The sequence below is a fragment of the Enoplosus armatus genome, chromosome 7 (genome assembly GCF_043641665.1).
Source record: "Enoplosus armatus isolate fEnoArm2 chromosome 7, fEnoArm2.hap1, whole genome shotgun sequence".
Lineage (NCBI taxonomy): Eukaryota > Metazoa > Chordata > Actinopteri > Centrarchiformes > Enoplosidae > Enoplosus > Enoplosus armatus.
In genome coordinates, this window is record NC_092186.1 from 17,405,393 (window position 1) to 17,477,481 (window position 72,089).

The 72,089-nt window shown below is 43.1% G+C and overlaps 1 protein-coding gene across 2 annotated transcripts; it reads left to right on the plus strand.

Moving 5' to 3' along the window:
• The first annotated feature begins 21,087 nt into the window (after positions 1–21,087).
• Positions 21,088–48,382, plus strand: LOC139287813 (ephrin type-B receptor 3-like). 2 transcript variants are annotated; one of them, XM_070908991.1, is made up of 15 exons: positions 21,103–21,177; positions 25,799–26,471; positions 29,976–30,131; positions 31,130–31,465; positions 33,847–33,971; positions 34,476–34,632; positions 35,182–35,290; positions 36,871–36,923; positions 37,165–37,287; positions 39,453–39,700; positions 40,246–40,461; positions 41,634–41,783; positions 42,205–42,404; positions 45,520–45,675; positions 47,753–48,382. In XM_070908991.1, exons 1-15 carry the CDS (start codon positions 21,121–21,123, stop codon positions 47,859–47,861), a joined length of 2,868 nt encoding a protein of 955 aa, XP_070765092.1. In that variant the 5' UTR covers positions 21,103–21,120; the 3' UTR covers positions 47,862–48,382. The 2 variants fall into 2 exon arrangements, with proteins under 2 accessions (XP_070765093.1, XP_070765092.1); XM_070908992.1 differs by lacking the exon at positions 45,520–45,675 and having other exon boundaries at positions 21,088–21,177.
• The last annotated feature ends 23,707 nt before the right edge of the window (positions 48,383–72,089 follow it).

The window sequence follows — 72,089 nt, forward strand, 5'->3', positions numbered from 1 at the left end:
CATCCTTGGTGTCAAAAACACTCACCACCTGCACTTCATCTACACTTCAAAAGCCCCGTAGGCAAGAGGAGGGCTCCCCACTTCTATTAAATATTTCTCCCTTTCCCTTTTTGTCTTCTTGGGAACAGCAGCAGGCTTAACCAGACCCGTTCTCTTATCAACAGTGCACCAAATTCACTCTGAACATCTTAAAAGTACACTCTACCGCACAGCTCACACATGGTGAATCCAACACACTTCAGTGGCAACAGCACCAATCACACGTGACCTTTTGTCAAGATATTTACATAATCCCCATGGTTCCACGCTGCAGCCTCCTGGAGGCACTGTCAGCTGTGGGGAGCATTTATTTAACCTCAACTCAAGCTGAAATGGAGTTTCAGTGACACAGTGACTTTAATGTTTAAGTGAGTGCAATATTTAGAGGGAAATGGAAGGAAGGTCAAAAAGTCTAACTGGCTATTATGAAGGCAACCATTTCATGGGGGCAATCTAGCAAATGTGGAGGTGTTGCTTTTGGTCTTTTGTTACTCAGATGGCCCTAACACCTGTCCATTTGGTAGAACCGTAGATGGCAGAGAGCCATAAAGTGATGTGTGTGTGTGAGTGTGACACAGATACTCTCATGATGTTTTTTTCAGCAGCAGACAGAGGAAGAGAATGGAGGCCACCCTGTGGGTTTGCCATCAGCTTCAGTCAGTTCACAGAGCTGCTGTTCCTCTTACAAGAAAGTCTGTTCTCCAGCAGACTTTCTTTCTTTTGATTGTAAGATGCAATCAACTGCAACGGGTTGAGTATAAAATATTTTTTTATTACATCCCCATAATACTTAAATATTTAACGTTTACTTCACTGCAAACTCAACTGTAGATAAAAAGTTTAATTCACATATATCATGCAAATATATATTCAGTCTTCGTATGCCTGTGTGACATAGTGGTTGTTAGCTGTGATTTTAACAGGGATTTGACAATGAGTGCTGTGAAACACTAATTGCAATGAGCCAGATGAAAGCGCCGGACAATATAGGCTGACCCCCTCCCTCTGTGCCAAGTCAGGCCATAAACAGCTTCCCTTTCCCCTCTCACACCCTATGGAAATCCCTTCTGACCTCTCAACTCACACACACACATGAATGGTGACAGTTGCTTAATCACAAAGGCATACACACGCATGCACGTATTACCTCCGCCCAATACACATGCACATCAAGCCCCCACGAAATCTTCACCCACACCCTTCCTAGGGTCAGAGCCCACATCCACTCACTCCTACGCTAATGAATCAATCAGCTGGTTCCATTCATTTCATTGCTGTCAGATCATATCGATCAGCCCCTTTCTCCCCGTCCCAACAGAGCAGCAGGGGCGCTCAGAGATCGAGAGGAGTGGAAGGGGCTTGAAACATCCAGAAAGTTCAAAGACTTCTCATTTCTTATCCGCTTTTGTTCCCCAGAAATATGGCGTTTTGATGGTGTGTAGCAGTGTGTATGTATGTGTGTGGAATGAAAGAGAGAGAAGGGATTAAAAAAAAAGATCAAGAAGGCAAGTCGTCTTCTCCTAGAGTTTATACATAGTATCTGACCTTCCTTTTACCTCTGCGAGACTGCCGTGTTAGCACTGTGGATTCCAACATCACGGGAATGCTGGAGATAGCAGGTGGCGGACTTCAGCCAGGTGCAAGCTTATTCGCTTCCAGGGATGCCCCTTCTTAGCCATGAGGTATGAACTGCCCCGCCCTTCTCTGGCGTTTGAGCCTCTAGCTTGGCTAGGTGAGCGATGTGTATGGTGGATCCAACTCTCGCCATGCTCCACTCCCCCACCTACCGAGTCAAAGTCAGAAAGGTTATCAGTTATTTAAGCCCCTCAAAGTTGGAGCTGTGTGTGTGTGAGGCCATGCAGAGTGAGAGAGAGGGAGGCAAGAAGAGAAGGTTTTTCGTTTTTCAAAAGCCACTTAGGTCTGTTTATTGGCCAGCTACTTCATTTCAAAAGGTGTTGAGAGAAGCCACTATGCAGGCCAGAGGTTGCAGGGAGCCAAGGTCAATTATGTTGTGGAGAAGGACAGGTAGGAGGTGGAAGAAGAGGAGGAAGGAGCGTGAGGAGCTGAGGAACCGAGCAGCAGTAGGACTGTGAGATCCATCTGAGCAGAGAAACTGTAATCTCCTGACTTGGACGCTTTCCACTAACTTATCGTCCAAGTCCCCACTTTCACACCATGCAGCTTCCTCCCAGATACAGGATTGTGCCTGGGAAGGGTGAGGCATTGCTTTCCACCAGTAACTTTCACTGTCTTTTACCCTCAGTCTCTGTATATTGCTCAAACATACACTCACATTGGTCCCAGATGAAAGGTCTAGGCTTTGATGCAGTCTGGAAGGAATCTGCCAGCGGCTTTTTAATGAATCTGACAAGCAAGCCAGTGCCGATCAATGGAAACATTGTTCGACAATTTCAAGATGCAATCTCCTATAGTGTCAAAGTGGGTGAGTCAATGGCAGATGGAACGAAATAATTCGAGTTCAACAAAAGGCACGGGAGTGAGTGAGTAAACACAAATCTCATATGAGCTGTGACTGCAAGCCAAGTGTTGTGGTTTTATTACCTGTTCATGGTTAAATGTCTGAGAAATTCAAAGCCTTGTTAAACTAGCTTATCAACAGGAACAAAGCATGGTGTCCTTTTTCAACATTTGGTTTCTTTTTATAGAGTTTTAGAGTTTACGTTTGGTTCAGATGGTCACTGATTTAATATGGACCAATATATTTTATTGCCATTTGATTAGAGGAAGTCTGAGGTTGTATAACTGCGGTGGTGGTTTAGCACAAGGTTAAACAGGTACCACCAACTTCAAGGTCCCCAAGGTATGTATCGTGCCAGCCAGACAGCTTGGCGCTCTGGCCTGCCAAAGATGAAGAACCGAATGATTCAAGGCTTTCCACCAAAAAAGGTGGGCATTAAGCAAAATCCTCTGCAGACAAAGCCTCCTTTTATATGCTGTTTACCTTCCCTTTCTTCACCTCCCTGTCACTCTCTTTGGCCTTGTCCCTTTCCCAGCCTTGCTCTCAGCCTATGATCTCTCCGCCCCTCTCTTTAACTGTCATTCTCATCCTTTCTTCTTTCATCCCATCCTTTTTGTCCATCGTTCTGCCCTCTGCCCCTCTTCAGTTCCCTCTTCTGTGACCGCAGCTTATCACAGTTACAGTAGGTCCTAATTGCAGTATTATTTTCCTTTCTCTGTTATCTCACGCCCTTGTGATATCAAAATCCCAACAGTGACAGTAAGCAGCTGGGAGACAGATGCTACTTACTGCTCAGAGACCCTTTGTTGTTGCCTACTACTTGATAAGGTCTTGACTGTCAAGATGACTTCCCCTATTGTGTATGGAGAGAGGAAAGTCTGCAGTTGAAAGGCATGGCAAATGCACGTCATCTCCCCTCATTCCACTGACTGAAATTGTTTCCTTACATGACAGGTCTGACATGCACTTTTCTTTCAACATGCATTGTCGCCCTCGGCTACTTTTGCAAAAAAACATGTTCCTTGGCTGTCAGCTTGGACAATAAAAAAGATTAGTGCAGAAGGAACGGCTACAAAAAAGAAAGACAGGAGTGCCTCAGTGGGCTGTAATGCAATATGTTGCTTTAGGGTGGCAGAGGGTGTCTAAGTGGGAGTCGTGGAGGTGTCTGGGTTTTAAATACCTCAGTCAAACAGCTTAGAGTGTGAAAACAATCGGCAGAGACATGAAAGCGTGAGCGAGAACACACACAGGGGTCAGATAACCCCTGGCCAGATGGGGATGGTCAAGTGAGCAGGGGAGAAAGGTTGTGGGGGGTTGCAATGTTTATGCCACTAGTGTCAGGAAAGGGATATAAAAGCATTACCCCCTGTGCCACTTTTGGCCTCTGTAAATCCCCAGGGGTACAGATATAAAAGGGTGGTGATGATTGGAGATTCAATTTGGCTTGCCATCAATCATGCCACCAAGATAGACAGGATCGCTGCCGATAGCCCATCCTTGCAACCAGATTGGGTTTGTGCCTCTTGGGATTCACGCCCTTTTTTCACGCTTTGTTAATTAAGCGACCAAGCTGCCCCTGCACTTACTTATTTATGAATCTTGGCTTCGACCGGTACTGGAGACCACTTGGTCTCCCCTAATTAGTCCCTCACTAATGGCCCTGCTTCCAGACAATCCATACAATCCCAGTCCAGACCGCCGACCCCCACTCTGTCAATGCACACACGGAACCATAACACCCATATGACCTTGATGTTACACAACCCACGTTATCTGGTGTTGTGTTTCTGTGGTACTGAAAGAAGTGCCTCACATGGGATAATGAGGCAACACTTAAAAAAATCAATTTCCATCTCCGTCTGTCTAAGTAATTCCTCACCTGTTCATTAACCCAAGAATAGAGCAGCGCGGATGTGTTGAGCCTCGACAGTCATTAGATATGGAGGAGAACCTGAAGGAACAGAACGGGAGGCTTCATGTTGGTGAAATATTAACACTTTCCCAGAGCAGCGAGGGTTTTGCAGATTTAACTCTGCCATGGTTTATTGATATGTTTATCTTCCTTTAAACAGGCGCTTGTTGCAAGCATGGTAAAACAACAGATGTATACTGTTGACTTCATAACACCTTTTTGACTGAAGTATGCCAGTAGACATAATGACTATAACCCCAATCTTATAATTACTGTAACTACCAATCAGTCCAGCAAACACCCTGCCCAAAAGCCTTTTTCCCTTCCTTTCAATGAAGTCACTGTTCAGGGTCAGTAAGCCCATCTGCTGTGGCCTTGTGTGGTGCGGTTTGAATCCCATAAACACTGGTCCTGAGTCTGATTTACTGGCCAGCGGCCCTTGGGATTCATTTGTATTCTACCCACTTTGGCTGGTTCAGGGTCAGGGCGGATGACTAATCAGGTCGGTGCCGATCCACACCCTGCGGTAAGAGCATTACCAACCCCACCTAGCTCACTTGGACCACCAAGAGGTCTGGCTTGTGTATTTGTGTGTGTGTTGAAGGTAGATGGAACACATATGAGCTGGATGGAAACATACTGATATTTTTGCATTTCGCACGTCTCCAGTTGGGGAGAAAAACAAACTTGCACCTCACTGTTGTTTATTCCCTTCAGACTGTATCGCCACAGGCCAAAACAGAACTGAACCCAGCTGAACACTTGTGCTAATGGGTGAGTTTAGGCATAAACATTGGGATTGTTATTTTTTAACTAGCTAAGTTTGCCAGAGGCTGTGTTATAAGGATCACAATGAGGCAGGTGGGTAGGTGGGGGAAACTTCTGGGTGAGTTATGAAAAAGTTAACCATTTCTTCTCTTGGACAATCTTGGTGCAAAACAAGATTCCTCTTATTTGTGTTTACTTGAATGTACACGTAGATGTCCATTTGTACATGCATGTCTGAAAAGGCAACGAGAGAAGTAAAAAAAAACTTGATCCTCTGATTGTAGTTCCCTTCAGAGCTCACCTCTGAACACTGTTGTCTCTTCTCTTTTTCACTGTGGCACAATTTATCCCATCAGCCTCTCTGGTAGTTATCTAGATAATATTATTTCAAAATGGAGTGGGCTGTCAAAACAGCAAAGGTTAATGTATAAACTGACTATTGACTGTTGCTATAACCTGACCTTTTTAACCGATGACCCCTGCAAATGTGTGAACAAAATCCCTGTCCTTTTGATCTCCTTACCATTTCCCGACTCTGTATATATAACTCAAAATAATAATAATTTTTAAATACATTTTTTAATTTATTTTCCTTCTTCTCCCGAGTTTGGCACTCCAGAATACTCACGTATGCACACTTGGTGTTTGCCGGTGATAATGTGGCACCTCTATAATACTTCTGTGGTTCTGTTGAAATTCCCAGATGACCTTCTGTGTCCCTGCACATACACACACAGATGCACATCCATTCAAGATGGAAATCCATGTTTTAGATACAGGCAAATGTGTGTGTATGTATGTGCGCAAACATGCACTTTGTGTCAGCACATAAATCAATGGGTGCCTGGCGGCCTTGTGGCTAGAGCTACTGTGTGTGTGTGTGTGTGTGTGTGTGTGTGTGTGTAGGTAGTGGTGGTGTGGGGGTAATTGGTGACACCCCGCTCCCCCCAAACTGCCAGCTTTAGTTACACATCAATGAAGGGTGAATAATACATTAGCCAGGGTAGCCCTTATTCCTCCTATGTATCCCAAGAGAAAGATAGAGGGATGGAGAGGTAGACAGATGACAAAATGAAAAATATCTACACTGTATATCTTCTATAGAGAAAAAAAAACAAGCTAGAAGAGAAAAGATATTTAACCCAGAGCTCCTTGTTCTCTCCCTAATCTCATTTGTCATCTTCATCATTTAGTCAAACCATCAAACTTCAACCTACCTCACTTCTTGTTTAGATAGTGTCCCTGTCCTCCTCCCTTGTCCTGATGTACGACCAGCTTCTTTCTCTTAGATTTATGCTGCTGTTCAGGTGCTTTAAGGACAACAGGACACCTTCAGATGAAAGAGGAGTCCAGGCATAAACTCTGGGCCAGTCAGCTGGCATGGGTTTAGCAGACTTGCTGGAGTGTGTGAGGGTCCTTGAGCATGGATCAGTGATGCAAGCGGTTCTGTAATCATAGTGCGATTATTTAGACATCCATCTTACTAGGATGATGACAGGATGAGTTTCTGTTTGTGTATGTGTGTTAGAGAAGGATAGAAAGTTAATTTTGTCTGTGTCCATGTCAGCCTGTGTTTGTGTGTGTGTGTGTGTTTGAAGCCTCTGCATTTTGGGACTTGCCAGTCTGTCTGTGTCTGTGCATGTGCATATGTGCGTGTTACTAACCACTGTACAGTTTATTCCTTCTTTCTCTGTTGTTGCTGTCTGGGGCCCTCTGTGTGTCATGCCAATGCACAGAGGTCTTTATGTAATTGAAGTGGGCCTCTGGAAGCCCCCTGCCATATGGACCTCAGCAGCCTTGGATGTCTGTCTGTCCATCCGTCAATTTCTTTTAATTGCCCAGAGCTGTGCCGTGACTATCTATCGAGTGGTTTCTCCATAGGTTAAATACATTAATATGTAATAAGGTTTGGGACCTCACCAATCCCTGACCGTGAGATTGACCAGATAATGCTGAGCTGGGCCGAGAACAGGTAACGTGTGGATGCTAAAGGCTCTAGTCTGGATGTAACTTTCCCTAATTTGTCATTGTCATTCCCATTTGATTTACATCCTCTTTTCCTCCACTTTGGTTTTTATATAAAGGTGGTATATAAAGAATAAAAAAGTTTCTCAAAGCTACCAAATTTTCCATAAAAAGTTCCTCCCTCCTCCCCCTTTTTTTGTTTTTAAGAATAAACATGAAAATACAAAGCATATTGAGATCATGTTGTTGAAATCAGGGAACTAGAATTTGTTTGTGTCGTTATTGTTTTGTGTCATAAAGTTAATCCCCCTGTGTACTTTAAAGTTATATAGTCAGGCTCCTGGAATCTGTGTGGCAGAAAAGTGTATGAAGTGTATTTTGGGAGTTAGATGTTGCTAATCTCTATAGCAGTCATTTTGTTTATTATGGTAATTATACTAATGCCTTAAAATGAACATAAACAACACCAGAACCTTTAAAAGCTGGAGACTTCTTCTCTCGTCTCATTTAAAATGCATCCTGCCTCTAGAGTCACACAGAGGTTTTGTTGCATCTGTTTGCATTTTTTCATATCATCTTGCAATGTTGCCAGTCTAGAAACTGGAGCTTGTTCTGCAGCACACCCTAACCCTAACACTTACAAGAAGCCACTTTGCAGGAATGATAGCTAAATGGCTAAAATGTAAATGTAATGTACATGTAAGGTCGAGCAGATATTAGCATTGACATGGCCATGTTTTAAGCTTTTTCTGGATGCTCTCTCTTTGCCTGTCTCCTGGCTGGTTCATTACTGGTGCTTTTAGCTGCTGAAGAGATGAAGTCCATTTGCACAGAGGAGGTCTAACAAGTCAAGTTATTACAGCAGCCAAGTGTGAGATTAATTAACTCAGTGGCGATTAAGAATGCGGGTCCGACGAGAATCTCGGCGGAAGCGAGGGGAGGTCGAGAGAGAGACACACAGATAATGTGAGAGAGAGCCTCCACTCCAAAACAGATCAACGTGATTAATCTCAGCCAGCCATTTGTGGGTATGTGGCATTGAAAAACAAAATAGCTATAAATAATAATGATCTCTCCTCTGCACCTCTTACTCTAACTTAATGATGCCAAATAACAAATAAACACATTTGTCTGCCACCACCAGCTTCGGAAATGAAATAAAAGCCTGGTCCCCAAAAATAAATAAATAAATAAATTTTTAGTAATCAATCCGCAGCTGTTTGTCATTATAGACCATTACCTATTGTCACACAGTGCAAAGAAGAACAAAAAAAGGCAGACAGAAATGCATTTGTATCTAGCTATCTCATGCAAGAGAGCAACACTACTGCCAAGTTTTTTCGAGGTGGAAACTTGAACTACTTCACTCCAAAGCTAGTTAGTTGGTTATAGCCAGCAAACACACACCTAGGGAGAAGACAAAGATAGAGAAGAATGGGAGTGGTAGCTGTATGTGTGAAGGGGAGACTCTAATAAAGGCAGAGACAAAAGAGAAACAGATGAGAAAGGAAGGAAGGAAGGATTTGTGAAGGAAAAAGAACAAAACCAGCCGACCTGCCCAATTTACCTTGCCCAGTGTTTTATGTACACAGCATCTGGTGTGTGAGTGTATCTGGGCCATTGTTCCTGTTCCTGTTTGTATTTGCAAAGTTGCATGCTACATTCGGATTTTAATTGTTTTACATAAAGCGTCACTCCCTCAACTTCTTTGTATGTGATAGGTACAGAGAAAGAGATATCTGTGCCTTTATGTGATCTTTGTGTATATGGATTTGTGTGGCTGTAACAGAAAGGGTGTGTGCGTGTCTCAGTCACACAGGCCCGTAGAGCCCTGACCTGGCGGACTGCATTCCTGACTTCAACTGCCCTAACCTCCCTTTTGTTCTCCGTGTCTTTGACCTGAATGGCTAATGACTGGGCAAGCAGGTAAACTGTAACAAGCCCTCTGCCGACTTAACGAGCTGGTGTGAGAAGCACCAGCCTGCCCGCAGGGTTTACACATCACCTGGTCCTCCTTATCCTTCCTTTTGAAAAGAGAGGACAGGGGAGTGGGGGTGCAATCATGTGTATGTGTGGTGGTGGTGGTGGTGGGGGGGGGTTAGAGTATAATTACTCATCTACTAAAATTCCCCATCTGCCATTTTCTTCTCCCTTTCTTTTTTTCCCACCCTTCTCTTTTTTTTCCCTTATAGGTAAACGAGGGCATACCTGGGAAATTAACATGACTGGCGGTGATAATTGACTTGATAATTACCCTGCAACATCTTCATAAATCATCAGCGTTTGCTCGATGAGCCAAAAGACAGCTTTTAGTATGCCTAGCTGTAGTCTACGTTAATAGGGTAGTCACCAGCTCCTATTTTGGTTCTGTTTTTTGTTTATCCTGTCGATGGAAGTTTCCGAGGAGAAGCAGAAAAGAAACAAGCAAGCCTCAAAGACTTTTGGTCTCTACCACCGCAGTATTTTTTAAACTGTTTTAAAGTAATTGGAAGCCACTGGCATGCGGAAAATGCAGACCACATTGGGGCTTTGCCCCTCACTGCAGACGCACAGGCAGCTGTTCCGGGTGTAACAGGAAGTAGCCATCTTTAATTAGATTCAACACGATCATTACATGCTGCACTGGAAGTGCATTGTAAGGTGATCTGATATGTTGGCAGATGACTGTATAAGAAGAGACTGTATTAAGAGAAACAATGGTAGAGGGAGAGAGAGAGGGAGAGAGAGAGAGAGAGAGAGGACATGTGTTTGTGAGAGGGACTCAGTGGCTATTGAAACAGAATGGCAAAGCTGGGTGCTAAGCCCTTTTCTTGTGGTGCTCAGCCATTCAAAAAGCCACGGCTTTTATTCAATGCCCGGTTCCAGCTCTTTCTAGGCTACACCCCCAGTGAACAAACAGGATTTGTGTGTGTGTGTGTGTGTGTGTGTGGGTATACGAGTCTTAATAACATGTCTCATTTCACTTTGTATGTGTGTTGGTGTTATTATTGGTTAAATAATGTAATATGCACAATGTGTATGCATTAGCATTATGTAAGTGTACAGTATGGGTTTGTGTTCCCATGTGATTGAGCTCTGTTTGTTGAGTCAGCCATTGCTGACACACAAAATTGCCTGAAACCTGCTATTAGAGCTGTGAGGTACACACACAATTTGCTCACACACACACACACACACACACACACACACACACACACACACACACACACACACACACACACACAATCTGACTGCACAGGCAGCACAATAGCCCCCCTCCCATTGAACAAAAGTGTGTGTATGTGTGAATGTTTATGCTTCGAGGGCCTCTGAGACACTCAGATAATCACCAGCTTCCACCCATACAAGCAAATACTCATTCATTCACACAGGTGAGTGTGTGCATGCACACACTAACACCATTCTCGGCACCAATGAAATGTTTCCATTGAAATTCACACATAGCTCCCTAAGGACAAGTTGCTGCGATCACATTTTCATATATTTGGTCCGGGAATCTGTGCTGCTATCTTCTATACAGTCTGTTGCCAGAGCTATCGAGCCGTTGTGAATGAACGCCCTGGTTGGCACAGGGGCAGTGGAGGAGAGGAAGGCAGGAGATGAGAGGAGAGAGGAGTAGGACGAAAAGGACTAGAGAGGAGAAGAGCAGAGAAAAGGACAGCAGTGAAGGAGACGATGGCTCCCTGGGCTGCAGTAAGGCAATGAGCAAAAACAGCTCCCATCAGGCTGCATGTTAAACACAGACACTTCAGGCAGACACACAAACATATACAGGACATTGTAGACGTCTACACACACATTCACACACAGACACACAGTCTCTGAAGGCCGCTGCATGTCAGCATGCCAAAAACACAGTGGCAGTGAAAGAAGCGTAGAGGCTGTGGGGAATACAAGAGAGCGTGTACCAGCTCTCCATCCTCTCCTCTCCCTTCTTTTCTCTCTTCAATGTTCATTTCTCCCTCCTGCTCCCCCTTTGTTACCTTACTGGCCCCCCTTGCCTTTCATTCACATCTCTTTCTCTGCTTTGCTCCCTGCCTCTCTCTTTGACTATCTCTTCTTTTCTTCTGCACTCCCATCTCTTGCTCCCCCTTCCCTCCCCCTGTGTTTTCCTTGACTCTTCCCCCTTTTCTCTCTTTCTCTTTCTTCTTTTGCTGAAATCTACAGAGACTTACAAGCGGCGCTGGTATAAATGAATGTGCACTGAATTACTTTTTTTTCACAAGCAGCCACACCCAAAGCTGGGAATCTCTCTCCCTCTCTCTTTCTTTCTCTCTCCATTCGCCTCACCCTTGCTTATCTCGACATATAAACCCATATTCAATAGTTATCTCCTTTGTGCTGTGGCTGTGTCAGGCTGGGAAGTAATGCATTGAAAAATGCAGGAGACTGTTGGCACATACTCTAATATTGTTTTCACATGGTTCAATCCTCATCCATTGCTTTTTGTATCTGGTGTGGATGTCGAAACATTTTAATTTTATTCAATTTGATTCACTGAGCAAATAGAGTGTCATTTTCCTGCTCAAGGACATTTTAACAGTCTATTAATGGACACACACTGACCTTGGTGATCAAACCTGTGATATTTCAGTCACAGGCCACTCTCCCAAGAAGTCTTTGCTGTCACAAAAGGACACACAGAATTGTGTGAATGTGAGTAATGGGGGGTCGATGAAGGTAAAGTAAAAGGGCAGATTGTTGGCTGCCAAAATCCACTGGCAGACTTGATATGCTAAATGTGACTTGGATGGAGTTGGCGAGTCCTGACACTCACCTGTCACAATGTTAGCCTGCAGCACTAATACCCAAAATCCCTTAGCGAGGCAGAGGCGCCAGGTGAATTTCTGCACACAGACTGACACACACGCAAAGACCAACAGATGCTGAAAGAAAGAAATAAAACATGTAAGATAGATAGATAGATTCTAACATTTAAATGAGACTTATTTCAAGACTAATTAAATCATAATGTATCTTTCCCTCTTCTCATTTGACCTTTGAGGCACTCCTATTTATTAGCGTCTGCGCTGCCTCACAAGATTCTTATCAGGTTTGCAAGCTACAGAGCGCCGTTCATCAACCATATCCACTGAGGAGTCATCAGAGCAGTCCGCAGGTTTGGCCAGACAAAGCAGCAAATCAAAGAATATCGGCGCTGCTTTATCTCGTTGAGTAAATTACTCCACCGCCCCTCGTTTTATGCCTCTCTCTTTGTAGAGGAACGTATAATGAGGCAATTGTTGAACATCAGTAACAAGCTTTAAGTAAATGCCAAAGCACATGGAATATGGGATGGATAGATAAAGAGACATGTATGTGTTGTAGAAGATGTGAAAGTCATTAATTCTTCAACTCTGGTTGAAAAAGAATGTCCTTTTTCTGTAGCTTGTTACGTACAGTAAATTGTCTGCAAAACACTACAGTCTGCTGTTCTTTCCCCTCCTTCCAGTGCAGTGCCCCCGAGCAAGGCTTTGAACCTCTACATACAAAGGAAGGTATTGCCTGAATAAAAGACAGAGAGTGCAGTTTTTTACAGTATATGTTATAAATAGGTATGGTTGAAAGCGAGGTAATGGTGGAGCTGATGTTAGGAGGCGTGTTGTCTGCTTGTTATTTTGGTATGTGTCAAAGAAGTATTTTTATAGAAGTTTGAAATGTGCACCTCCGTGTGTTCATGTGTGGTGTATTTGTTTGCCTTTCATCTGCGTGGCAGACTAGTAAATCAATCAGAGCTTGCTGAGGTTGCAGTTACACTATATTGTTTTTTAAATATGAATCGTATTCCAGGTATTGCTGCCCCCCCAGGGAGCGTGAGGTGAAACGGAATGAAATCAACAGCCGTAGTGACACATGCACACTCTGTCATACTCAACACACACACACACAAATAGACAGCCAAATTACTCTGTCTCGCTTCCTTTCTCACTCTGACTAATACAAACATGCACACGCGTGCAAATACCCACAAAACTCGACAAGGAGATCCGTATTTCCATATGCAGATCCTTGGGGCAAGAAACGAACCTGCTCCTTGCTTGCTTGTTTGCATTTTTCAGTCGCAGTTGGCTGAGTCATTTGCCAGGAAATCAGATGATGGCATCTGAAGTCGCCCCGCGCTTGGATACAGCAATCTAATTCATGACTGGAGTGTTATACATAAACAGTGTTTACTGTCGGCACACAACGTTAAATTTTATTGGAGGAAAAAAAACTCAAAACCCCAGACTGAATTATGAAATGTTGTAAGACATAGAGAGAGAGAAGTGTGTGTGGAGAATTTCCAGGAAGGGTGGAAACTGAAAAATCACTTCATTTATGGTAAAGGTTGAGGCAATATTTTCCATGTTAGGTGATGTAAACATCCCGTGTCCCTACAGAAATCTGGTTCTGTGCCCGTTTCCTGGAGGTGGTTAAACACAGGCAGACCTGATGCCCTTAACGTAATCATTTGCAAATGAAGAACATGCCTTTTAAAATGAAATGCAAGTGGTATATGTGACACCAAACCTTATAAAAGCATTGCTATAATGTAACAATACTATTACTCAGATTTATTTTCAGACCAACTTTTTAAAAAAATACAAAGCGGGAAGTGGTAGTTTGCAGTGATAATATCCTCATTTACTGTAAATATAGGAGTTATATTTCCATTTCATATGATGTCAGGATCAAATATGTGGCCCCATGCTTGGTTTCCAGTTAGAGGTGAGTTAAAGCACCGGCTGCCCTAATTAGATTCCACATGACAAGGCCAAACATCTCAGTGTCGTAAATCAGCAGGGTCTGGGATGACTCCTTCAGAAGAATATTTCTGTGGTGAATGAAACCCAGTAAACTTCATGTCACGTAGGGAGGCATGACTGTAAAAAACACAAAACATAGGTGGTTAGGTCTTCTCAGACAAAGGCCCAGGACTCTGTTATTAAGGCAGCATAGTCAGCATCAGCAGTTTTGTGGAAGCAACACACGCACATGAAGTTAGCTGCCTACATGTTGAGTAAAGGGGCCGGGAGAGACATAAAGATAAATGTGGAATGTTATGAGCAGTGAACAAAAGCTTTCACATTACCTTCTCAGACCAAAAGTGCAGCTCTCACGGTACTGGAAATGAAGCGGTAACTAAGGGGTTGCAGGTTCAAAGGTAGCTCAAGTATTCAGCTGAAGTCAGCTGTAAATTAAACTGCATGTCTTGGGCAATCTGCTGTGCAGCTATTACATCTGTATTTTTATGAACAACGACAGAAATTTTGCTAATTAGATCGAGGTATAGGAGCAAAGATGGCACTCCTGATAAAATGCACTCATACCATCGAAGATTCCCATTGAACCTTTCCAGAATTGGATTTTGAAGGTAATCTAAAGTGCTTATGTCAGAGAGCAAGTAGCCAATAAAACAAGTGCTAATGGCTCACCCCCAGACCGTGAATGTGTGTGTTTGTGTGTGTACGTGTTATGTTGTCAGTACTGTTGATGAAGGGGCTGTGACTTATTCAATAGCAACCGAACACAGAGCCATTCAATGGACCCACGGGACAATGCAGGCAGCTGTGAATGCCGGGTCTCAGGGCAGGGTGAGGGGTCGGGTGGTTAACTAGGAAGTTGGGGAAGAGAGGGGAGAGAATGTGCATATTCACTCAAGTGCATACGCACACACACATACTCAAAATAAAAAGGCAGAAAAAAGGGTAAACTGTGGTTAGTGAGGGTTCATCTTTTAGCATTTCTTTTAAAGAAAGAAAGAAAAGAAAATGCAGCTATCTATAGTGACTTACAGAGTGAAACAGCGAAATAAGTGGCCAACATTAGAGTGACTAATCCTAAGAGGTACAAGGGCCGCAGCCACAGTGACAATGCAGTAAAAAAAGCAGAAGCTCCAGTTTCAACCACTTACATTCATGTCGTTACATCGGTGACTCAAACAGGCCCACGTACGATCGCTCATACTCATCATAGCAAGATGCCGGCTCCTAAAGACCATACATACACACATTCAAACACACACACACACACACATAGAGGCACACCTGGTTTTGTAGACAGCTGCCCTTAGGGCTACCTGTTCGTCAGATCCTCTGTGCTTTGTAATTAGGAGAGTTAGTGAGAGAAGGGGGGAGGGAGGGGTAGAGAGAGAGAGAGAGAAAATGAGTGAGAGAAATAAAAAAAGGGAGAGAGCAGAGACGGGAGGCCCATTCCACTGGCAGTACAGGAACTAGACCAGACTTCATGAGTCCTTGAAAAAGGCAATACACTTCTTGATTTCAGCAGACACACACACACATGGACACATATACTCTATATATAAATATATATATATAATTTCAAAAAGCAGTTGCAATGTGCTCCTTTCTGCTCTTTTCTTTTTCCATTTCAACTGTTCTGCTCTGCTCCCTCAAAGCCTCTGACAGAAAAGAATATCATTGTGTTTGTTTTTGTTTATTTATCCAGCGTCATTGGGTAAGAGCTGCTTGTCAGAAATTGCCTCTGATGGCACAAGGGGCCACCCAGACAAACAACCCCCCCCCTCCAAAAAAAATGACACACTGTTACAGCCCAAATAGTATTCGGCCCCAAGGTATCTTTTGACGTGGGGAAAATAATTGAGGGCAGGGGCCCAGTGACAAATGCAGAGGGCAAGGACTTGCGTTCATTAGACTTCCCCATAGGGAGAGATGATACAACAGTTAGACTGAGTGAGAGGGAAAGAGACTGGAGAAAACAAAATAGGAGACAAGTAGAGAGAGAGAGAGAAACAGAGAGGCAGGAACAGAGCTTATTTCCTAGGCATCGACGGCGTAACCCTGTTAGCACACACACAGGACAAACCTCTTGTGTGACAGCCATTGTGTGATGACTGACAGTGAGTGGTAGCAGGGTGAAGTATGTATGTGTGTGTGTGTTTGTGCTGATGGGGAGGTGGGGGGTTTGTCATGGGAGGCGAGTCCGTTCAGGAATTCCACAGAGGAATCACCTCCTTGGCCTGTCCATGTCACAGCAACCAATTACCGTGACTGTGAGTGTGTGTGTGTGGGTGCTGAAGGGGAGGTCTCGCCATAAAATGGAGGGGACTTCTCCTAATCATGGCACTCTGGCCCCGCACAAAGGCAAAAAGGCTGCTTGGACAATTTGAATTTCAATAGCACCTCTCCTCCTGCTCTCCTTTTCTGCGTCTCTCTTCCTCTTTCTCTGCCTCTGCTTCCCGTTCGATGACAAAAGCGGAGCCAACAAAGATAGCACACAAAGCAATCAGGCTAATAGCGCTAATAAGTTGAGCGTGGGGTCCTCACTCTCAATGTTGACACATTTCACTGTTTCTGTGGCTAAACAGAGGCTCAAGTGTTTGGCAACCAGACGGCATAGTATTTTAATGGAGTGGCTACCCCATGCCAGGTTGCCATGTGCTTGGTCTGTTTGACTGTAGGAGAACACAACAAAAGCAGCTCGGTGAAGAGGTGGGGAGAAGATAATTAACTAGTGGAGAAGCCTGAAGGGGAGGATTTTGGGGAAGGAGTCATTAGGCGGTTTGAAGTTTTTTTTCTTTTCATTACTTTTTCTGGCTGAGAACAAAATCCTGCTGTCATCATGTTTCATTAATACAGCAGTTAATGCTAGCATGAGGAGAAGCCATTTTGTTTTGCGCTTATAGCAGGAAATCAAGCTAACAGGAAGCTATCACATCGATGAAAAGCTCTGACATTTCAAACATCTCTCCGCGTCTCTTTTCTCCAAGGTTGTCAAGACATATCTTTTAGCTCCCCCAAGGTTCAGTTCAGTTATCTTTCAGTTGTCAGATGGCGGAGGTCACGCTAACAAAGACAAGCATGCTAAAAAGCTCAAAGTAGTCGCGGCAAGATCCAAGCTAAATCCCTCACCTGTCTGCTCCTTGCGACCCGGGGACTTAGCCCTGTGAAACGACTACACATTCCTCTCTCTCAATAATAGCCTTTCTTCCCCTTTCCTCTTTCGGTCCCTCTCTTTTTTCTTTCTTTTAAGAAGTCTGTTTGTTTGAACAAAGAAATATTTTAAGAGGCTTGTAACTCTGGGTGCAGTGCGTGTGCATGTGAGTGTGTGTTGGATGCGGCCATAGGGACAAATGCTTCAGTGCCCTCCCCTGTTATTAGGCCTTCCCTGTCATTACGGGATTAGAGTGCAGGGGTTGGCTTAGCGTGTGTGCATGTATGTGTGCGTGTATGTGTGTGTACACATGTATTTGCCTGAATATGATCTCTCCAAGCCTGTTTGTATTTCTGCAAGTTTTCTCACACAATCAGAGTTCGTAGAGAAAACAAAAGTCACTGCCATTTTCCCCCACGTTTGTTACGCTAATCCCAGGTGCATTTGACCTATATCACAAATAACATTTTACTAAAGCAATCCTCAGGTTTCTCAAACAGTGACTCACTAATTGAATAGTCTTCATAAGTGGTAGGAGGTTGAAAAACATTCCCCTGTACACCGTACGTCACATCCATCACAGCACAGCGTGAAAACACAAGCACAGAAATAGAGATCGGCGAGAAAAGGAGGAGGGAAGAGCAAGAGGAAAAAGACAAATGAAAAGAGGTATCACTTCCCAGTGGAGGGAAAAGAGAGAAAGCGAGTGATAAAAAGGGGATAGATGAAGAGGAAGAGATAGAGAAAGGGAAACAACAGGGAATTAGATCCATCATTTCACAGGGATGATGAGAAAGAGATTGAAAGTGAATGAGAAAGAAGTGAAAGTGCATGTAAGGAAGATGGATTAAATAGCCTTGTGCATCTGTGTATCCTGATCCAGTGCTACCTCCCACATCTGCATGCTTCACTCTCACTCTGTGTGTGTGTGTGTGTGTGTGTGTGTGTGTGTGTGTGTTTTACGGCAGTAAATTTGCATGTTTATTTGCCTGATTTACTCTCTTTGCTCTTTTTTCCCCCCTCCAACCTATAATCTTTCCTCACATTTTACACTTCCACGATGTGAAAGATTCAAATGAAACGTATAGCGCTAAAAGGCAAACAAGTGCACTTTCTGTGTACAGAAAGTCACACAGTGTTTGTGTCTCCCTCAACTCGTCCTTCTGGTTTTCTTTCCGCCTACTTTTCTTTTTTCTGTCTCTCAACCGGCTCATTAGGCAAGCCGCCAGCATGGTCTTAGAAGCTTTCAGAGGTTGTTGCTTTAAAAAATACCTTTCTCTCTTTAATCTGCCTTGCTCTGCCTCTCTCACATCCTTTATCATCCATAAAGCACGGGTTTGTGGGTTTGGCGCACGAAAACGGTTGCTTTGTGTGTGGGCATATAGCACTTTATTTTCTGGTTTGTTTTGTTTCCTTTGTGTGTGTCTGTGTGTGTCTGTGTTTTCAGTGACTGCGCAGGTGTCTGAATTTTTTGTACGGTCATGAATATTGCAGTGCACTTCTATTGCCTGGTGTGTTATTCACACACACATAAACATGGTGTGCAGAGACAAGTGAGCATAACAGCCACCCACATGCACGTACGTGCACACGCACACGCACACGCACACACACACACACACACACACACACACTGACAGAGAGGGAGCGGCCGGGTTAGGTCGAGGTCATTCAGTGCTTTTGCTCTGGCCCATTGACTCAGAATTGGTGCTCCACTTTGGGCACAATACAGGGCTTTGCACCAAACACACACACACACACACACACACACACACACACAATTATCTTCCTACACAGACACACACACACAAGCACAGAGGTTAAACAATACAGATGCATCGAGAAGGGAAGGGTTACTGCTGCACATGCACTCCCGAATGACCCGCCGTCTAAACCACTGAGTCAGACTGCACAGCTGTGTGTGTGTTTTGCATATCTCTCTTTCTGCTCTCTGGCTCTCGTTCTTTCTCTCTCACCTCTGTCTCCCCATCCTCTCCCCTCTTTGACTCTCCCTGTCTGTCATTGTGTTTCACCGTGTTGTGATTTTCAGCAAGGTCAGCTCTAATGACAAGCCAACGTACCATACACACGACCCAGTCATAATAATAACACCAGGCAGCGGAGGTGTATCATTTCCACCACACCCGCTTACCTGCCTGTGTAGCTGTAGGTAACCCAAATCACACACTGTCATGGTATGAGTCAGGGGAAGTCCCGCAGCTAATATGCACTGACGCATTTTCTGAGATGAAAACACTAGTAGGCCCTTATTTGCACAAGTGACAAATGTGGCTCATTGCATCTGGTTACAAAGAGAGCTCTCGGCGAAAGCAGCCTGCATTCATGATTTGTTCTAAAGCATTCCCACTATCGGCACAGAGAGTATGTTGGAGACTGACAGGAGAGAAAGGGAAAGGATTGTTTGTGACAAAGGTTGCAGGCTGGATTTGACCCTGTGCTGCTTCGAGTACATGATATTCACTTCAGCTCCCAGAGCTACTCCCAGAGAGACAGTTCTCACTGCGTGAACCGGCTCACAGTGAAGCTTCCAGACCATTTCGCCTCAGGGCAACAAGCCAAAGCTACATTTGAAATCTGATTGTGTGCGTTTTTTGCACGGGAAGATATCTCCCTTTGGCAGGAACTCTCTTGGAGGTCATGATTTCTCACCAATGTAATAGGCACATACACGTCAGAGACACTGTCACTCAAAGCATGTGGGGTTGGGAGTCAATGGGAATTCCCAGCTGCGGGAGCATGCCGTCTCTACAGAGCTAGACATAATTCACAAGGGGTCTTTGAGTTCGAGGGTGTTTGCGTTTGTCACCGCTGGTGCTCCTGAATGCAGCAGTGTTGGCAGCAGGTATTTGGAGAAGGGATGGTGAAATCCTGGGTTTTACTCTTTTATTCTGCTCCTTAGTCCTCTTTCCTGTCAGCTTACCAGGGGAAACGTGTTTTTTGGGAGATGAAAGAGAGCGACAGAGGCAGAGAAAACCTCAGAGATGGTGGCAGAGTAGCAAAGTGGGCTGAGAAACTTCTTCAGGTTCATCCCCCGCCACTGAGACAGGGAAAACGGAACATCTCGCACTTCCTTCCATGACCAGGGACAGTGCAAGCTCACTTTCTGGCAGTGCCGTTTCATCATATTTTACTATCTTGTAGAACAGCACAGCGGTTGAGATAATAACGGTGGCTGCATACTGCGCCTTGAGCGCCAGGTAGTAAAAGACTCGACATTTATAGTCTTCCTTCCCTGCTCTCAAAAAGCTGGCGCCTTTGCCAGTAGAAACAAGAGAGTGGAAAGTGGAAAGGAGAAAAGGGATTTGCAGGGATCCCTGTCCACCATTTTGTGTGTTGGTGTGTATTGTGTATATGATGTACTTGCGTTTCTCTGTGTGTGCCAAGTGACAGGCATAAAAACAAGGTAGACTTGTGTGTATGTGTTCAAGTATTGACAGAAAGTGAATCCAATTGAAGTGTATCGACCTCTGTTCCGCTCAGGAGCGCCTCTTTTGTGACACCTAACTTTATAACCCCCCTCTCCATTCAAGCCTTCTGTTGGGTTATATATCTTGTGGAGTTTTACAACCTGTTACTCACTGTATGTATGTGTGTGTTATCAAGTGTGTGTGTGTTGCAGTGCCCTGTGGGAAGCGGAACCGTTTCTCAGTGAGACTCGCTGTTGTTTCCTTTCCCCTGTATAAAAGCAAACGTCTAATTGAGACTAATTAGCCCGACAAGGAGCTGCAATAAAATGTCACACAATACCTCACAGATCACCCACCTAGATCTCTGTCTCGCTCTCCCATTGTCTCTTGGTCTTCCGGTCGCACACACACATACAGTACTTCTTTGTCTAATTGAATCTAATATCGCTCTAAGCCCGCGCTTTCTGCCACTGAGTTATTCCCAGTTATCTGAGAACAATTTTTATCTCCTCTGCAGAACAAGTTTTATGACATTGTTGTAAAACTATTGAAAGTTCTATTGATCTCCTCTGTCGGCCTGTTCCTCTTTGTCTGACCTGGTTGTTTTCTTTCTGCTTTCGTTTACAGAGACGCTGATGGACACGAAGTGGGCCACAACAGAATTAGCCTGGACAGCACACCCTGAGACCGGGGTGAGTTTACGTAGAGTTTATGTAGAATAAGATGCTTTATTGATGGAGATATTTGTGTACCCAACATAACTGCTGTTGGACTCTATACTTTTATTCAAAGGGTACATTCAGTGTTAAGTGTGTGTGTGCATGTGCTTCTACATACAGTGTGTCTGCATGCCTCTTGGAAGTTTAACAGACTCGGACACCTTCATCCGCAAGTCACTCAACAGGATATGTTTTAGAATTCAATACGATGCGCTTTTTAGCGAGCCAAAAAAGATACACTGCAATCTAATTTCACTGACCCGCCCAGTCAGATGTTCCCTTCCCCTCGCCTCAGTGCACTTAAAACGTGAAAAACGCCAGTTTCCTCATGAACTAACCCTTTAAACACTAAAATATGTCTTACCATTGACCCATTGCACGTCCAGGCATCCAAATCTACCACACACAAAGTGCCAGTGACAGCCTCATCTTGCTTTCCCATGTGGTCTTCACAATGGCCTAAAGAGGAGCAAAAAGAGTCTTGACCCCTCCTCAGCTATACTTCAAAGACCCCCAGCACTCCTCCCCTCGCCTTTGTGTGGCCCTCTGACTTGGCCCTTGTGTTTTGAAAGGTGGGCCCCCATTTTTTATATTTAGTTTTTACCCCAACGCACTTACAGGGAGATTCCACCCCAGCTGTTCGAAGTCACCCACCCTTCTTATTCTCCCCTTCCTTTACTTCCAAGTAACTAAGCACTAATGAAGCCAGACACACTAGCCACCTCAGCTGCAACAATCAGTAGGACAAACCCCCTCACAGCCTTTCATGCCCTCCTTCCCCTCCCTCCTCCCATCCGTCCATCTTCTTTTGCTTCCTCTATGCTCCCCTCCTCCTCGTTAAGCTACAATGCAGAGGCGATGCTCCCACCGGTCCCATGCAGAATGGCAGAGGAACTAAAAACGGCTCTCAGTTTCTTTTCCAGGCAAACCCGCAACAGATGCTCCTTTTCAAGACATACAGTGGAGATCCTTTTGCACTCCAGATTTCTCACAACACCAACCGAAAGACTGGAGATGAGTTTCTCCCCTGCGTTTTTTTGTTTTTTGTTTTGCAGCAGAATGTGCCACATGGTCACAGTTGTCCCTGAGTTATCTCTCTACCCTTTATGTTTTCCCCCCCTTTCCTAAATTTCCCTTGGGATCAATGAAGTATCTATCTATCTATCTATCTATCTATCTATCTATCTATCTATCTATCTATCTATCTATTTATTTATCTATCTATCTACACAAAAAATCAATCCTCCCTGTTTTCTTGTTTGTGTCTTTATGCACAACGTATTGTCTGTGTGCTTATTAGTTTGCTTTTGAGGTCCTGCAGCAGGAACGTGGCAACCTGCTTTTGTTAGGGGTGACTGGTGTTTAAGAGGAACCGATACAGTGGCTGGGATACATACTGAGAAAGCTGGAAGGGAGGAGGAGAGCAGTGAGACTGAGATTAAGTAAAATCCAGAGAAATGTCTATACAGAGAGAGGGAGACAGCATATATGAGAAAAAAAAAATCAATTTCCAAGAAAAACTCTTAGAAATAGACACACTCACAAACAGACTACACACACTCTCCCAGGGATGCTGTCCAGCCAAGTCTGAGTCACAGCATCTCTGTCTTGTTTCAGAGTGTTGCACAACACATACTGATAAAGCAACAGACACAAAGCTACACAGAGGGAACATAAGCTGTGTCTATTTGTGACAGTGAATCCAGAGGCAGGCATAGATGCTACTATTAATGCCACCACTTCTGGTGTAAAAGCTAGGTGCCAAAGCCATTTGTGAATGTGTATGTGTAAGGGCACATTCAATTGATGTGTGCAAGGCTCTGCCTTCACATACCATGTTATGTGTGTGCATGTGTGTACATGTATTCTGTCATACTCTTTCACCTCTGTGTCTGCACTTTGGTATTTGGATTTCTCAGACTCACTGTCTGTATCTGTCTGTATAGCCTGTAGCATCTGTGTATCATGCATGTCTGTGTGCAGGTGTGTGTGTCAACACCTATCTCAAGCTGCACTTGTGTTGTTGCTTTGATTTCCAATTTTCACTATGTCTCCCTGTTTTGTGTGTTTGTTTGTCCGTATACCGTATCATTTATCTTCCAAAACAGATGGGTGATGAAAGGGGAATTCCACTTTATAACAGGGCTCCCCTAAGACCTGGACTGACACCCACAGGGTTTTCCATAACCATACACTGATAACAATATACCAAGTTAGTTAGCTTATGGAGATAATAACTATTGTTAGTGTATCACTGTCTGCTTCACAGACCCCCGGCATGCTAAAACATGTTATGAACAAGCTAAAATGTCCTTAAATTAGCCTTATAGAGCTTATTCATACTAACAAACAGAAACAAACAGAGATGTACAAGCACACTAATTGATTGCTTGTTGGAGCAACAGCATTTAAGTGAATGCCTAAAGCTAATAATATTAGCTTATCTAAATTGCCATCAAGGCTGCTAACAGTTAAATTCATCTAAAGTTGAAAAAAAGGTATAAAAAGGTCCAGAAAAACATATTAAAGAACTCCCGCAGGCCAACCTGCTTCTCCATTTTCTGTTCATATCCTTAGCCAAAATAATCATAGTTTTGCCAAAATATTGTGAAATATATTTTTCCAGCGGGGCTTTGGACCTTCAAGGAGGGTGATGCGTGCATCACACAAGCATTGTTCATTGTCATCTGAAAGTAAAATTTAAAGCTTTGATTGGAAAGGACAAAGGTAAAATGGAGAGGATCGCTAATCTTGCATAACGATTCATCTTGTTGGAAGTCGATGCCAAGAAAGACTCTTTTTCACATGACCTACTTAATTCATTCAGGCTTGGTAAGCAGGCGCTCAGAGTGTTTGGCCACTGGTGCGTGTCTCGGGGGGATGACCTCTCTCTAAACACACGCATACACAAACAGACACACACCTAAACGTACATACACTCAAACAAACACGCAGAGCAAGTACACACTCAGGCAGACAGACTCACACAAGTACATTTACAACAACAAACACACACACACCTCACACACACACCCACCCACAAACACTTGGCTGTATTGCTCGTTTGCAGCGGGTGATTTATTACACTAAACTAAATACCCATTGACACTTCATGCTTTTAGCCATCCCATTGACCTGGCTGGTGATTATCGATTCCCTCCGGTCGCTTCCTCCTTCTCGCTCGCTCTCGTCGGGCCATCGTTTTAATGCCACGGCCGAGCTACGCCCATTCTCCCTCTCTTCCTCATGGCCTCCAGGGTCTTGGATGAATAGCCTTGTCTCCACCACATCCATATCACAGCCTTAATTAAGATGCTCAGAGCTCAGATGGAAACAAGTGGCTCTGGAAAACAAATTGGTGCCTTTACGCCAGAGTTTCGAGACAGTCAAATGTTCCGCAGCAAACTTCACTCCCAGGAGTGCAACCATAGACATTTAATTTTGTTATAGATGTGTCTTGGCATTTAAGACTTAAGTGTTTTTGTCTTTTAGGATGGCAGGGGGGGCTGAGTAATGTGAAAGACCATCCTGTAATCAGAAGGTCACAGGTTCAATCTCATGGATTTAGGTAGCAAGTCCAATGACAGCCATGTAAAGCAGTACAGAGTTTTAGCTAAAATTGCACTCCTTTGTCTAGTTTTATTTTGTTCTATTTCATTTTCCTCCTCATAGTCTTTAAAATGCTTTAATGCATTGTCATGTCTTATGCAAAACACTTTGAATTGCCCTTGTAATTGAAAGGTGCTATGCAAATAAACTTGCCAGGCCTTGGCTTAGCTAAAAAATAAATGCACTCTTGTTTGCCTGATAGGAAAGGAGAGCAGATCCCTCAGCACACAAGCACACGCACAAAGATATATTATACACACAGGAATCGCTATTTGAAGTGAAATGATTTAATCGTGGTGTCCTCATTCGAGATTGAAAAATGCATTAGATTACAGTGTCTCACAGCAAAGCTTTTACAGTCTAGTTTGCTTGTGCTCATTTAATGAAGCTGGTAATCAAAGTTTAGAAAATTTAATCCCATTTTATCCAGAGTAATTCACCCCCTGGGTACTGTGGTAGCATTGAAAGATGTAGAGGAGTGTAAAAACAGAAAAGCATGAAGGTTAACCGGCGCCTTTTCCCTGTCTTTATTAGAGGACGTTACGATCATTGCTCTGTAATTGAAGCGTAATTGGTTGTGAAGCAATGTGGCTGCTACTTCCAAACAGATATGAGGTAAACATGCTGTGGTGGCTCTGTGGTGAAGAGGTGACAGGTTGCTGTAATTGTGATGAATTTGCAGTCCTCCCTGCTTTTCGCTACACTAACCAGAGATGAAAGGCGTAGCATGGAAAAGGCAAGGGAATTTCATTGAAAATACCCCAAAAGCCTCTTTGTCTCTAGGTCCTAACCTCTGCCCTGTTTTTTTCATTCTTTCTTTATCATGCAACATGACTGAATGTAGCAAGGTGTACGGAGAAAGGCGAATGTACATCCCAGACACCAGACGATGTCTTAGCATTTGTCAGACTGAGTATCTGTCAAAGATATCAACTAACATTCATAGCCTCTAACCTGTTTATGTTTCTCTTCTACTTGTTTTCAGTGGGAAGAGGTGAGTGGATACGATGATGCCATGAACCCCATCCGGACGTATCAAGTCTGCAATGTTCGTGAGCTCAACCAGAATAACTGGCTACGCAGTGACTTCATCCCCAGAAAGGATGTGCTGCGTGTATATGTGGAGATGAAATTCACAGTGCGCGATTGCAACAGCATTCCTAACATCCCAGGTTCCTGCAAAGAGACCTTCAACCTCTTCTACTATGAGTCTGACTCGGACTCAGCCACAGCCACCAGCCCTTTCTGGATGGAGAACCCTTATGTGAAGGTGGACACTATTGCCCCAGACGAGAGCTTTTCCATGCTTGAGTCTGGGCGGGTAAATACAAAAGTACGAAGTTTTGGGCCATTGTCCAAAGCCGGGTTCTACTTGGCCTTCCAGGATCTTGGTGCTTGCATGTCACTCATCTCAGTGAGGGTCTTTTACAAGAAGTGCTCCACCACCATCGCCAACTTTGCAGTTTTCCCAGAGACAGCAACCGGGGCTGAGGCAACGTCCCTGGTCATTGCGCCGGGAACTTGTGTCCCAAACGCCCTGGAGGTGTCCGTGCCACTGAAGCTTTATTGCAACGGAGATGGCGAGTGGATGGTTCCTGTGGGAGCCTGCACCTGCTCAGCTGGTTTTGAACCGGCCATGAAGGATACCCAATGTCAAGGTGAGTGTTTTCACAACAGATATTCTAGGCCATTCCAGGATTTTATGACTCAGTGTTTGTGATGATGGATTAATCTAGAGTTTAGAGAGTGATACTTCAACAGAGTACACAAGGTTCAATCCCTATGTTAGCTGTGGACCTGACACAGAGCAAGTCAACAAATCTTTATAAACCTATTTTGTAGCTTATTCCACAGTCTTACCTTCCTGGAAGGTGATGGTAGGGTTAGGGGGATTTCCCAGTGGCAATCAATAACGTATCACATTATTACTGCTGGGAAAAGTAACATTTGCATTTTAGAATGCAAATGTTACTTAGAATAGTATCTGATGGTTCTATGCAGAGTGAATTACAACGAATAAGTAGTATTGGGTCAAAGTCTTGCTGAAGGACACTTCATCCGGACATATGACCGTTGTAGACAAACACTGATTGTCGGAGAGATTGAATCTGTATTGTTTCGGCTACAGGTTACAGCCTCTATCACCAGATTGTCCAGCTGCCACATTATTATGAGCCATTTATCTGCCTTGTATTCTTTGACACATTCATCCAATGACTACAAGGTAGAGTAATACACACTAGATGACACTGTCAGCAGGCGACTGTTTACTCCTCTGACCTCAGTTTTGCCTGGCAGCTGGTTGCCAAATAAATGGAAATGCAGGGGAAGCTGTCCGTTTCTGAGAGCTGGGAGGCCTTATGATGGTTTCGGCTCTGATGGAAAACATGACGGGTTCACAGAGGTTGAGAGCAAGGTGAATTTAAACAGCAAGGTCTTGGTTGAAATGGAGTGCAGGTGACAGCAGGAGGAGAGGGAAGGATAAATGGAAAATGTGGGTGTGTTGAGGGGTATGGGAGCGTAAAATTAGGCTCAGGGTGCGTAGGTCAAATGGAGACAGCAGAATGAGAGAGAAACGGGAGCTGGCAGGGTTATTGATCAGTGGGGTTGATTTCAAGGTGTCTGCATGTACAGTTTATGTATATATGTATATTTATGTTTTACGCGTCATCCTTGCCTGCCTGGGTTCAGAGGGCTTATTCTTCTTCTTATTGCAGAGAGAGATGAGGCTGAGAAAACCTTTTGTTCAGCACTCATACTGGTGATCAGGCAGAGAGTGGGTGAATACACAGGCAGCTTCTGGCAGACCCTAAATATTGAATGCGTGCTCACCTTTAGAAGGAGAGTGTGTGTGTGTGAGAGAGAGAGAGAGCATAGTAAATCCAAAGCATGGTGTGTGTGTGTGTGTGTGTGTGTGTGTGGGTGTGGTTAAAAACTAATTTGTTTGTTCCTGGCAGCTCAAGGTTAAAGCCCCGGCGACTGGGCCCTGATAAAAGGTTCTCTAATCAGGCTTCACTGGGAACCACAAGGGATAAATCTCCCTCTCTTCTTCTCACATCACCTCTCCTCAGGTCCACTCTCCTTTTCTCTTCTCTCCCCCTATTTTACTCCATACTCATTTTTCATCATCTTATTCACCGTGACTCTTCCTTTCTCTGCTTTTCTGTCCTTGTTCCAACATGCAGTATCTCCTCCAGCTACACCACCCTTGGTCTCCCTTTCTCTGTACTAGTCTTTACCTCTCCTTCTGCCATTCCTTCCTAATCTGAAGGCCATTGCTCTCATTAATACGCCACCAGAGTAACAGTAAGGATGTCTGCATTAATATTAATCAATGAGCCTTTTTTTTGCCTTTCCACTCGCTGCGCATTTTTCACCCCCAATATTCTTTACTTTTTTTTTTTCATGCTCCACACTTTCCAATTTCAGCATACATTCTAATCAGTTCCTTAAGCTCTATGTTCTGCATGAGAGGATAAGACACAGGGGAGTGGGGAAAAGGGGGGGGAGCGCCTGCAGGATTAGCATTTTCTATGCCTCCACCTCTTCCACCTCTCCCTCCCTTTTTCTCTAGCCCCTTGTCTCTCTTTCTTCCTCATTCTTTAGTGGTTCCTCTAAAGGGAAGATGGATGAAAGGAAGAAGATGACCCTTTTACTCACTGGAAGTGACTGATCAGCACTTTTAGCCCTTCCCTGAAAGAAAAGTTTCTTTTACTGGGAATGCTCCCTCAACATCTTTCGTTAGGCTAACATGTTCAAAAACCAATACTCTCATCCCCTGCGAGTTGAGAAATTGCTTGCCGTTTACTTTTTGTTGAGTGAACTTAAATGAACTTGCATGGGTCATGATACCAAATCGAAGAAGCTGTTCTGGTAAAACTCGGAGGTCATTTCTTATCAGTTTGTCGAGCAGTACTTCCTGTTAGCCATTGGTGTGGATGACCCTGATTAATGGTGGAAGAACAAATACACTTAGTACTAATGTACACGGTGCAGTCAACTGGTGGTTTTGTGCTAATATTGAACTTTCAAAAACGGGAAAACAGCAGGAGCAGGAAGTGGTCTGCTGTAGATTTGACCTCCAACCTTGGTTGTGTTCAACAGGGAGTGAAAAACAAACGTAGGAGCTACAGTGATAATTATCATTCAGAGGGACAAACATAGCAGTGTGTCCTTGACATTGATGAGCTAACGCACTAGTGGTTCAGCTAATCAACTGGCCCCTGTAAACTTTGCCTGTCTCACCTGTTCTCATCTTTTTTTATTAAGCACTGCGGCAAACTCATTCATCTTTTAACGAGACAGTTTATCAAAGATATGGAGCCTGCCAAAGTGTTCTAGATCACAGTGCCGCTGTCAGTGTTTCCCTGAACGTCTGCAACTTATCACCTGAGTTATAAACGTCCAAACAACGGCTATAAATGGAGATAGGGCATTTACAAAGGCTAGCAGTGATTTCATCTGATTAACTAGGCTTCACCAATCAAGAACCAGTTTAGGTAAATGCAGACATACTTTTTGACAAAACATAACATTGAGTACATTGAAGTGACTTGAGGCTATAATGATGTGTATGTGTACAGACATGTATCTTTGCACAGTTGTGCACAGATCAATGTTTGTATGTGTGCCTGAATTCAGATGAAAGCAACATGCCAGCGTTTTGGCTCTGAGGGTGGCGCATGTAATTTGGGTTGACAGTCTCCTCATGTGAGCATGGGTTTATGCAAACAGCTACATGCTACTCAAAAACCCCTCTCCTTTTCCACTGCAGTTTCAGAAGATGCGCTCTCAATACGCAAGGGAAAAGAGAACATGTGGAGTTGAAGGGACAAAAACAAATCATGTGCATGTGCACACATGAACATAAACAAACACATCAAATAAGATGTTTTAGTCATTTTTAACAGGGAGCTAGAGCAGTGTTTCAAATGCAGTGAAGACATTACATCCTAGAGATTAGTGAAAGTACAATTTAGTATTTTCATTCCAAAATGAGGGTGGCCCACTCCCCATTTGGAAAATGTGACTCACAAATGTAGAGTAGCTTTACTTTAAATTGTTATATGTGATCCATCAGCAGCTTTACGGCTACTTTCTAAACTATTAAATTCAGTGTCAACATCTTGTTTTTTCTCCATTTTTCTCTCTCTTGCCATCAGCTTGCAGCCCTGGCACCTTCAAGTCCAAACAGGGAGACAGCTTCTGCTTGCCCTGTCCAGCCAACAGCCGTGCCAGCTCAGGAGCATCCAGCGTTTGCTCCTGTCGAAACGGCTACTACCGCTCAGACACTGATTCTCCCGACTCCCCCTGCACCAGTAAGTAAAGACTACTTTCAACTGACTGTATAGTATGTTTGAAAGTAAAAGTGGTAATGTAAAATTCTGTTATTGCAATCCTTTTGAAAACAACTTCTGCGCCTTCTTGTTCCCATTCGACAATGGGTCAAAATGGGTTTATACCTCATATTCAGACAGTAATCAAATGTATTGATAGCCGTAAAACAAAATTCTTGACTGTGTGATAAATGTAATTCTCCTAAACTTCCCTCTTTGAATTGTGCCCTCAGTGGATGATAAAAGCCCTCTGAGAGTATGTTCCCACCACACCACACGGATGGCAAACAAGTCTGCTTGCTTTCCCAATGTTATCCAGAACTTTATCCAACCCCTCCCCCACCCACCTCTCTGCAAAGTCTCAATGCTGCCGCCTCTTTACAGACAGACAGTGGAGGAATTTTTCTAGTAGCAGTGCTTTCGTTAAGAGCAAACACGCACACACAAACACGAGCTAATTCATTCGCTGGTGAAAAGAGAATATCATTTTTTTCTGTTGCTGGGGTGGGGGGCTGATTCTCCCTCAGTGCAGTGAGAGATAAGGCTCCGGTAATTGGATAAGAATTGCCAAGGCTCTGCCAATAGTTTGTCTCACTCGTCCCCCCCAGCACTTTACACACACACACACAGACACAGTGGAAATGAGCATGCAATTCAAATTTGAACTCCTGTCCTCTTTTTTTTCTCTGAAGAACTGTGGAAGGAAAAAAATTGTCTAGTTAATGCATGAAAAATGTACTAATACCACAGCACAAGGGAAATTCTTAGGTTATGAATTGTGTTGATAACAGCTGTGGAATAATGAATGTATGTGTGTATAATGATGTGTAAACTGTTTTGCAACATGAATCTCTGTCTATTGTCAGTATGTCTCTGTACTGACAAGACACATTTCTTTACACCTATTGTGCATGGAGATTAAATTCATTCTCCTTCCAAACCTTTCCTCATGTCATCCACGCTTTACCTCCCTTCTGCAGCGGTTCCTTCGGCACCACGCAATGTCATCTCCAGTGTGAACGAAACATCGCTTGTGCTGGAATGGAGCGACCCACGTGACTTGGGTGGTCGTGACGACATCTTCTACAACGTCATCTGTAAGAAGTGCCTTCCTGAGCGGGGAATGTGCTCACGGTGTGACGACAACGTCGACATCTCGCCTCGCCACCTGGGCTTGACCCAGCGACGCGTGGCCGTCCGTAACCTACAAGCCCACACACAGTACAGCTTCGAGATCCAGGCGGTCAATGGTGTTTCCAACAAGAGCCCTTATACACCTCAGTTCTCTACAGTCAACATCACCACAAACCAGGCTGGTAGGTACAGCTGCAGCCTTTTGGCTACCTGTCACAGATCAATATTGAACTTGTAGGCACAGCCAACTTTCAAAGGCTGGAAGAAGATACAAAGGAATGTCAGAGAATACGTTCTGCGCTCAAGAAGTACAGATCAATTTCTTGTATGCATGTAGGAGTATGTTACATATTTTCTCTTTGAACAGGGATTGAGAAGGGAGACATTCTTCTGAATGAGCTTAGAAAGGGACCTTTTTCACACGCCCACAGTATGCTCTGTACTAACACCGCTGCAAATAGCAATAGCGAGGCAGTGTGTATTCAAAGTGTTGAACCCTCAGTATTCTAGCTGCCCACTGCTTCCAACCCACCGCTCCTCCAGCCCACAGCAACAACAGTAACTAGGCCAATGTAGCAATCAGTGCTGAGATTAAATTTTTTGGGTTCAGAAGAAATCCTGCTGATACATATAGTCATTTAGGGTAGTAATGATAAGCTATTGCATGTGTTCCTTATAACACTGAGATGTACGATGTAAATTAAATGTGAGGGTTAATGATTTTGGATTGAAATAGATAGATAGATAGATAAACAGATAGATCATTTTTGCAATTACTTAATAAAATGTGTAATTTTAGTCGGTTCAGTTTACCTTAAATTCCAGTGCTGTTAAGCTCTCTCTACACTTGTGAGTTGGTCCCTTTGTTGAGGGTCTCCCAGGGCTTTTAAGTTGTGCCTTGGATGTGTTTAGTTGCTATGTTAAATTTGTTAAATTTCTGCAGGCTTAGACAACACCAAGGATTATCCCTTGCTCCTTCCCCCATCAACTCCCTCTTCTCTCCATGGCCTTGTCCTCCTCACCTCTAACCTTGAGTTCCTGCTCCTAAAAGATGCTTTGCCTTCTGTTTGTGGATCTAGGACCCAAAGGCCCTACAGGGCCCCTTGTGAGGGCCTCATTGTTTAACAAGAGGTCCGGCACTGGGCTGACAGGGACTACTGTCCATCCTTGGTGCTTAGGGTCAGTTGAGTGCAGAGACAGAGGTGAAGGGAAAGGAGGGGGCAAGAGAGCATCAACTGTGATCAGATTATCCCCTGGTGTAGTCCTAAAACCATCCCTGCTTGTGCATTCACCTTTTAAGAACCAAAATAAATACTAGGGTGGTGATAAGCCCCAGGGGCCACCTCCATGGTTACTGCCACGTCTTCTCCCAGAAGAGGGCCCCTAATCCCCTGGCTAGAGTAACCAGGGGATCTGCCTAGGAAGCATTGTCTTCTGGGGGAGAAAGAGAGACATGGAGGGCCTAGATGGATGGGGCTGGCATGGGAGGGAAAGAGGCAGGGAAGATAAGATTTGGGGAGCAAAGAGACAGAAGGACGTCTGGCCACAAACATAGCCAGCAGAGGGAGAAAGGAAATGCAAGGGGAGGATCAAAGAACTAAAAACTGGGGATTAAAAAGCTTGAAGGAAGGGAGAGAGACTGACACAGAGCGGAGATTGAGGTCTGCAGTGGTGAAAAGGAAGATGAAAAGTGAAGAGCTATAGAGGACAGGGGAGATTAAAAAATGTGATTGTATGAGTGTAGGAAAAGTGAGGAACTTTATTTTTGAAGAGAAGGTACCACTGGAGATAGACAGTTGAAGTTATGAAACAAAAGCGATGGAGGAGACTGAGAGGAGGGAGTGAGTCAGAGGTACAGAACAAGCCTGAACTTGGAAAAGAGGAAAGAGAGACAGGGAGGCAGACAGCACTTGGCCATTAATAGGCACATGTGAACAAAGCATGAAAAGCTCAGGTGGGTGGAGTGCCATTGTGTTTTATGCTCTTCTGTGAGTGTGTGTCCACAAATCAATGCATGCATATCTATTTGTGTATTTGTGTGCACCTTATATAAATCATGTAGTCTTTATAGTGTGCTCACATTGTCACGTATGCACAGTACATAATTCATATGATTTCTTGTAACTTAGAAGGCTACAAACAGAGGAAAACATGGGAGTTTGTAGCAAAAGTGCAGCAGAATTCAGCAAGCATGCAGTTAAATGTGTGAAAAGTTTCCATCTGCATGTGTGTGCTTGTTCCTAATCTTATCTGCAGTTGGTGTATGGTAGAGGGAACTGCATGTACCAGAGACTTATCCATCAGTTTTGCAGTTTGATTCTCTTGTCACAGGAGAATTAGACATCCCCTCTCCCTCCCCGAGGACTCTGGGAGGGAGAATTTGAGCATTAGTGGGGAATGGTTCTGCATACTAACTATTGGCCAAAGCTTTTCACAAAGCCCACAGCCTAAGACTTTGTATTTGGGCTTCTGTGGACGCACAAAGGGCATAGAACTTGAAGAGACATAACACAGAAAACGATAAATAAAGCGGATTTTCCTTTATTTGTTTTGCCCTGTGTAGCTCCGTCTGCAGTGCCCACAGTTCACCTGATGGCGGCCACAGCGAGCACCATGAGCCTGTCCTGGCTGCCTCCAGAGAAACCCAACGGAATCATTCTGGATTATGAGATTAAGTACCATGAGAAGGTAAGCGGCAATGTAAGTCAACGCCTCTAATTCAATCCAATTTCATTGACTTCCATGGTCTCTGTTTCATCTGTGTTTCCGTAAATGTGGAAAACAATGCCTCTGCTGATAAACACATGGTTGCAGAGAGGCAAGTCACCATTTGCAATCTTAGTTTGTGTGATCATCCTCCCCTACTTATTCCCCTCTTTCCATCCCTCTATCCCTCCTTCCCTTTTCTCTTTCTCTCCTCCCAATCCTTTCCTATATTTCTAATATGCTCTGCCCTTTTCTATACCCTCAATTCCATCTCTCCCGCTTGCCCTTCCTCTTATCCCCCATCCTCTCTCAATCCATGCATTAGAAAGTTTCTGTATTTTCCAGGGGCCCAGAGAGTTGTGACTGGATTTGCCTCGGGGAGAGAACAAAGGCTCTCAGTGTATATCTGCTCTGTTTGTTGTCTTGTCCTTCTCCCGTCGGATTAGCACACCGGCTCACTGACTGACTTTGTCTTTGCAGGACCAGGGTGAGGCCATTGCCCATACCATGACTGCCCAACGGAGCAACGCTCGCATTGAAGGTCTCAAGGCTGGTACGCCTTATGTGGTACAGGTCCGTGCCCGAACAGTGGCCGGTTACGGCCGTTACAGCAGCCCAGCCGACTTCAGCACCAACCTGCAAAGTATGTTACTCCCATACCTACTTCATTACCCAGGGATATATTGGGATATTTGTGGCTTAGCAGCAATACCTCTATGATAGTGCTGTGCATAAGCTTATGAGCATAATGGAGGCTCAAAAGCTTATAGAGCTAGAACCTACTATGCCTATTTTTCATGCAAAAAAATAAAAATCCTTGTAGAGAAATTGACTTATGATTTCTTGAAAATCTACCATTTCCTAGCAATCAGTCAAGGTATCAGCCTCACTCTTGCTCTACATCATACTCATCATTAAGCAGACAAAATAAAAGAACTGAATAGTCTATCTCGCAGTCTTCATAAATACATTTATGTCCCAGGTTGCTCTCCATTCTGCTTAATACAGCCTGAAGAACGTAAGGCCATGGTTTTACATATACGTAAGCACATAATTGTGAAGTAGAGGCATACAAGTTTATAGTATGACTTACAGCAAAGCACACAAAAAAGCTATACAAATGCAGCTAGTGTGGGTGTATGTTTGTGACAAGTTCTCCAAGTAACCAAGTTTCTCTGTTTGACCCTTAAAGCCGACCCTCCAAAGTCCTGGCAGGAGCAGCTGCCACTCATCGTGGGATCAGCCACTGCCACCTTGGTCTTCATCATTGCAGTTGTGGTCATCGCTATCGTCTGCCTCAGGTCAGAATATAACTCCACTATCAGCCTTGGTCAGAACATGTGAAAGATGAGCATAAGCAACACCGCACTGACCCATTTACTTTTTTCTGGCCTATAGAATATGTTCGAACCACGAGGACTTACAGAAACATTTGCGGAAATATTTTTTCTTCAAGTTGAAAAAAATTGAGCTGGCTTCAAATGTCAACTTTGTTTGCATGTCCTCCAAACCACCCCAGAACAGTCTCAGCGGATCGCTGTGCCACCTGTGAGGCCACTGAATGCCAGATTAGCCTTCTGAATCTGTGAATAGTAAACAGCTTTGGCTAAAATGCTACTTTGCTCACTGGACACAGCATGGTAGAGCAGCTGTTGGGCCTGATAGGCCTGCCCTCATGGCTCAGCACTCAGAATCAACTGTGCGGTTGCCTGACCACAAAGAACCCAGATGCGCCCCTGTCTGCTGGGCCCAATTGACTGGGAAGATGCGAATGGCTGCTCAGACATTTCAAAAAGTCTGACACTGCATCAGCTGGGTCTAACCACACTCGTTTATCCTTATACCACTCATTTGTCAAAAAGCAAATGCAGTGCATGTGTGTATATATGTGTGAAAGGTTGGCACCCACTGCTGACTGGCGCCCACTGGGTTCCCTCCACAAGCCAGTTCAGGCAGCGGCTGACAAGCGTGGGCATTGGTCACGCTAGACTGAATAATAATCTCCCTGGCTCTCCCTCCTCTCCTTCTCTCTCCTGCCTCTTCGCTCTCTTCTATTTTCACACCGCTACATTGTGTCTCTCTCAGGGTCTTGGCTTAGCCGCTGCTCTGACTGCCCCAGAAGAAGAACCAAAAAATAGTAATAATACAAAACACAGAGCTTCGGCATATTCCGGAACCGAATTAGAATTTGAAATAAGATGCAAATCACCATCGGGTATTATTGCCCTGGTTACTGGTTAGACAACAAAGGAAGCACATTAACATGTAATTTCAACAAGCCAGCCCCCTTGCTCCGTCGTCATCTTTGCCCCCCCCCCCCAATGCTGAAGGGACACTTGCAGGATACAGAAACTGAGAGGCACTGGTGAAAGAGAAAAGAGAAATTTATAAAAGAAAAAAAAAAAAAAAGGAAAGAGAGAATGACAGCAAGAGTGAGAATCCATGAGGAGAAAATAAGGGGCAGATTGAATTGAAATGAACAGTTGAAATGTCTGTGGGGAAACGAAGGCGAGACAGCTGAGCTTGCTGTTTGAGTCTGCTTTTGTCTCGGCTGCTCATTTTGGGGGTACCGAAAGTGAATGGCTTTCACTTGCTGCTTCAGACAATGATATGATGTCCTTTTGTTTAGACTCATGTTACAGTCCCCAAGTATGAATCATTTTACCACTAGGCATTGATCCAATCTTTATCTACAGTGTATCCCTTGCTCCCAATGCAAAAAGACAAAGCATCTTCACCAAGCCACATCGTAGCGTGGCTACATCTCTGCAGACATTATTAGGGATCTGTTTTCTCCTCATGCCTTTGTTCCTTTCCAGTATTTGCACCCTGCTGTGTGGAGAGCATGTGACTCAGTTTGTGTTTTCATCTTTCTCAACAGAAAGCAGAGAAACGGTTCAGAGTCGGAGTACACAGAGAAACTGCAACAGTACAGTAAGTCTCTTTGCTGAGATGCCCCTCCTTTTTGCATTATTAACATTATAACAGCAATATTTCTATACTTCAACTTACCCATGACTGAGCATCCTCCACCACTAAAGAATAGCTCACATAAATATTATAAAGGATCTTGCTTTGATCTATACTTTGAACTTTACATAGTGTTATCTATTGTTGAAATTTTGTTTGACAGCATAGATTCACTTTCCTGTTCTTGCCACTGAATCCCCTATAGTAACGCCGGGAATGAAGGTCTACATTGACCCCTTCACCTATGAGGACCCCAACGAGGCGGTGCGCGAGTTTGCCAAGGAGATCGACGTCTCCTGCGTGAAGATCGAGGAGGTCATCGGCGCAGGTAACCCACCAAAGCTCCTGAGCTACAGGGGGAAGGCTGCTAGTCACCTCCAGGCCATACCGTTAGAGGACTTCACACCAAGCGGTACTTTCACTCAATTCATCGCTCGCCCTCTCCTTGCTCCCTCCCCTCCCACACTCGTCACCTCTTAGGGACCCCTTTCTAGTCTTACAGATGTCTTTAGCACTCTCCTGTGTTTTAAGCATTACTAGTTACAGTATGTCCTCTTTAAGTTAGCGTGACTCACAGTCTTAGCACCCTTACATTGTTTACCATGCCATGTGCATTTAGAGTAGCTGTAATACCTTTTGTATGATGGATTATCATTTTACCCGTGTCCTAAAAATGGAGCCCAATCCTGGAACAAGAGAGACACTGTGTAAGGACATCTATTTAGTTTAATTAAGTATGAAACAGCAGTCATTTCTAACTGATTCAAAAATCTTCCTGAATCTAATGGAAGCAGATTTTGGACAATGTGAGACTAGAGCCCCATACAGACAGGATTTATTTCTCGAGGGGAGATTTTAATCCTGCCCGAGCGCATGTGTGTGGTTTTTCTCTTATCTCTTCCAGTATTAATTACAGCCCTATTGTTTTTTGGCACACTTGTTGGCCTTCCATTTTTCTTTCTTCCTATACAGATAGACACTTTGTTTTAAGATGTAACTCTTGAGTATTTGCACACAAAGTTTTGACGTTTTTCAGCAGTCACCCACATATAACTTCTGCAGGGTGTAATGAAAGAATTTTATACAAACCCATTACTTGCTTACTGACATACAGTTGTTATTGAAAGCCTACAGGCTTATCAAATGGGTTATAGCTATCTTACATTAAATTGATTTATGTGTCGTGGCCTGGGGAATGTGTTGGGTTGTACAATGCAATTTCTATTACCAAGGAGCATGGCTAATATTTATCTCCTGTATCTCCATGAAATATTAATCCCGTCAGGATGGGGCATAATATATTTAAATGTTTCTAGTCCAGGATTGGCCGTCTCTGACCCTGCCCACTTTTTAGTATGTTGAGAACCTCTTTATTAAAGAGGGCTTCTACTGGATCACTATATTTGACCCCCATTCCCGACACTTACACCTCTTCCACCATGTGGTTGTGTCTCCTCCTTGAGAAACCCCCCCTAACATTTGATGTTGTAGACAGTAAAATATTTTATGTATTTGATATATTTGATAGTAATGTCTCTGCTCAAAAGCTGCAGGACTGTGCCAAGTGAGGTTGAGTTTTCTTAGCATTGTATCTGAGCCAAAATGGAGGACGCTGTGATGGCAGAGATGGGAGTCCCTACTACTGCTTCTGCTACTACCATTACTACTGCTACTACTACTGCGACAGCTCTTCTACTGCTGAGGCTACTACTTGAAACCCGTCGCTTCCCAGCATTCGCCTTTAAAGTGACGAACCCTCAACCCCTGTCTTCCCTGTCCCCCTCCTCTCCTCTACCCCTTCCTCAATCCATCCCTCCATTCCTTCAACCCCTGCCCTATCTCCCCTGACTTCCCCCACTTTGTCACCTTTGCACCCATGTTGACACACATCACTCCCATCGCCTAATTTTTCTTGCATTCTTGCACACGCTTGGTGTAGACTCTAAACGTAAAGCCTCCACAACCCCAAGAACCCCCAAGCTTCTGTCTCCACCTATCTCTTCCTCCTGTTCCCGTTTCTCCAGCCCCTCCGAAGCTTAGCACCATCCCCCTGATCCTTGCCCCCTTCCTCCTCTGTCCCCCTCAGCTCCTCTCACCCTGTCACACTACTTTACCCATTTTTTTTATTTCAACATACATTTTTTTTCACCTCTACATCTCACATTCCGTCATCATGCCTCACACTCACCATGCCGTTCTTTTAATCCGTAGCTTAACAGCACAATGTCACTGTATGCTCCCCTATCACCACCATCCCTTGACACTGGCCTAGAGTCCTGGCTTCTCTTGCAGTTCCCCCTGTCCCACCCCTCCTGCTACCCTTCCCTGGCTCCTTGGTTCTAACCAGTTAACTGTCCCCTCTCCCCTCTTTTCCCCCACTCTCCTCCACTGTTCCGTCATGCCTCTCTCCCCTCCCTCTTTCTCTCTCTCTCCCTCCATCTCTCCTATTCCTTTTTTGCCGTTTCTCTGGCTGTCTCACCTGGGCTCTCGCAGGAGAGTTTGGGGAGGTGTGCCGCGGTCGCCTCAAGCTGCCTGGGCGCCGGGAGATCATCGTAGCCATCAAGACTCTCAAGGTGGGCTACACTGACCGCCAGAGGAGAGACTTCCTGTCTGAGGCTTCCATCATGGGCCAGTTCGACCACCCCAACATTATCCGTCTAGAAGGTGTGGTCACTAAGAGTCGGCCAGTCATGATTGTGACCGAGTTCATGGAGAATGGAGCACTGGACTCTTTCCTAAGGGTGAGAAAAACAGGCACACACAACTACATTACACACAAGAATAGCTCTAACATTAGCTATTCTCTATAAAACATGTATCTGTGATTTTATCAATAATGCAAGACTAACCAGCAAATAAGCCCATCCAAATCTGCTTGATCTTGCTTTCAGTTATCTCACTTTCTTTGGAGCCATAAAAGGTCTTCTTAAGCTCTGCTGCAGAGCCCACAATGGATATCTTACAAATGCTGCATTCAGGCAATTGGTGACATTTACAAATAATTCAGTCTCCAATGAATCACTGCCTCAAAGTCACATCATACATTGTCTGCCAGAGAAAGGGGAAGGGAGGAGTGGAGGATGGATAGGTAGAAAAGAGAAGTGATATGAGATGAAAGATGCAGGCATGAGGACATATGCAAAGAAAGTACTGTAAGAGACACTGAGAAAAGATAGATAGGAAGGACAAATAAAGGTAAAAAGGAGACAAACATATATTCCTTTGAATATGCAACCTTGGTCTACAACCCAATTTATCCTTGTCATTCTCTTTCTTCCTTTGCCAGCTCAATGACGGGCAGTTCACAGTGATCCAGCTGGTTGGCATGCTGCGTGGTATCGCAGCAGGCATGAAGTACCTGTCAGACATGAACTATGTGCACAGAGACTTGGCTGCCCGTAACATCTTGGTCAACAGTAATCTGGTGTGTAAGGTGTCTGACTTCGGCCTGTCTCGTTTCCTCGAGGATGACCCTACAGACCCCACATACACCAGTTCTCTGGTGAGTTTGGGTATATATGTGTCTATGTGTTTGTGTAAGTGTATTCATATTTGAATCAATGTTTAAAGGTGCTACATGTAACGTTTTAACATCAATACATCACTACTATGTTGCCCCCCTTTACAAATCAATCCACAACATTGCCATGTATGAGTGTATTAAAAAAAATAGATCTGTGTCAAGTCTGTTCCCAGGTGACACTACCATTATGGGAAGGAAGGGAAGTTTTTTTATTCTGATTGTGGATGCCAGGTTCAGGTGGGGAAAATAAGAACAGTTGAAACAAGCAAAACAAATATATTGCAGCTGAATTTGTGACATTTCGGAGTCACAACCTCCAAAGGGGAGAAATTATGGACACTTTGGTGGCTATGTAAAATTTTTATCTGGACATGTTGCTGCGTGCTTCCACTGAAGCTGTAGCAGATTTCCAGAAAGTTTTACAAGATCCTTAGCTGTCAAATTACCGCAATGTCTGTTGAAAGATTCTGGCTCCTATTCTCAAATGACACAACATGTAAAATTGGCAAAGCAGGTTAAGGCACATAGGAAAGGGTCCTTTGAGATTGAGTATAATTGTCATAAATGAACATGAGAGCTGGTATAAAGATAGGCAGTCTCCTCTGGCCTGTATGAAAAAGTTTAGTTTTTGTGCTTCTGGGTCTTTTGACTTGCCAAAACAGGAAAAGGGCTTTTTTCCTCCTGTGCAACTCAGTTAAAGCATTCTAAATATTTATTAAACAAGTGATTCAGGCTGATTAGAAAGTCACTTCCAACACTGATATTCTGTTTAGTAAAGCAAAATAAAAAGCAATGAGCAATGTCAGGAAGAGTGAGACATGACAAGTCTCTTTGTGACAGGAAGCAAGGTTGTTAATTGGGAAGTGAGTTCTTCTTGGTGATATATTGATGTTGAAAAATACAGTTTGTAGCACATTAAATATCCTTATAGCTTCATGTGTTTGTACATATCATTTCCTGTAACTGCGTTACTAACCTTGTGTGTATGTGGTGTTTGGGTTCTACAGCATGCACCCATGTGTTGTGCATCAACATTTCCCTTAGACTGTGTTTTTCTCACCCTCTCTCTCCCTCTTGTATGTGTGCGACTCTGTGTTTGTGCTCCATCCCTCCAGTATTTCATGCTCACCTACTCATTCGCATATCCACAGGGAGGGAAAATCCCCATTCGCTGGACGGCTCCCGAGGCGATTGCCTACAGGAAGTTCACCTCGGCCAGTGACGTATGGAGCTACGGCATTGTCATGTGGGAAGTGATGTCGTATGGCGAGCGGCCGTACTGGGACATGAGCAATCAAGATGTAAGCTGATATGTTTTTCCATAATGTGATATATGCATACTTAATGTGTACTTATTCTGTTTAAATATTCAGCATCAAACAGTAACATTTTGCAGTAGAAGATATAAATGTAGATATTTAAAATTCTAATAGTTTTCAACCACTTCTGCTATCACTGTCCAAAAGCCATTCTCTCTCTACATACCCACCCACAACTACCACTCAAATCTAATCTTTCTCTGGCCCTTATTTCTATGTATTCCCTAAAGCCTTTTTTCCTGTTTATCTCTGACTCTCTCAGCATTTCCCTCATTCATCCTCTTCTGTCCCCCCTCACTTGCTCTCTTCATCGACCCATCTCTCTCCTTGTGTTGTCCGTTCTCCCTCTACACCATACTCTGTGATTAGAAGTGATTGTGATTTCTCTGTTGTCCTTCCTCAGGTGATAAATGCCGTGGAGCAGGACTATCGACTGCCCCCACCCATGGACTGCCCCACAGCACTGCACCAGCTCATGTTGGACTGCTGGGTGAAAGAGAGGAACCTGCGACCCAAATTCACCCAGATTGTGGCCACGCTGGACAAGCTTATCCGCAACGCTGCCAGCCTCAAGGTGGTCACCAACAGCACACAGTCCACTGGGTAAGTTGTAATATTATGATATAAAAATACATTGGCCACATTAAGTTCAGAAAGGCCTGTCAAGCAGAGCTTTAAAGCAAAATTTGTATCTTATGGATGTTTTCGTTGGAGCTGGTAATTATAGGAATGTACTTTAGCTGTAATGCTGTTTCTCTTTGCCTGGAGGTCCTTGTTGAGTTTTATTAGGTGGATTAATGATCTTCATAAACGGCAATAATGTCTAATCATGGTCAAAGCATTATGGATATTAGTGGTGATTTCTAAAAACCTTCTCTGGTTTTTTTAAGTCATATGTTGGAGGAGATTTGCTGGAGTCTCGTGATAGATTACAGTAATAGGTCATTATTTTATTGAATGAAGTCACTTGATTTTTCAGCCTTGAGGGTACCAGGCCGAGCCATTTCATTTGCACCTGAACCAGAGCAACTGCGATAATGATTTCCACTGCGCAAATATTCCTTATCCAAGTTGATATGGTGTACGGGAGTCACTCTGACTCAGCTGTAACAATCTCTTAACTCCTATAAAGTGCAGATTTCTTCCCATACAACTCTTCAGTTCTCACAAATGCAGCCTGGGCCATTATGCAAATCCAAATTACCATCGCTCAATACAGCCCTTAAAGCAACTCCCCGGCCAACTGGGAACTCAATCAATGATGTCACATCTACATTTAGCTTCACTACCTCCCTCTGCAACCTGTTTCTTGGAAAGAATTTGGAGGATAGAAGGTGGCAGAGTTGGAGTGATAAGGAGGAGGATGACCTACCTATCTGTTCCTGCATCAGGGTCTTTCTGTCTTGAGGGAGGGCCGCAGACAATCCTGGTTTGGGCTCATGGGGGAAACCAGGGTCTCGGTTGGCCACCGGAGTGACGTTCTTAGAAGATTAAGCTTGCGGTTAATTAGCTCGATTAAGGCGATGCAAAAAAGAGATGGGAGCGCCTTTTAATTAGCCACTAACGAGATTTTAAACGGGCCAGCGGAGAGGTGGCCTCCTGCCGACAATCCTAACAAGGGAGGAGTGAGAGATGATACCGTCGTCCTGGTCGGCATTGAAGGGTGGCTAGAGGTTAGCTAACACCGTCTGGCATAAAAGTCCTTTGGTTGCGTGTGTCATGTGCACATGACTGCATATTGCTCTGTAGGTGTAAAGTGTAATGAGCATATGAGCTTTGTTGTGTTGTGAGTCATTTTCTGTGTTTATCCTTCTACTGTGGAGTCTCTGTTGCAAATGCAGAAATTCACACTTGACAAATGAATCACATTCACTCTTCTAAACTTCTAAAAAATGCAAAACAATCCAACAGATTGGAAACTGCTACAGTCCAGACCATTGACGTTGAAGTTAGGCTTGGCGTGTGACTGTCTCACTAGCGTAGAGTACAATATTACCCAGCTTTTCTGCTGTGTTCCTGCTTGTGGCTCACATGTGGCCAGCAACGGTCTGGACCCTTTTGAAGCCAACTTTAGAGAAGGAGGACTAACAATACTCCATTAAGAGAAGCCAGCGTCTGGCGTTAACGACGGCCCGAGGCCTTGGGCTCCGAAGCACAGGCCTTATTAAAAATCACTCCATCTACACCGCTCAATGGAGCCTCTGTATCACTGTTATTAACTCCCCCATCATGCCTTTTCTCCCTCTTTCTCTCTCCATTCCTCTTTTAATTGTTAATGAATCTAATGCCATCAAAAAGGATGACAGGGATCAACAGAGCAGAGAGGAGGGGAGACAGTGGTGCTCTTTCTCTTTGCCTGCTCCCTCATCTGTTTCTCCTCCTTCACCTCCCTTTCTCCCCCTCCACCTCCACCTCCTCTCTTCTTCATCCGCTCCACTTCGCTCTGAGTTGTAGCACAGTTTTATTAAAACTCCCAAGGTGGCCTCTCTATCTACAGCATTGATCGGCACAGGAGGTGAGGTTCTTCTTTAGAAAGGCCCTTTTGGGCTATCAACAGGTGTGCAGGAACATGCACATTTTCAGGAATACACACACACACCGATTAAATCACACCACTATATACAGTATCATATACACACAGATGCACAGTTAAACTCTCCTTCCGTGTATTGCTAGCACCCGTAGGTTCATGAGTCAGTCCTACCATGTAACCACACACAAACATGTGAACAACATCTGAGTTTACATTCCATAGCTATTTCTCCATTATCATGTCTGTCCATCTCTGTGGGATTGTGTTGCATGCATCCTTTTGTCTAGCCAACCTCAGATGATGTTCCAGATATATGCATAATGTTTGCATATACATTCAAACACACCCTGAGACAATGTACTGTAAATGCAACAACAATGTACTATAAATCATATTGCTTATGTTGAGGTCATGCTCATACAGGCAGCCCAAATCTGATTTTGAGCTGACCAGCAAAACCGCATGGAATCCAATCTTTCCAGATCAGATTTAAACCACATTTGTAGGTGGTTTGAAAGTGCAACTCAGTACAACCACTCAGGTCGGATTTCAAGTGGAATTTTTTTTTGTCAGTCCCCATGCAACAAAGTGACATCTCATTGCAACACGAACAACAGGAACCAATAAACAGGACAAGAGCTGTCCAGATATTTCCAGGGTTCATATAGGAAACATGGGACCTTCATCACAGATTCTTATGTCACAGATGCTGCAAAATAAATGCATTTTTGACTAAAGAAAATGCCCACTCAGTTACTATGACACCGGTTGTTGCAATGATAGCAAATGGTTATAGTTTCTTCACATTAATCTGATCTGGTTCCTTGTAAATTACAATATGGGTAGTCATCATTAAAGATCAGATTTGACATCTGCTCTATGAACTCACACCACCTCGCCTCACCAGCTGCAGCGCCATCATCCACCACCCAAGCCTCCGGCCAGTCTCTCCACAGTCATGAAAGTGACACCCCCCCACGCCCCTACCCCCCTGCACACAACTCCTTACATGTGGAGGAGAGGAGAGGAGAGGGGAGAAGAGAGGAAGAGAGGTGGAGAAATGGAGAGGTGGCGCTCAGCGGGGGGCGTTTGGGGGTGAGGTTGGCCGGTAGAGGCAGTAGAGTGACGACCTTAACCCTCTCATTCTCTCTGTTTCTCTTTCTCCCTCCTCCCTCCTCAATGTAGGGTATCCCAGCCCTTGCTTGACCGCTGTGTGCCAGACTATACCACTTTTACCACTGTGGGGGACTGGCTGGACGCCATCAAGATGAGCCGCTACCGTGACAACTTCGTCAACGCCGGATTTGCTTCCTTTGACCTGGTGGCTCAGATGACAGCAGAGTGAGTGGATTCAGCTAATCAGGCCTAAAGTGATTGACTGGGCTGAGTTTGAGAGTCAAATTAGTGTTATACAGATTGACCTTGAGGGAATAAAAATTGTCTCATGGCTAAATTAAACATGATAAAATGTGGAAAAGGGGCTCTGAGTAGACTCAGACATCAAATAAAAAACGCCATGGATTAAAAAAGAGCAAATATTTGACTATATTGGTATTTTAAGCAGATATTTCAGAAATACACTTGTTGTGCTATTAAGATAAATCATGCCTTGATGTGATGCAGTATTATGCCTTTTACTGTTATGAAGACAAGTTCTACTGGCACAACTTGCTTGGAGACATGAGAGAGAGATTATGCAGGAGTACAAAATGAGAAAACACAATATCCTCCATGTTTTACCATTAATTTAGTATGTAATTGACCGATCAGGATGGGTTTGGTGTAGAATGGGGAGGATTATGTAGTCAGGAGGGGACGAGGAACAACCGCCTGCTTCAGAAGCAAACAAATCCGATACACAATCAACAAATACACAATTTAACAGTGTAGTACAAAGTGTAGCACTTGTAGCTGCTTCCTTAACTACGATTTCCAGTTGACCTTGACGACTCACCCACCTTCTGTCGTGTTTACTAACAGGAAATGATGTAATGGAAGTCATGGAAATTGGAGGCCAGTGATGATCAAATAAATGAATTAGGATTATAATGATAAATAAATTATCCTCATTAGCTGCATAATAGGCAATGGAGGTGGGGGTAATTTGTTTCAATTTGGCCAGGCTGACAGGTGTGGTGTACTGTGGCTCTCTGTTGCCCTTAATGGCCAGTAATTCCTCTAATGGTGCCCATTTATTATCATTTCATCCTCCATCGCTGCCCTGATGGGGATGGCAAAATACGAAAAAAACAAAAAAACACAATTTATTTGTGTGAAATTGCTGTGATGCACCCTTATTTGGCTTTGGAGAGGATGGATGTGCTGTGTGGATTTGTGTGTGTGTGTGTGTATGTGTGCACATGCACGTACTGTATGCATGTGTGTGTGTGTTTGTCCATATGTGGGTTTAGGTGCACACTAAAATGGATGGGCCCACAAAGTCATTGAGACAAGCAGAGTGTATGGTGTCTGCGTGTAATATTAGATTATCCAGTATTTGTGTGTGTGATGAACGGAGAGAACGCAGACTGTGGCAGAGCCCCAACAGTCAGCTAATCGCTGCCCCAGACGCCGTCCTTTCTCTCCTCAGCTATCGACTGGGGAAATCAAACAAGCGAGCGGAAAAGAGAGGTTCTCGTGATATTATTGTACAGTGTTAAACCAACATGACCATGCTGATTAGATTATGCCGTCTGACTAATGACGGCCAAAGCAGGTGTGCTCTCCCAGGCCTTTTTAAGGGTGTAGTAATGTCAACTGTATGTCAACATTTTCATATTTTCCCACTGCACCCTTAACCTGAGGTCAAGGCCCTCTGCTTACTCTAGAGATCACACTGTAGCTGGTGTGAGCCCTTGGCTAAAAGACGAATTTACACTTTCCGGTCTTATTTGCTTTTAAGCACCGAGGAATGTTGTGCAAAGTTAAAGCTGATTTACTTACACACAGACTAATTCAAAGTATGACTGACAGGCTCCTAACTGAGTAATCTGCGTAGTATCTTACAAAAAAAAAGATCTTCTGCTTGCCTCTTTTTATAGGTGACAAGCTGGTGTGAAGCCTGCCAGCTGCCAAACAGTAGCTGAGTTTGCTCTTTAATCATTAACTATCACATTATGGCCCTTTGACTCCCCTCTTCTTGCCCACCTGCTGGGCAACAAAAGTATGTTGCATTAAGACCAACATGCTCTATAGCTGGATAAGTGTCCTCATTTTGTTGACATACCGTCTGGAAGCCACGCCACAGCCTGTCCCTGTTCCCACCTGGTAGTGTGTGTGTGTGTGTGTGTGTGTTTACTTGTGGGTGAAAAGTGAAATTTGCACTTCAACTTCGGACATGTGATGTTTGCCTACTTTTTATTTTTTATGACTGAGCAACCTGTTCTTATTTTCTTCTCCTTTTCTTCTCACTCCTCAGGGACTTGCTGCGGATAGGGGTCACGTTGGCTGGCCATCAGAAGAAGATTCTTGGTAGCATTCAGGACATGAGACTACAGATGAACCAAACACTTCCTGTCCAAGTGTGAGCAACAGGACACACAGACCGATGCAGTCGAAGGACAGCCAGATAGGAAAAGGGGGGAGGAACTGTGCCAGAGAGAGCCATTGGAAAACCCTAGCTGCCTGACCCATCTCTGCCAATTAGATGCTATGAAACTGGCTTGCAGTGCCTCTGACTATTTTTTTTTTCTTTATTTCACTACCACTTCCATTTCCTGTTCCTGTTTTTTTGTTTTTTTGTCATTGTTTCTTTTTCCATCCAATCAGAATTAGTGTGTTTTTGAAAGAGGAAGAAGAGTTGACCCCCTTATATCCCATGCGTGCCTCACCAGCTCTGGTGTGGGTTGACGTTTGCATGCATGTGTGTTTTAGTGAGGTTGGCCTTAGCCCTGTAACTCAAACGTCACACTCTGATCCTCAAGCAAGAGACCCTCCCCTTGACCTCTCAACCCAGCTTTGATGGACGTAATACATTGCAAAGAATGAACACCTTGCTATAAAAAAGTGAACAAGTGTTCACACACATAAAAAAACAAAACAAAAAACAGAGGTGTTTTGGACCCACAGGAGATAGAGGACAGTTCTTTCCCTGATAGAAATTGTTTTATTGTGCACGTGTGTGTCGTTCTCCATCTTCATATTGAAGGTGTGTTATCTAAAAGGGCACTTGATGGAGAAGGGTGAGGTATTGGAAGAGGAAATATGATGGGCTGAGGTCAAAGGTCAAGAGGATGACAGAGGTCAAAAAGGTCAAAGGAGGGAAGCCACATTTCTGAACACTTGTTTTGGCGGCTGAATCCTCAATAGGTCACCAGATGACCTCTTCTCCCTGACCTGAAGTGACTCAGAATAGTTCCACAGCTTGGGATCACCAACTCATCAACTGTGTTTTTACACATAAAAATGTTTTATTTTTGTTTGTCCACACACCATTTTTTTTCTCTTTTTGGCTTTCTTACACATTTTTGGGAGATTTGTGGTTTCAAAATGGCCGGTCAAACCTAAGTACCCCCACTGGACGCTTGATGTGATTAAGGGGGGACAAGGACTGTGGCAACACTATAGAAAGACCAGTTGGCCTTTTGTGTGCGTTTTTGTATGTGTGTGTGCGCATGTGTGCGTGTATGTGTGATTAAGTGTGCTTGGATGTGCGGGTGTGTCAAGTTGCACACAAGTATACTGTACAATACAGCTTCCGCTATTTGCCACCGTGGAGAATTAACGCATGAACTGAACCGTGACAAGGAGCAAATATATCTGAAACAATTACGCTATATTCTGTGGACAACTGTTAAACATTTTTTTTAATTGAATCCCAAAAAAATGAACTTTGGACATACATATATATATATGAAATGATATATATATATATATATGCATCATGCAGAAACTGAGAGAAACCATGACGGACACCTTACTTTCTACTTACTATTATCTGGATTTAGAAATAATCAAAATTCTTGTTTTAATTTCTTGACATCCTGCCCTATGTATTTATTTGTACCTCGCCCGCCAACCCCCGCACCCCCACCAACACCCAGATGGACTGTAGGCCATTTGGGACAGTGGACGTGGAACAATCAGAAGGAAGAGAAACTCCAAGAGGATTCACCTAATGAATTGATGATTATTAAACAAAAGAAATTGCATATAAATTGGATATTGTATTTTTGTTGTTGTTCTAAACAGCCTGTACATGTTTTGTAACAAAAATACGATAAATAACAAAAGAAAAATGGTGTTTTGACAAAATGGAAGTGCTGTTGTGAAATGTTTGATTCGGAGTGAAATCAACAGAAAGCAAAGGAAGAAGAGAGAGAAAGGGGAAGTCAGGAGGTAGAGAGGAAGAGATCAACACCCATGGTTCAACAACATGTTACCCTTTTGCTCTCCGTCCATTGTTGTGTGAGTGTCAGTGTAGGTGTGTTCAAGTGTGTGTGTGCCACCTGAACTGGATATAAATGCTTCCCCAATCCATTCTCATTCTCAACATAAAGAGCATTTGTGAAGCACTGAGCTGTTACTAATCGTCTTCCAGGCACATGTTTTTCAACTCAAAACTTCCTGCAAACCACTCAAACTCATCTCTGTGGTTTACTTATGTTTTATACTCATTTACTATCACTTCCAACAATGGGATCTTCCCAACCCATCTTATGTAGGAGTGTTAAGCAGTCATTAGGGGGATGGCCCAGAGATGATGGCCTACTTGCCAATCATTTCAATCGCCCCAGAGGCGGAGCTCTCTCACTACAACTGCAGTTTGCCTCCCTGCAACAGAGCTGTCAGAAGAGAAACCTATTGGTATTTGTCTGTCAGGTCGATTAATGCAGCAGCCAATCTGGCATTGTGAGGATACGAGCATGCAGCGAGCGCAGACATACGGCGGGCTGACCTATCATTATCTCTCTTCATTTCCTGTCTGGCCTGCAATCATCCTGTCTCAGCTCAGGCTGCTGCATGATTAGTACAGTGCAGGATCAACAGCCCTGGCACGCAGACAACCAAAATCTGCAGCCTCCCACCCCCCCCATCCTAAATGATAGCAGCTGCATCACGGAGACCATACTATTTACACTTCTCACAGAGGGGTGTTTGAAGGTAGAGGATTAAGGGACGGGGCTGCAACGCTGGTGTGATCTTCCAGACAGTCTTCATATTGTTTGGGTTTGAGCTAATCAATGCAATATGTGAATATTATTAGTTAGGTGTGTAATGATAGCTTGATGTTAGTGGCCATGCAGTGTTTTCTTGCCATATTACTTTTGTCAGCCTCTCTTTAAGTCCCTTCAAAAGTCATGGAGGATATTATGCAAAACAACAATGTGTTTCCCGTTTTATATTGTTTCATCTTATTCCACATACAGACGTTTTCACTACTGCTAGTACACTCTGTAAAGGGCTTACTAACCTGTAACAGATGTCGTACACAACCAAGTAGTAATTTAACTGTTGTGTACTCAAACTATACAGCAAATAAGTCTCATATCCTTACATTTGTTTCATCAGTGTCAGTTCAGATTTCTGATGCAGTGGCTGAGAATCAGAAGAGTCGGTATCGTCAGCATGATTTGTTATCACGATGTGAAAGTGTTGAAAGTGCCTGTTAGATGAGCAAACTTTTTTCCTTGGCGTCATTCTGCAGAATTATTTTGTTTCTCTCCAAAGCAAAACAGCATTTTGATTGGAAAAGAGTGATCCTACATTCAGAGATGACAGAAGAGCAGGATTAATCCAATTAGAAGCTCACCCAGTCCCGGAGGAATATACAATAGTGCTCAATCACTCAATCAGCTAAAACCCACTGCTGCAAAGTCGCATGTGACACCAAAAGAGACATAGTTGATGAGCATAAAAACAGAGAAGGGACACATATGGGGGCTAAACACAATCAGATGGCAGATATGCCCACTCCACCCAAAATGGCAGCGCTTTGGAGCTTGCATGAACTATTGATGAGGTGCACATGGTGCTCTGGAGTTGTGTTCACCAAAGTCAAGCATCCATGAGTGATGAGCTCAATTGGCACCGTTGCACATCTTAAAATGATTAAACTGCCACCACATCAACTGAAAACAATTAATCTTTAAGTGGATTTTCACACATTCATGGGAGGTTTTAATATTCAACATTCACAGAGAGGAAAAAAAAGCACATTCTCTTGTGTTTTTTTTTTTGTTCATCCTTCTGACTGCACATTGCTGAAATTAAGATGGACTGGTATGTTTGTGTGTGTGAGAGAGAGTGTATGAAATGAAAGGATTGCCATTTTATACAGAAACACTTTGATCAGCAGAGTTCAGGCTTTGTCAGATGTGGTTATCTCTATGTGTGCCAATAGGATGCAAACTATCCCGACATTCCTTCCACCTTTCTTTCCCTATTATACATCCTCAAATAACCACACCCACCCCCCCTGAAACCCCATTCACTTATGACTTTCTAACTTTTCTTTTCTTCAGTTGTCTGTTTTAAATAAATATATACAGTACTGTCTTTTCTTCTGTCTTCTAACAAGCTCCCTCCACGTCTGTCTTTTGGTCACTTTTGAAAACCCCCTCTTCATACAAGGAAGTGAGATGTGTCAGAGAGTACTGTAAATGTGTAGTGAACTGGGTGGGGGGTGGGGGGTGGGCAGAATAAAGCGCTGAGAAATGCAATTGTTAATTCCTCTTTGAAAAACATTAAGATGTATTTAATGGTGCAGACATACACAACAAATTACTAAAAAATGATGATGCATTCTTGTAGAAATATTTTTAAAAGACCCTTTTGCAATTAAATTATTTAAGAAATGTGACCTGATCTCCTGACTGAGTCTTTTATTTTGTGTTTTGAATTCATCCAGACTTAAAGTATATTGTTTTTCCGTGAGGTATCATGCCAACACATAATCACACACATGTTCTCCAGGGAAGTGATTGCCCAAGAGAAACACATTCAATTTCACTGCTTATCTTTATGGCCATCTCTCACTCCTATAATCAAGAACCTCATGTATTTTTTTAAGCAGTTATCATAACATTTTTTGTTGATAAAGTGGCACCAAAGCCTCAGTTTAGATAACTATCTGCTTCAGATACACATACTGCACTCCCAGATTTAACTCTGCATATTTCTAATAGTGTGCTCAGTGCACCTGTACCTGTAGTTTTCATTCAAAGCTCTCTGATTTGATGTTTGAATTTCAGACAGGTTTAGGCCACATTCTTCCCCTTGCCTTGGAAAAGCCTGAGGACATTTAGAGTAACACTGTCTGTAACAAACATTTTTTGTAAAGCTTCCTTTCATCTTCATAGCTACAGGCACCTGATGAATGGATATTGATCCTTGGGAGAAGTTACCCAGAGTTCATCTATTTCTAATGCTCCTTCAGTTGCTAAGTTCCTTGCCATTATTGTTGTTACTACGAGTTAAAGTATTATTCTAAAGTAGTTTACCAAATTTAGCTGTGGAAAGCCTAAGTTAAATTGCACATCTGTCCAGAGGAATATCAAAATGTAGCGGCATAAGACCAAATCAGATAATTTCTCAAAAGTTACCACCACAACGGGGTTGACGTTTGCAAGACATGTTGTCACAATCAAATCAAAAAGTTTTGGAATCCACAGTAGAGCTATGTCAATACCATGCAACTATAAAGCTCCCCATATTGTCTTTCAAGCTCACTAATTTATATGAGCTCCACTCATCTCTGCAGGCACTGAGCCAACAGTCTTGTTTTCCTGCAAAAAAGGGGAAAGATGCTCAGATCATAGATTCTACCTCATCCGCCCCTCGCCTTGTCCCCTGGCTCCCCTCTTCTCCCTTTCCCTGTCCAATTAAATACAGAGCCTTGGATCGGGTGGTCTCAGTGTCTGGGTAGAGCAGATATTTTCGAAGCGCTCCCCCTTGGATGCGCTCGGAGAAGTTTCAACAGAGGATTATGTGGGTTCTTTTTTGTGTTGCAGCAGGCAGAATAAATTCTCACATCTCCCCAACTTTTACAGCTTCTCGTTTTCCACTGTTGTTGTCAGATGACTTGCTGGATACGTATTGAAGGTCCAGCGGCCTTTCATGGACACTCATTTTCATCTACCTTCTAACATTAATGGATATCATAACCAGTTTTTTATTTTTCCATTGTGGCACCACTTTGCTAGAGAAAACCCGACGTTAAGACATAAAATTAACCGCAACTACTGTATGCATCCTAAGACAGAGTCAGGACCATATGATGGTTTTGAGTTGTTTTGACTAGCCCAGATAGAGGGCTGCTCCTTCAGTGCTCAATACGTAGTATAATCTGTCAGTTTGAAGTAAATATGGACCAATGCCAAGATGAACTAGAGCACTGCATACTTTCCTACAGCTATTGACATAGTGTCACATTACTCCAAGCAGTGAGAATATTGATTGTATGCAGGCCTGTTTCATCAAAATATGTCATACAATGCAAGGGAGAATTATTGAGACGTCAATAAAGATCAATTTTTTTTATCCCTACTTGGTCAGTAACGTGCATTAGCATAAATATCTCTACGCATTAGCATGTCTTAGCCACATGTCGGTCAGGACGAGGATCAATGCGATACATGATCATGCAGCAATAAAAAAAAAAGAGAAATCCACTTCCTTACCCACTCCTTGCCCTCATTTCCAAAGCCAAACTGTCTCTCTTTATTCTCTCTTATTCCCTACAGACTATCCCTCACTCTCCCCCTCTTTCGAGCTCCCCACCAACACCCCCTCACCCGTTCTCTGTCTACTTTTTCATCCTCTCCCATCTCTTCTGCTATAATCCCTCTCTTTCACTTTAGCTTGGCACAGCTAATTGGTCACGTCTGTACTGTGACATGGGGACCTGACATAATTGCTGGACAAATAGCGAGGCGTTTAGCTTCGGACCTGTCTCAGCTAAGCTGTACACAGACACCAGCCGACTGGAAAGCCTAATTACCACTCCATCCCCACAACTTGCTAATTGGCAAATACTTCCAACAAAGAAGTATGTGTGTGCATGTGTGTGTGTGTGCTTGTCTGCACATTTGTTTCCTTTCTTTAGTTAAGGGTCCTGTGAAACACACAAACGAAAAATAAATACTACAAAGAATAAGCGACATGCATGATATGAAACATCCGAGAGGTTTTCCAACAAGTTTCAAAATGTGTCATCTGTGAGGTGTCAGTTTCAGTGTGTCATACATCACATTCCTTGTTGCTGTTGTATTATTTTGCTGTCTGTCAAGACAATGCTGATTAAATTTCCCGTTTGATTAGTTTAGCTCAGTCCGGACTTTCTCCACACCATGCTTTCGTTTTTTTCTCTCCTTTTTTTATACCAGTCATCAACACCCCCACACCATCTTTCCAACACATGCACTCACTTACAGACCTGATTGAACTGATTTCCACATCCCAGGCTTTTTGGCATTTGACTAATTCCTGTCACTGTAACAATACATTCATTATGTTGCACCGATTTCAGCATGTTTCTTCATTTATTTGTCTTTGTCTTTTAGCCAGTCATGACCATAAATAAATTAATATAAAAATAAAGAAATAAATGTTAAGGCACTTTTCTATTAAATAATAAATACATAAATATTTCTATAGTGGAATGGTGAGTTTTTCACTTCATCGAATGCTCCCGTAATCTGCAGACGATCTCTTCCATTCAAAGGAACATCACAAAGGATTATGCTATTGCAAAACCCCTGAAATATTTGACCACCCGCTCACATCGCCCCCTTCCCCAAAAAGGGGACCCGACCTTTTCTGCCCCAGAACAAGCATCCTATTGTTGGGAGTTTGGGTGCAGCTGCATGGTCTTTCTGTCTGATGGGCTGAGTATGTCTGCCAGAGAAACAATATTCGACAGGACTGCGCCCGGGAACCATGGGGTGACCTGGAGTTCACGGTCAAAGCTGGAAAGTTGGTGGGAATCTGTCACATGTGAGAGGTATGGTAGCCTTCAGGTACTGTGATGCCATTGAACAAGCACATCAAAACGCTGCTGTGGGGAAGATAAGATGTCCTCATGGCTGCAGTTATCAAGATAAAGCCTTAATTTACTGTAAACAGAGCATGATACCAGTACCATAATGCATACATCACGTGGCCTAGCATGAAACTGCACTGACGTGGGCCTGCTACTCAGGGGAATAGAGCTCACACATACAGCAATGCATACATCATGCCTGGTGAGATAATGAATTTACTTTCTTCCAGCCCCCCTGCTGAGCTCGTGTCCTCATCACAGTTCAGCAGACATCCAGCAGGCTTGTGTTTGTGTGTCTTTGTGGGAGTTTCATGCACTGCAGTGTTTGCAAAAGGCTTCAGGGATTTATACTTTACAGAAAAACAGTGCTGTGTCATTATGCTAAGCAAAGACATAAATGATCGCTCTATGAAAATGTTAATCTATAACTATTTGAATTGTTGTAGGTTTTAGACTCTAAGCTCAATGATGGGCAAATTGTGTGAGCAGCACAGTCAATAGGAAATATTTAAGATAATCTTTTAATCAGCTAATTGACCTGTCTGTCTGAACCTGCCTGAACCTGCCTGAACCTGCTGACGGAAAAATATAATTGTGCTGAATGAAAATGAACAATAATCATTCTCAGTTTAGCTGAAGTAATTATGAAGAATAATATCCCAACAAACATCTGCTGGCCACTATTTCTTTGATGTGAATAAGCCAGCTGCACCATCGATAATCTTGCTCACCAACTAAAGATAATGAATAGCTTGTGCTTTGCACTTATGAAATACGGTCATGACATTGCCAACTCGAGGTCATTTTTCCTCTCCATTGGTGTCATCGGAAGGCATGAAGGGAAGGGCCTTGTTCCTGCCTGACATCTCATTAACTGCTTGTCGATATTTATCAGTCTTAATCAGAGCTGTGGCAGGTCCGGTGTGATTACTTCCTGGGTGTGAAAGCAATCACACCTCGTCCTCCCCACTGTCCTTGATTTACGGAGGGAGAAACAGTCTGGCATGTTTGAGGAAGTTTGAGACGGTTGTGTAAAAAGAAGATGGAATTGAAAAGAGCACATTCCCAGCTTCTGCCTTATCTCTCCTTATTGTAAACATACTGCACACGATAAAATACATCAGCGTCCAAGCTTGGCAATAATGACAGACTATTTGTTTTCCGTCTTGAAAACTCAGTAAAAGGTTGTGTTATTGTGTGTCCACAACAAAACTGTCAAGATTTTTTATCTCAGAAATGCAACACATTAACCGGCCAAAGGAGTTTTTCAATTACATTCAGAATGGAATAAAGATGGGATTATTGCCACGACTATTTCCCCCCATCAAAACACGTATATATTTTGTCTGTGAAATCAACATATTGTCTACCTTGAAAATGATTACATGCATTAATTATAGGTTTACAGATGATCATTATCAAATAAAAACAAGATGTCACAGAAACAACCAATAGTTAGTTGAATATTTTTGAAACATTGCATCATTTTGGTACAGTGTTTAAACTAGGGTTAGAAAACAAGTGTAGCAGGGTAAAATTCTCAAATGTAAAAACAACAATAATAATATTGTCCATCCATTTTCTATAACCGCTAATCCTTTGCAGGGTTGCAATGGGGCTGGAGCCAATCTCAGTTTACACTGGGCGAGAGGCGGGGTACGCCCTGGACAGGTATCAATAATAGATGAAAATAAATGTGAGGAGAAATTTGCCCCTGGTAATTACTATATTTCCTGGTATTCAGGTGTGTCATCCTGCAGGCCACCCAAGGAGATATGTTGAAGCGATTGATGGGCCGGTTCTTTCCTGTGCATTGTACAAGCAATTATATAGCAATATATTCAGCAGTTGTGATCACAGAACATCCAAATACGCAGCCTAAGGCAATAAAAAATATTGTCTGGAGGGGAAAATAATCACCCCATACAAACCAAAGCATCAACAAAAGAGACAATGCAAACATTGTTAAAATGAAGGAAAAATAGAAACTCTGTCATCAAGAGGTGGAAGATAGACAGAATGAGGAAAATTGAACCATTATCTCTGTTGAAACCTTGCACCAGTTTCCAGCGGCTGGAAAAACCTGTTTTATGTGTGTATTATGGTTTTATTTAAACAAACTGGTACAAATTGAGATTTTATTTCCTGAAAAAAAATCATACGGTAGTACTACAGACTTACTCCCATTGAGGATCAAAATAACCTCAAATAAATTTTTTTGTTCACACACAAACTATAGTTGTTTATGTCTACCGTCAGGTGTCCAGTCTTATCCCTTGACCTCAATAAGGACCTCTAACAAGGCAAAAGTGAAGCAGTCTAATGTCAGGTGGCAGGCAGACAAAGGTGAGGCAATGGGGGGTGTTGGATAATGCGCTAACATTCTTGTGGGTTGCGCAGCTGTGTGGGTTCGAAGGCCAGTGAGGTGTTTTTATATGGAACCAAGTGTCAACTCATTACAGACTCGGCTTCACCTCTCTGCACTGCCAGTGACCTGTAAACAGTCCGAGTCGCCCAGAATTGTCACGAAACAAAGGCGGAGGGTAAAAAAAGTGCATCTTGAGCGTAAAGCAAACGCAGCAGGAAAGCCAAAGCGCTTTCTGTCCAATAACATAAGATGAATCATGAAAAATGGGACATTGTCCGATTTTACAGATTAAGAGACTGGCCATATTATGTCGGATTTTTTTTTTTTCCGTTATGTTTGTTTACGTTCGCTCTGCGACGCTACTCCAATCGCGTCACCGGGCTCAGTCTCAGCACCAGTTACAGCGAGTCAGTCACAGCAGAGGATTCTGATTGGACAAAACTGACCGAAATGTGACCCCGCCCGCGGCCAGACACTCACATCATGGCGGACGGGGTCATACAAAGGCCAGATCGTGATGCATCTTGGGTAAAATGTGTCCTCTTTTTCCGAGAAGGAGGAGGGCAGTTGTGAAAGCAAAAATGTAGGACAGCTGGTAAACAGAAGCCATCATTCTGTTAAACTAGACACAGATTTAAATAAACTCATCAGACATTCACGCTTTAAGGATAGTTGTTGCCCTCATGCTACACCAGTGAGCATTGTGTTTAATAGCTGTATTGGGACAGGCCTAAACACACAGTGCTCACATATCGCTCATTAACAAAGATTTGCATCAAGCCTAACTTAGCAGCGTGCGCTATCAGGGTGTAAATGGTGTCCAATAAAGAACAATAAAGGCTTTCGTTCGAGGCATAGTTAGCGCCGGCAATTACCTCTCATTACATTCTAGATCGTTAGAGCCGTCATATTAAACACATGGAAAATGTGAAATAAAAGCTATGCTCCACACATCAAAGGCTGCCCATAAACTCAGCCTCCATGATAAGATTAGAATGTGCTAATTTGTGAACAACATAGTACTATGTTGTAAGTGTTGATAGAAGAGGAAGAAAATGTCCGACTTTAAAGGAAAATGGCTATAAGAGCATTTCAACAGCAGTGATGTCCTGTTTGTTCTGCTCTTCTCCCCTTAACCCTACACTCGATGGTAACAGTAAATTGGTGAGCAATTACACAGGAAGCTTTAATTACAAAGCCAGTGATTTTCAACTATTGTAGCTTTTACAACAATCAGTGTGGCATGATAGTCAAAAGGAGATAAGTAACTAAAATTCACATTTTAGTTACTTTAGTTATTTTAAATTTAGACATCATCTGCTCTCAACTCAAGTATCTTTGTAGAACTACACAGGATGTGATCCTTGTGTCCTTCAGATGGTTGCACCTGTACCAGACACTGTGTGTGGTCATACCTCTGGCTGTTCGTGTTTACTTTCATGTCTTCATACTCAAACATGCAAAGTGTGCGTGTCTTCAGAGGAGACGGTTTTGCTGTGTTGACATACGAACACCATCCCTCCCTGACGGGAGCATAAAAAAGGATTAGCGGCAGGTTTTAAAAAATCTAGACATGCTTGACAACAACAATACAAGCACACCTCCTACCACACACGCTCCAGCGGTCCCGTATGATGCGATAAAAACCATCACATAGGCTGAGAGGCATGGCAGACAGTTGGAAGACATGCACAAGCACAGCACAATCCAATAGCTATCACTTCTCCTGGCACACTATGTACCACTGAGTTGAAAGGAAGCAGCAAATGCACCTTACAAAAATGTTTCAATAGCACAAATGTAAATGTAATATGGTACATTATTCAATCCACTTTATTTTCATAGTAGGTATGTGGGAAAGTGTAATATTTCATATTTTACTTTGACTTGATTTTCTACCGTGTTCTACCCCTTCACTATGAATATACCATATTTACAGAATTGCCATTGCAGTAGCTGCATGGAAATGAAAGGAAATATCCACCTATGGGCTCTCTCATGGTGTGTTTAATGTAGCAACTGATTGAAGTTCATGTTTGAGTTTGAGTACCTACTTACCCTCAACCTCCCCTACCAGACATCTGCTACTTCAGGTAGTGATTCAGTCCACAGGTCATGAACATCTGCGATAAGGTATTGATAAAACATGTTAGTAGAGAATGATATTGATGGCATATTAATCTCATGACAGCAATATTTTTTTTCAGTCAATAAATTCTGAGTGGTATCTTTGGTGTAACAACATACAAAGTGGTGCATCAAAAAACGAGGGTACGTCTTTTCTTTCTGAGGGGCTGATACCAAAATTTGGCGTTCACTGATGGTTTACATCGCTAAAGTGTCTCTTTGAAACTCGTCCTGCTAGGCCTTCTTGTAATTTCTCAACATGCCATCGACAATTCATTGATTGCTGCTACCTGCAAGAACACCACCAAATACTAACAAGGTACAAAATTGCCAGAATTGCTAACATTTGTTTTTAATTGTGCCAAAGATTTGGATAGATTTTTCCCTATTAGTATTAAATCTTATACACACATATTTCCTAAGAGCTGACCCAGGGCTGTTTGTATTTTTGTGCCACTGGCTGCTAAATCGCTCATCTTATAGAACTTAGAGGGTCACGTCTCCTCAAGGACAAAAAAATAGTAATGACAGGGTGAGTTTGAGAGGCAAACAGACATCTCATACACGTTTCTGTTTGGACATTCCCAGTCGGTTTGAACTGCAGACTCCCTGGTCAAAAGCTCAATTCTCTCACTGTTAACCTATCGTGTGCAGTTGAGATAATGTAGCTGTGGTTACTGGCTGAGCTGATTTTTCCTCACGACACACACCCTCTTACTGGACTGGTGATTATTGCCAGACTTTATTGCCTCTGCCAGTGAACCTTTTCTACATGCTCACATACACACACGAACAAGAAGTGCAACCTTCACACACATACACATTATATGCACCCACCAAACATGCATTCCTGCACACCAAAGCGCACACGGTTCACCTTGAATACAAAGATAGGGATGTTTCTCTCAAAGGACTTTGAGAACAGTGGAGGGGAATTGAATCGATTTGATGATAGTGGAGAAGCGGTGATTATGGTAATATGTCTTTGTTATGGCATATAGAAGAGAATAAAAAAATGCAGCTAAGCTCTAAAAGGGACGCTAATTTCTCACTACTCTCCTCTTTTGTTGCCTCCTCTTTGATCCCTTATGCCTTTGCCCCCCTCCCTCGTCTGTTGCCTTCGTTTTAATCCTGATCGCCATCTGCCCCCTGCTCCGAAGGTCAAAGAGCGGTCATGTTTGCTAAAATTGTGTTCAGCTCTGGTGAGAAATTATGACGTACTGTAGGTTTATTACAAAGCCATGTCGCTCCCTCCCTTGATCATGTTTTTCTTCCTCCACAGATTCTCTCCTCCTGTGTCCTCCTCCACTGTCCTCCCTGCAGACACAAACTCATGACTGGGGAAATTAAGTGTGCGTGCTATCAATGTAGCACATAGGAAGCACACTGCACATGCACCATTTCAATGTAATGTGACAGCGTGCTCACCTACATTTTCTTTTATATTGTTGCTTATTTACATGTGTATGTACACATTTCCATATAGCTGTGTCTGTTGCTATGGCTTGTTGAACATAGTACAAAATAACTTCCTGGTGTTTTATTTTGACATAGTACTTCTACCACGCCACATTACACGTACATACATACAGTGAAGACTGCAACCTAATGTGTAGTGTGTGTGTGACCAAAGACAGAGGAACAACAGAATATTTCCACTGTCCCCATTGACACGTCCACAGTAACTCAATCTCTAGTTTGTATTTATACTGAGTACTGAGTGTTTACCACATGAAAGTTAAAAGGCCTTTAACTTGCCTTGAGCACTAAATACAGGCATTGGCCGTTATGTTCGGGTTCTGAAATGAAACTTTTTGCGGAGGACTGAGACGTGGCACACATACGTGCACAGCGCAGAAGTGAGGAGACTGCCAACTGTGATGAATAGCTTTCAATCAGGCCACTAAATGGGTTCACACACCTCTTGGAAGGGGTTTAGTCACATAATTGCTGTTCAGAAGAAAGGCTACTCAGATTACTTTGCGGGAAATTCATTACAATCTGACGGGGTTCATCAGTGGTAAGCATAAAAAAAACATTTAACCTTGTGAAAGATGGAATGTCTTTTAAAACACATTTTTAAGATAATTTGTATTCACTAAGATCAGTGAAAGTTAAACTTAATTTGTGTGAGGTTTGAAAGTTGTTGAGGTTAGTGAGTACTGACTGAGGATTTGGCATTAAGAACACGTGTCATCAATCTGTAGAATTCAATCAAGCTGAAGTGAAGTTATAGTTTCATTTATTTTATTACACCATTGTATAAAGTTATGTGATCCTTTATTACTGATTGCTGTAATCATTTAATTTGCTAACTGTGGATTACAGAAAACAAACCATAGACAGTAAATTGTGAGCAATTTGGCAAAATATGCATGTCAATATGATCTTTCTTAATGACACATAGCTGGTTTAGCTTGCTTAGCATGAAATGCCAGCCTTGTGCATCTTTCATCATGTCGTACTTAATCTTACAGATGACTGTTTTAATGTCTGAGGACAACAGAAACTCAAACCTCATCAACAGAAAATGAAAATCTGTTTGTACCACCCACTTATCCAGATTACTGATGAGTGATCTTCTGGATGTTTGTCAAGTGCAACACAACAAGACTGCAGAAATAACGACCTAATATTGGAGAGAATCAAAAAACACCTAGTGAAGGTGAAACATTGTGTCTTAGCACAGGCTTAGTCCAGCTCTTCTGCCAATGCTGTCTAGGAGTGTTAAGCAAAGCTTCTGTACCTCTTAACTTTGTAGTCATAGTTGCATTTGGATGCAAACCTGGAATAAAATGGGGCACTACAGAAGCAATGATCACTCTCTTTCTCGCCTTTGCTGTTAGTCTCCCCTGTGTGTCAGTGAATGAGCACAATTTAACCTGTCCCAAGCCAGTTAACCTGATAAGGACAGGTGCGCCAGCTGGCATGATGGAAGGGAAAGCAATCCCATTTCATCTCCAGTCAGCGCTCAAAGCTTGCCCAGCCATGCCACACAGTGTCACCGTGCAGGCATGCTTTGCCCTGTCCCGAGGCAATCAACCTTCTGTGGAACAGGAGGATGGAGCCACATCCTCTCTGGGCCTCCAGCCAGTCATCAAAACACACCCAACCTCACCGCAAAGCTATTAAATACAAGTTTTACAAGAATCATGTCATAATTCTGTTGAAATTAAAGATTAGAAGCACTGCAAGTGTGGCCATCAAAAAGGATGCATTGCAACGTTAGTCTGGTGGTTTTCAGCTTGTGGTTATCTATTAAAAAAAGAGAAACTAAACAAAACAATAATTACATACAGTACCTACCTGACACAGCCATGTGACCGATCCAGGATGACTTGTGGAGGTTACAATACAGCTAGCAATAAGTCAGCTGTTCACTTGGAAGAAGCTATAAACACGCTAATGAAGGGGGCTGAGCTTGTTGAGTTCTGCTGTAAAGACACAATGAGCAGAGACAACAACACCACTGAGAAGGAACATTATGGAGTAACTCAGATCACCACTTTGGTGAGTCCCAGAAACACTTATTCCAGGATCTCACAACAGCCAGTCAGTATAGCAGACTGCCCAAAGAAGAGAGCCGGGCTGCAGGAAAGAGGGATGATGGCAATAGATGACCAGTGGAGAGTGGGCAGCAAACCAGACCTGAAGCAGCAGAGCCAGAAGCTGGAGCCTGTGGCCTATGAGAGTAGGTTGCACACTGTCCAAATACACACCAGCAATTCTATAATTTATTTCATCCAGCAGGCAATATAGAGTTGTTGTAGTTCTTGTTGTTGATTATTATTGCACTACTCTTCTTTGCATATGAGGCTTAAGGCCTGAGGCTAGGTTAGCAAAGTGAACACATGGAGTTTAGCCTGCTAACCTGCTAACAACAGTAATTTGTGGTCATTTCAGTATGCAAGCCGCCATCATTCACATTGTTAATGAAATAACTACACACTCATCTCTCTCTCTCTCTCTCTCTCTCTCTCTCTCTCTCTCTCTCTCTCACAACCATTAATATATTCAATTTCAATCACAGAAATGTTTGTTTGCATGAGCTCCCATATTACCTGCTGGTCATGGGTCCAAACTGCCAAACAGGAAGTAAAAGCATCCAATGGGCTTTATAGTGGGGGGCGGGGGGGAACCAGGCTGTGCTATGTGGGTTAGAGTACAGAGGGTTTCTTTCATTGTTTCAGGAAATAGTCTGTCTAGTTAATGTTTTTATGTTAGGATAATGATTACACATAGTTTTTTTGTTTTTACATAGAAATGTCATTTGTATGTCTTAATTGATTGTGAACTAACTTTGTATAAAAGGCAGGGATAGAAGCTTCTCAGGTCAGTTGAAAGGTGGTTCAGTTCAGGTGGTTCAGACCTGCTGGAAGCAGCATATGCTGCCCTTCTCTCTTTCACAACCTTACCAAAACAAGCCTACAAGCCTGAACCGCTTTGGTTGTCTGGTGTAAACTACCAATAAATCACTAGGTGAAGATTATTTCTGCCTCTGGCAATGTTGTGCCACTTGTGGCTTCTTCTACTCCCAGGTGGAAGTTGTAATAATGAGCTCATGTGATGATTTGTTTGGACTCAAATAGATGGATTCAACATTGGAGCATTTCCAAAATAACGTCAATTATCACAATGACAGGATGCTGTTCAAAATCAAGCTGAGAAAAATGGTGGTATACCCTTTAATTTGAAACACAACAGACCTTGGCTGTAAAAATACAAGGATTTACACACATTTGATACTCACTCTATGAATTAATTACAATCTTAACCATTATGCTTAATGTATTTCAAAAGCCATATTAAAATTATATTTTTGTTTCATTCATGTGGGCCAGCCGGCCATGAAAAGGCAGAGGAAGATGATAATGAGCATGTGCTGTTGTCAGGGACAGAGTGAAACTTATTTTGTGCATTGTGAGCAGCTTTCATGGGAATGAACAGGCCACCATATTTAGAGTCCTCATCCAGTGTGTCTATCGATGTTGAAACTCGAGCAGGGTGAGGTGGAGACAGATCAGACACAAGCTGACATTGTTGGCTTGTCTGAACCAGTGGGGGAACATCACGAGGTCATAGCCAAACTGGGAGCATGGCGCCAAGGGTCAGCATACCGTTCAGCCCCTATGAGGGTACAGGACATGTTGTGCCCTTGCACCCCAGGGTGCTCTGTTCTATGGACATGCAATCAACTAGACGGTCACCTTTGAACTTAACCCCTGTCTGGTCAGGACACATATGATAGTAGTTACTGCCGTGGCCTCTGGGAAGTGACACAAGGTTAAATGTAAATAGATTAGCCAACAAAGAATTTAGTAACATCAGAGAATTATGGTTTCTGTATTTTACTTTCTAACGTTTTCATTTCTACACTACAGTTTTGATATTGAGTGGGATGTCTATTTTTGTCAGCGCTACAGGAAAACAGCTCAGTTTTGGTTCCTGGAACCAACCTTGTCAGACAGTACAGGAAGACTGTGATCCAGTTTGAGGTGGACCGTTTGACTTCAGCCCTGACTGCTGTAGTTCACAGTGCAATTCTTTTTCTACTTTTACCAATTGGACTCTCGGTGACAGTGACAGGGAGTGTCACAAATTTGATTAATGTAAGAAATGTTTATAAAATGCAATATTTTTTACTTTTACTTTGATAACAAGGGATACCAAGGTTCTTCTGTCTTTTTATGTCTTTATGGCTTTAAATTAATGCAATAAATAAATACAGTATGAGATTAATTCCAAAAGATAAATCAATGATTTTATTATGACAGCATAATAGTACATGATCTACAACTATTCCACCTTTGAAACTCGATAGTCTATACAACTCAATATTGTATCATTCGTTTCCCTCAAAAACTGGTACATTATCCAAAGCCATTACCTACCTCTTTCCAATTCAAGCTTACTTTGCCCCAAAGTGGAATAAAACACGATTAATGATTTCAATTACTCTGACCCTGCTTGCCATTTACAGTGCCTGAAGTCTGGGTGAGGGAGCTGTGCTGCATAAAAGCCGATGGTGAAGGACATTTACTAGGGGAATGATTCAGTGAGGGGACTGGCAGTTTGTGCTGGCTCATCAGTGGGGAAACAGAGCTTCTCTTTGTGCTGGAGCCGTCTTACTGCTCAGCTTGGAAACCACATTGTAGATTCATGCTGCTGATGCTGCTGGCTTGCCATTCTCTCTCATCATGGGATACCTGCGTAATGGCAGATTGGGCTGATGGAATTTCAGAATGAGCAGAAAGTCTTAAAATGTAAATAATGTGCTCTGGCCTCAAAAAATTTGAAAAATCCATTTTGCATCTAGATAAAAAAAAACTATGAGGTGAAGCAAAATGACAATATTTAGACATTGAATTATCATAAAGGTAAGGATGGAGGATAGTCATGTATAGTTATCCTCAACTTTGACGACATGAATTCAAGCTTATGCAAAGAGCAGTTCCCATTACAGAGTTTATCAAAACCTTTACATTAATAAAATTATCATTTAACCTTGCGTTGTCAAAATGTGACCCCAAGTTAATGCTTCAACTAGATAGGGAAGAACTGATAATAAAAAAAATAAGGAGAATTTGTTTTATTATCCACTGGTACCCATTCTGCTTCCCCATTCTGCATGCTTGCACATATAGAGCACTGCTCCTTTTCTACTTAAGCCGTATTCCTTGCATTTTTTGTACAATGTATTTTAATGATGTATGTAAAAATGCATGATAGGAAAATATGAAAATGTTGTGCAGTGAGTCAGCATGGAATCTCATTGAGCCAGCACAATTGTTGTGCAACAGTAGACTGTTATCAGAGCAACAACAGAAAGTACAACTTGTTCTCTGATTTAATGCAGGTTTTGTAATGGATGAAAATACAGAAAAAATATTAGTTTAAGTTAATTTAGAGTCCAGTGTTGCCAACTTTGAATAATTAGTCAGCATCAAACCTGCATTAACCAATATATTTCATTTTAAAATTGATACAGATGACTCTGTGAAATGTGAAACGTGTTGCTTGAGGATTATCAGCCAGGCTCATTGTTTCTGTTTTAGAATTACATTACATATTAACTGTATGGTTGAGTCTCAGCAACAGAATGAATGTTGGTCGTACATGCATCAGGTGACCATGACATCATTTGCATGCTAATGTTGCTTTGCGTCTGCGGGAAGTCGAAGCAGAAAATTGTTTGCTAGCCCACTTGCCATGACAAATCCATAAATATTTTTTATACAGTGTGCTAATGTAGGGTTAACGTAACCCCAATCCTAACCATATCCAAAGATGATTTAGTAGACTAAAGCATTTTATTAGACTGTGTTGGGAAAGGTCTCACTGATTTAGGGTTGTATGGTTTATCAAAAAAGCGAGGGAAGGAAAGATGAGAAGATATCTTATTTTACTCCTGCAGGGTTTCAATTTGAACGTGTGCTACCCATACTAAAAACGCATACACTCTTAGCACTATAAGGTCCTTTGGATTAAAGCGTTACCGTATGAAAATGAGATGAGGCAAGGAGATAGAAGAAGGAATGTGAGAAATGCTTTGAGAGTTTTCAATTGAGAGGGGAGGGGGTGCATTTGCTTAGCTTGAGGTCAGAAACATAATACCTTTTTATTTTCATCAGCGAGGTTGAGAAGTCACAGGTATGGCTACAGATTAACTGAGGCAGACCCTCTCTACTGTGTCCTTCCCTCATCATCTTCACATAGAAAACCCTTTAATGACAAAGTTGCCTCAGGACATTTTGAATATTAAAGAGTGAAAAAAAATGAGCACAGACAGCAGCCGTGTAGACTGATAGTAGGTTTTCTTAATTACCTGAACTGCTTCTCACAAAGCTCTTAAAGGGGAAATGATAGCAGAAGGTGGCTGATGACACTGCATAAGTGCATTACACAACTGAAATAACTAAATGTTAGTTCACACAGTTTGTACTTCAACGCATATTTGAAGGGTAACTATCTACATTGGCCTGTGGTAGGGGAGTTGCAAATCGCAGCAGTAAGGTATCATTTGGTGTCCCTGGTGTTCATCCCTCTGCTGCGTCATTGGATATGAGGGTTTTGTGACCCAGACCGATTGTCATGTTCACAGAATCCAAGCTTGTCATTCGGTGGGGTGTTAAGTGTCAGTGTGTTGAACAATTATTACAAGGGGGAAAAAAACAGGTGTCTCTCTTCAAGCTACACTTCAAAGCACTCTGGTGGCCTTTGAAGTCATAGCGTGCCAATACCTGGGTGCAACAGATAGACAGAAATCCCATTTGCGTATAATTTCTCCTTTTTCATACGTCCACCGCTGAGCAAATAGGAGGGGAAGAAAAGATAAAAATACAAAACAAAACGTGTTAAGTGGATTCTTTCGACGCCAGTAATCTCCCCGCGCTGTTGAAACGCCTCTGGAACTCGGCGGTGAGGTCGGACAGTAACAATGTCCTTTTCAGCGGGCGATGAAAGACTTTCAAGTCATTCCCTATTCTGTGTGGGCCTTTGTGCCCCTTATCCACTTATTCAAATCAGTATAAACTGCAATGTGTCATATTAGCAGGCTAGGCAAAAGAACTGAAAAATGCTTTGATATGTATGGAAACAAAAGTGAAAAGACTAGCAGAGAGGGCAACGTGAACACACAGGCCCAATCCACTGATCCTCTCTAGGCAGCTTTGTGACATTCCCGCTTTGGTAGAGGTTACAGACAGCCAGTGTGTGTGTATATACGTGTGTGTGCGGGCGTGTAGTTGTCCAGTTATGCATATGTGCGCTTAGGAGCAATGGATTTAAATGTGAGTCCTTATTTATATGCCACGTACAATGCCGTCCTCACACACAGACACCTCCCTCCAGATAGAGGGAAAGGAATTCTGGGTATATCAGTCAGCCAGACTGGGGCCCAGATTGACACAGCGGACTTAGAGTGACAGACTATGCGAGAAAAGAGAGATGGAGGCTCCGGGAGCGGCATCAGGAGAGGCTGAAGATGTCAACACCATATCCATCATCCCAGCATATTAGCGAATGCAAGAACTATGAAGCATAATCGTTAATTAGCTGGGGCATGAACTCGCCTTGAAAGAAACCCTGAACATTCCAAGGTCTTCCCACCCTCCCTCATGCTTTCATTCTGCCCCCGCCTCCCCAGTGGCCCTATCTCTCCTTTTACACAAGTGAGGATAACCGTGGCCCCTCTTCACCCAGCCGTCCCGTTTTATCATTTGAAAAAACAAAAGAAGAGGGAAGAGAGAAAGGGGAGGCGAGAGGGGAGAGGGTAGGGGGGAAAGGCCATTCAGAGTTCTGAGAATGTTGCTAAACAGGATTAGAATTGGTTAGAATAGGGGTAAACAGTAGCATGCTGCATGGGGGGCCAATGGGATGGGAGCTTGCTCGAAGGGGCTGGGTGAGGAAGACAATGGCTAGATTAGCCATCTGTGGGGCTTCTGGTGCCCGGCGTCATTAACCGGCTTAGGGCCCCACAGTAACACCAGACACCCGCCTTCCCCCATGCATTAAGTATCAAGCCTTGTGAGACTTGTGTGTGTGTGTGTGTGTGTGTGAGTGTGTGAGTGTTTGCGGGGATGGTAGACTGACGGGGAGAGATAGTTGTGACAAGGTAATGTCTGATGAAGCTGATAATTGCATATACAAACACACATAAGCGCATGCACACATGCATAAGTAACCTAACGTGTGTTTGCGCACATCTGCTTGCACGCTTAAGCCATTGCCAGCACACAGACACCCACACAGACACCGAAAATTTGCATAACCTCCCCACGACACCAACATGCCCCTACCCCTGCACACCCAGTCCCAGTTCTGAGGAACACAGTTTGACATTTGCTTTGTCTCCTTTTTTGTCTCATGAGTAGATCTGTGCCATTTTGCATATCACTGCGCATCGGTTGGAGGGACACATGACTAACACTGAGACCTCATTCAAGTATTTACCACAGAGAAGAGAGGAGGGATAGTGAAGCAGAAAATCTAGTCTGTTCACAGTGGGCATTGATGCTGTTTTAATTCCCAAATGGGGAATTCAAACCACCACCACCACCACCACCTTACACAATATGGGTAACTGTGTATTTTCTCTTTAGTATGTTGGCTGACGCTGATCTGTCATCATTTTGTTTATTTATTTATTAATGTATTGCTTTGAATATATTGACTTGTTTACTGTGTGTATGTTTATTGTAATGATGTATGGCACATCAGAACATACAGAGAAAACATATTGGTGGAACAGATGAGACAAAAAGAAATAATAATGCAAATCAACAAAATGATAAACTGAAATGAACTGTTGGCTGTCTTGAGTAATATTTTATCTTGACTGGCCATAATCTTCTCCATGACTATAAATCATTCAGGACTGCACAGTTAACAGCTCTCCATGTTGACTCATTAAGGTTTACCCCCTGTCAAGTGTTTATATTATGGCCCTGACATAAATGTATGGTTCACTGTATGAGGTGGAAATGCATGCAGCGCACAATAACTGTGGTGCAATTACAGTGATAACCTGGCATTGTCAGCCTCATTTGTAAAGCTTAATGGATGTTTATGTCATTTTGTTTTCAAAGTATTCTGTTGTTTATGCACGCAACATACATTATGAACCCGGGTGGAGTTTATGACAAAGGTCAACTCCTGGACTTAATAAAACAGATGTTTACACTCTGTTTGATATTCTTCAATGCTTATTGTGGTGAGTGGTTGCTACAGAACATGTGATGATGTTGTCGAGGAAAAGAGGCATGAGACATGTTACCATCCTCCCATGACACTTTTATTTAGATTACATGGAGACCATGTTTGTTACACAGGAGGACATCACTGTTATGATCCAGACGTGATTTCTACCCATTTGATTTGCCACAGAGCAAAGAGCATCTAACACTTTCCTTTGTTACAGATCACTAGTCTTCATCTTTTTCACCAGTTGCCTTCTGGCTCTTGACTGGAGGTTACCTAATAAGGTCAAGGCTGGGCCAGAGTGCCTCCGCAATCTCCCTTTGTGTTTAGCAACAAGATACCTTGATGTGTGTGTCTCATGCTTTGTATGTCATTGTCAACTCACCTTGTAATTCTCCCTGACATCTCAATCCTCAGTAGTGGTTAAAAGGTGGCCTACATAGCAGGCAGAGAATAGATATTGTTTGGTCTAATTGTCAACGTGCCGTACCACGGGGAGAGGCTACTGGCGCTGAGGAACTGGTAGATTATGTAAGATAGGAGGAATGTAATGTGCTGCATTGGTTTATATATGATGGATGGGGATAGGGGAGGTGATAAGCACTGAGGTTTGAAAATATGACCATGTGACCCCTCAGGTGGTGTGGATGTCATCACTGACGAAGATCACACCTATAATCACAACTGTATTATGCAACTTTAAGTTATTGGCATTTGTCCTGTATACCAGATCATGGTACACTTTTAGTCCACTTGTACATGATTAGCATTTCACATGAGGCTATTGTTATGACATCGATGCACAATTATACATTTAAACTAGACACCCCAATAGGTCATTTTTTACCTGATTGGCCGCTGGTGAATTTAAACTGGAGGAGAGCTGTTTGCTTTGGACTGATTAGTACCATTGTCTCCATTTACCCTCCTGATGGACTTCTGATGGAGCCACGCAGACATGCAAACTCAAGTGCCACTTTGTGGTGACGGCCATGGAGAAATGAGATCCCGATTAATGGATCATAGAATTGTTCATTAGCACTCAACCTGCCAGAGCGGTGCTTGAAAAATGCAAATTGGTTGTTGTTTTTCCTCCCCTCCCCCAGTCACCTTTCAAGTGCTGTTTGAAGTGCAGCCGCACTATTAGTAACATTTGGGTGTGAGTAACTGGATTAGGGTGGAGGTTCAGCTAAGACCCACTTGCACAGAAAAGTGCTTGTTCCAGTACAAACCAGAGCGCTCCACTGCTTGTTTCTGGCCAGTCATTTCAACAGGATGCTCAAACCAGATGAATGTGTTTAGATGTCCTTCAGTAGCAGCCAATTGGATTATTAAACGTCCGTCCTTGCAGACCATATCTGATTCTAAGTGTTGGAGGCGTGACTGTACAAGGATCAGATTCAGAGGAATTTATTATTTATTGTCTCTAACACTACCTCCCACTTTTCATCTTTGGGGGAGACATGGACTGGAAACTGCTTAATCTGCTACAATTAGTCTTCACCAATGACAGCATATACTATACATAACCCTTTGTTACTTTATATGACCTCGAACCAAAAAAGTGTATTGAAAAAATAG

What these genes read in the sequence shown, in the direction of transcription:
- LOC139287813 (XM_070908991.1), top strand. Translation starts at nt 21,121, where the DNA reads ATGGACACGAAGTGGGCCACAACAGAATTAGCCTGGACAGCACACCCT. An exon ending in GGGACATGAGCAATCAAGAT is followed by an intron (nt 41,784 to 42,204) that starts GTAAGCTGATAT and finishes GTCCTTCCTCAG; the next exon opens with GTGATAAATGCCGTGGAGCA. An exon ending in AACAGCACACAGTCCACTGG is followed by an intron (nt 42,405 to 45,519) that starts GTAAGTTGTAAT and finishes TCCTCAATGTAG; the next exon opens with GGTATCCCAGCCCTTGCTTG.